Source organism: Magnolia sinica, chromosome 16, assembly GCF_029962835.1.
Source record: "Magnolia sinica isolate HGM2019 chromosome 16, MsV1, whole genome shotgun sequence".
In the NCBI taxonomy this organism is placed as follows: domain Eukaryota; kingdom Viridiplantae; phylum Streptophyta; class Magnoliopsida; order Magnoliales; family Magnoliaceae; genus Magnolia; species Magnolia sinica.
The window spans coordinates 53,356,059-53,428,147 of record NC_080588.1 but is presented as its reverse complement, the minus strand read 5'-3'; the positions used below and the strand labels follow the sequence as shown (position 1 = coordinate 53,428,147).

Here is a 72,089-nt window from a genome sequence, read left to right as displayed (position 1 = left end):
GTCAAATTTGTGGTGTCAAAGACACTGTTATGAAGCGTGCATTTGTGAAGAACAATGCTTTACTCAAGCTCAGCTTTGATTGACAAGCACTGTTCACAAGTCAAGACTCAAGAAGCTTTCAAGTTCAACCTCAAGATCTCAAGAAGCTTTTAAGTTTGAACTTCATCAATACTTCAAGCTTCACTACTTTCAAAGGTTACTTGTCTCCTATGTTCAATGTCCTTACTTCACTATTGAGGTATGACTGACCTTAGGTTGACCTTTAGAGTAGGTCATTCTGGATACATAATTCATATGTTTTATATATGTGAGTTTAGACTGTTCTAAGATTAGTCGTGGACCTTGTTCGACTAGTCCTATCACTGCTTCGACTTGTCTAAGAATTTTCTAGATCAGTCGTAAGTTTGTTACAAAATTCAAATATTTCTGTTAGGCTTCGACTAGTCTTAGGACTGTTCGACTAGTCGTATGAACAGTGTCGACTGTTGCTTCGACCAGTCGTAGACCTACGACTCAAAATACAGCGTTGAAATTCGGCTAGCTTCGACTAGTCGTGTGCAACCTACGACCAGTCGAAGGAGACATTCGATTAGTTGTAGATCACCTACGACCAGTTGTGAAATCGCCAGATCTTATCGCACCCAAATTTTCAAATATCTGTTGGTTCTACGACTAGTCGTAGAGTTCTTTAAACTAGTCGAAGACGTGATTTACTCACCTATAAATAGAGTATGAATCTCAGAATAAAATAATGAATTTCAAGCTAATTTAATTTGACCTTTTGAGAGATAAGTCTGTGCTCCATTTTAAACTAAGTGTGCATATTTAATATTCTCTTTCTTTAGCTTTTCTTATTTGATTTTGTTTCTATATTCCAATCTTATTTGAAAAGCGGAATTGCTGTATTCCGTCTTCTTGGAATCAAAATCAAATAGAGCTACGCCCAATTTGGTTTAATTTAAAATCTATTAGAACCTAGAACCATTATAAAGTGAGTATTGGACATTGAACTTTGACATTCAAATCTCTACTCCGACTTGGTTCTTCTGGGCTGCTACAATGAAGGAGAAATTCAGGTATTTTACGTTTGTGTAATTTACTTTCATTTGGTTTTCTTTTGAGATTTGTCAGAAAAATCTCATTGTATTGGTTATCTAAGGAGAGCCAGAAAAACTTAGAAGATGGGTTTTTTTTTTTAATTGTGTAAGCCCACAGAGAAAAAACACAATTGTGAAGGTTCTGGGTGAACCTGGAAAATTTATCTTTTATAGTGAACGCTGATATCCCCTGTGTGAGGATATTAGGAGTGGAGTAGCGCTGTGTGGCTGTTGTTGAATAGTTGATGTACACACAGGCGAACCACTATAACTCTTTGTCTTGTGATTTGAATGCTTGCTTAAGTTTTATATCTCTTTTCATTCAAATTTGTGGAATGTATGTGTGGATGTGAATGTTATAATATTTACATTTCAAGCACAGTGGGAATATAGTAATAATTTAGTTTTAAATTCCGGCAATTTATTTCAATTCTACTCTATTTATTTATTCTTTTCCGGTTTGAGTTATTGATACAAAGGACGTTCTAGAAATAAGGTTGTCCTGCCATAAACCCTTGGTTTTTATGGTGTAAGGTTGTCCTTAGAACTGAATTCGTATCAACCTCTCAATACTTGTTTAGTGAGGTTGCTTTTATTTTAGTATTGTGATTTGATTTAGTTTATTTGGCTATCTATCTTTCCCTATTCCGCTGTTAAAGTTTTATTTTGGCATCGTCCTATTCACCCCCCCTCTAGGACGTATAGCTAGGCCATTTCAAGTGGTATCAGAGCCTAATAGCTCGCTCTTATTGCTTTTTATTTGGATTTATTTCCTGAGCTAATGATCTAAGCTATTTAAAAAGATGTCAAATTTTGATAACCTATCAGTCACTAGGCCTCCACCCTTTGATGGCTCCAATTATGCCTATTGGAAAGCCAGGATGAGGATCTTCCTCAAATCAATGGATGAGAGTGTGTAGCAAGCCACAGTGACCGAATGGAACCCACCTACCACTGAAGTGACTGGTATCGATGGTTCAAAATCAATGAGAGTAACACCATATTTCTCATGGACCACCCTTCAGAAAAATGAGAGTAGTGCCAATGCAAAAGCACTAAATGCAATCACTTGCGCACTATCACCGAATGAGTTCAAAAGAATCATATCCTGTGATACTGCAAAGCAAGCTTGGGATATATTAGAAATGACACACGAGGGTACTACAATTGTCAAAAAATTTAAAGTCCAACTTCTCACAACCAAATTTGAAGAAATTCATATGGAGGAAAATGAAATGTTTATGGACTTTTACACAAGATTAAATGACATTGTAAACTCAATGTGGGGTCTTGGCAATAAAATCCCAGAAAGTAAAGTGTGTGGAAAGATACTACACTCACTTCCTGAACGGTTCAACTCTAAGGTAACCGTGATCTAGGAACTTCGTGATATAGATAATATGAGGGTAGAAGAACTAGTTGGTTCTTTACAAACTTATGAGTTAAATTTTAAAGCTCTTAAAAATAAATCTATCGCTCTTAAATCTTCTAAAGACAACTCTAACTCTGAAGATGATATGACTCTTTTAGCGAAAAAGTTTTACAAGATTTTCAAGAGTAAAAAGAGGATTGATTTTGAAAAATCAAATGATAAGAAAAGATCAAAACCTAAATCTAAAACTTGGAAGTCTTTAAAAGATAGTCAATGTTACAACTGCCAAGAATATGGGCATTTAGCAAACAAGTGTCCTAAAAAGGACAAACCCAAAAAGAAGGGTATGTTAGCTACTTGGGATGAATCGTCTGATTTTGAAGCTTCTTCTGAATCAGAAGATTTTGAAACCGAGTCGGGCCGTGAAGTTAAAACCCTTATGACTCTAGCCAAATTCACTTTTTCAGATTATGATGATTCAACTAGCGAAGAAAATCTGAATAGTGATTATGAAAATAAAGATGATCTTCAAGATGCTTACAATGCCTTATACAAGGAAAGTTGTAAAATTGTTGTCAAACTTAAACTTCAAAAAAAAAAAAAAAATTTTAAACTCAAAGAATGTTTTGAATCTCTTGTTTTAGAAAAATCTCAAATTTCAGATTGTTTTGAAAAATCAAAATGCAATTTAGAATTCAAAACCTCCCTAATTGAAAATCTGAAATCTAAAAATGAGAAACTTAAAAATGAAGTGTCTTCTCTTCTGAGTTTAAAGGATACAAGGAGGTATGCCCAAGGAGATCCAAAGTTAGAAAAACTTTTATCCGGATCTAGAAAATGTGGTGATAGATTTGGGTTGGGCTATGATAAAAATGTTCCTCCTAAACAAAAGTATACTCCTCCTAAGTTTGTGAAAGGAGAGTCCTCTAGCTCAAAAGGGAAAAATACTAGTCCAAGTTTTTCTAAAAATTCAAAAGCTTTTCAAAAAACTAAAAGTAGCTATGTCAACTTCAAAAATCAGAACAGAAACCCACTAGCTGAGATCTACTCAAGGAGCTCTTAAAATCTAACTCAGTTGGTCATCCTTATAACAATAGACAGAAGAAGACCAACTATATTTCCAAACCCAAAATAGTTTTGAAATGGGTCCCTAAGGTTGCCTGCTTGGTTACCCACACCGCTTTCAAAGCAACAAGCCATTCAAAGTGGTACCTAGATAGTGGATGCTCCAGGCATATGACAGGCAATAAGGCTTTATTCATCGATCTTAAAGATATGACTGATGGGTCAGTTACTTTTGGTGATGGAAGCAATTGCAAGATTATGGGCCAAGGTACGGTTCAACTATATAACATTCCTTTATTTAAAAATATTTTGTATGTTGAAGGACTGAAACATAATCTTCTAAGCATATCACAAATTTGTGATAATAACCATAGTGTTCGGTTTTCTAATCAATGTTGTGAGACTCTAAACAACAAGGGTTCAGTAATACTAACTGGACGTAGAACGTCTGAAAACTGCTATATTATTAGTGAATCCAGCTCATCTAATCAATCATGTTACATGGTCCATACAGACGAGATTGATTTGTGGCACAAACATCTTGGACATGTACACTACCGAAATCTATATAGATTGAGCAAACGAGAACTTATAAGAGGTCTACCCAAACTACAAAAATTAGATAAAATATGTGGTGAATGCCAGATTGGGAAGTAAATGAGGAACTCACACAAAAAGGTGAATTCCAATACCACATCAAGACCACTCGAGCTTCTCCATATAGATATTGTAGGACCTACCAAGACGGAAAGTCGAGGTGGCAAAAGATATATCTTGGTAATAGTAGATGACTTTACAAGATATACATGGGTTGTCTTCTTAAGGGAAAAATCAGAAACCCTTGAAGAAGTGAAAAAGGTTCTCAAAAGGATTCAAACTGAAAAAGGTTCTCAAGTCAGTAAGATTCATAGTGATCATGGATTTGCATTTGAGAATAGCAGTTTTGAGAAGTTCTGTAGCAACCAGGGAATATCACATGAATTCTCAGCGCCCAAAACTCCACAACAAAATGGTATAGTTAAAAGGAAAAATAGAGTACTTCAAGAAATGACTAATGTCATGTTGAATAGTATGCTCTCTAAGAATCTTTGGGCTGAAGCAGTCAATACAGCTTGCTATATCATTGGCCGGGTTTACACTAGTAAACGTAATAATAAAACGGCCTATGAAATGTGGTTTGATAAAAAGCCTACTGTCAAATACTTTCGAGTTTTTGGCAGCAAGTGCTATATTTTACGAGATCGTGAATATCTGGGAAAGTTTGATACGAAGAGTGATGAAAGGATCTTTTTAGGATACTCTTTAAACAGTCGAGCTTGTAGGGTTTTGAATAAAAGGACCGGTGTGATTCAAGAGTCTATCAATTTAGTCATTGATGATCACTTAAACACACCAGTCTCAAGTTTAGATAATTATGAAGTTCTAGTAATTGATAAATCTGATACTTCATCTAATCAAACTGATTCTGAACTGAGGACTATTAAAGATCATCCAACCACACAGATTCTTGAAAACCCTCTCACTGCTGTCCGTACCCGTAGAAAACTTGAGGATATATGTAATTACGTATGTTTTACATCCCAGATAGAAGCATCTAACGTAAAAGAAGCTCTTGCTGATGAAAACTGGATTGTTGCAATGCAAGAAGAACTTAACCAATTTGTGAGAAATGATGTTTGGTATCTTATGCCTAGACCTAAAGATAAACACATCATTGGAACCAAATGGATTTTTAAAAATAAGTCTGATGAGCTTGACAATATAATTCAAAACAAGGCTAGGCTAGTGGTACAAGGTTACACTCAAATTGAAGGCATTGATTTTGATAAAACCTTCGCACCAGTAGCACGTCTTGAATCAATTAGACTTTTTATATCCATTGCGTGTTTTAGAAAGTTTAAGATTTACCAAATGGATGTGAAAAGTTCTTTTTTAAATGGTGACCTGCATGAGGAAGTCTATGTTGAACAACCGATGGGTTTTGAAGACTTCAAAAATGTTGATCATGTGTATCGCCTTAGAAAGACACTTTACGGTTTAAAACAAGCTCCTAGGGCATGGTATGAGAAACTAACAAAGTTTCTATTAAGCCATAATTTTCAAATGGGATATGTTGATAAGACTCTGTTTATTAAAAAACATAATGATCACATTCTAATAGTACAGATTTATGTTGATGATATCATTTATGGATCTACCTGTACTGAAATGACTATTGAGTTTGCAGATTTGATGCAGTTTGAAATGAGCATGGTTGGAGAATTGAATTATTTCCTTAGGTTGTAGGTAAAATAAAAACCTGATGGAATGTTCATTTCTCAATCTAAATATGCTATGAATTTGATTAAGAGATTTGGATTTGAGAATGGTAAGAACTTTGATACTCCTATGAGTACAACTTTGAAACTCTCAAAAGATTCTAAAGGTAAAAATGTGGATCCGAAATTATATCGGAGTATGATTGGTAGTTTACTGTATTTAACTGCTAGTAGACCCGATATCGCTCTAAGTGTTGGTATTTGCGCTAGATATCAGTCTGATCCTAAAGAGTCGCACTTAATTGCTGTTAAGAGGATTATGGGATATGTCGCAAGTACTGTTAATCTTGGTCTCTGGTATTCACATGAGACTAGTGTTCAATTAGCTGGGTACTCGGATGCTAACTGGACTGGTAATCTTGATGATAGAAAATCAACCAGTGGTGGTTGTTTTTAAATTGGAAACTATTTAGTTTCTTGGTTTAGCAAGAAACAAAGTTCTATATCACTTTCAACAGCTGAAGCTGAATATATCGCAGCTGGTAATGTGTGTACACAACTAGTTTGGATGAAACGTATGCTAAGTGATTATGGAATTAAACAGGATTCTATGTTATTATATTGTGATAATTCCAGTGCCATAAATATTTCAAAAAATCTAATTCAGCATTCTCGTACTAAGCACATGGACATTAGATTTCATTATATTCAAGAATTAGTAGAAGAAAAGGTTATATCCTTGGAATATATCCCTACCGAGAATCAACATGCTGACATTTTTACTAAACCACTCGACAAAAGCAGGTTTAACAAAATAAAATTTGATCTTGGCATGTGCATTTTAAAATGAGTATTTATACCTATTTGTATCATATTGTATATATATATGCTTGATTGGATTTCAAATTCTGTATATACTGCTGGAAATTAAGTTTTTCTAGCCGGTACTCGACTAGTCGTGAGTATACATGACCAGTCGTGCTACGACCGGTCGTGTACATCCACGACCAGTCATGAATCGCATGAATCACTTAAAATTTGGGGAAAATGCTTCTTCTTCTTCATTTCTTCTTCACTCTCTAACGGGCCGATGCACGACCAGTCGAACCCTTCAAAATCTTCAAGGTTAGTGTTCCATTTACATTTTTCTTGTAGATTTGAGTCTAGATTTCTTCTAGTTTTCTCTTGAAGTTATCTATTTCAAATTTCGTTGAAATTTGGGATTTTTCTTGGGTAAAATTTGATTTGAGAAAACCCACTTCTCAATCCTTTGCAACTCTCTATTTCCTTGAAATCCTAGTTGCAAATGGCATCTAGAGGGAGAAAGACAACATCCCGTGGTCCATCTTCTTCCTCTAGAATAGCCCCTATCACTAAGCGTCATCTTTGAGCTCTCGAGGATGATCCATCTTATGTTCGGGACATCAGATTGCGTAACGTTATTGTTGAACATCCTATTGATACTAATTATGTTACTCCATTTGAGATCCTTCCTATGCTCCAAGCTGTAGGTTAGGATAACTTATTACATTGGGGTGGGCTAGCATACCAGTCCATTGCCCATTCCATGTTTGCATGCATATGTGATTTTTCATTGAAAAATTTATCTTTTAAGATAGTCACAAGAGAAGGACCATTTGATGTTGATCGTCATTTGATTTCAGCTCTTATGAAAATTCCTGTGAATGATGAGGGCATTCCTATCCATAACTTATCTGAAAAACCCTCAGTGTCTGAAAAACGTATGCTCACAAAAGATTTATGCAATTTGGATATTCAATGGATACAGAAAGGGAATGTGCTTCCCTTAAAGTATCTGTTACCCAAATACGAAGTTCTTCACAAAATCTTTGTGTCTAACTTATATCCTCAATCGAGTAATAAATCTGAATTGACTTCCTTCATGGTCCGTGTTCTTCATGCTGTTGCTAGTGGTGCTCATGTTTGTCTACCATCCTTGATTTGTCACTCTATTATTCAGTTTCGACTCCATCCTGGTCACAGTGACATTCCTTTTAAATATTTGATGATTGTATTGGCTATGCATATGTTAGTCGATATGCCGGTTGGAGAAGCCCCTATCCATCATCTGATATTTAACAATTCTAATATCAATAAGATGAAGCTTGATTTCCTTCCTAGTCAAGGTGTTGGTGGTGGCAATGCTGAAGCTAAACATGAGGAAGAAGTTAGTGATCTTCCTCCTGATGATATCAACATGGATGATATTTTTGAAGAACTTGGATTTGATTCTGGAAATGATCCAGATTTTGAACTTTCTGAGTTTGATGCACATCTGCGTGCATTGGAAGATAAAGTTGAGAATATGAATGTTAAGATGAAAAACATGTCTGTTGCCCATGATTTACAATTCAAGTATATGCGCAAATATCTTAGGCGCTTGAACAAGGGCATGCATCAACTTGATCCTTCCATCCCTGCTCCTTCATCTGGCTCAGATTAGTTTTTTTTTTAAGTTAGCTAGTCTGTTATAACTTTATTACTCTTGTGTTAGCTAAACTAGTTTTAAGACTGTTGCTATCTTTGACTTAGCTCAGTTTTATGGATTATGTGAACTGTTTATCCTGGTTAATCATATCTTGTCTTGTTTCCACTCATATATCTCTTTACTTATTTCTCCTCAGCCATTGTTATATGCTTCCTTTGTCCTAGTGTGACAAAAAGGGGGAGAATGGATATGCTAATGATTTTGTTATGAGGAGGGAGTAGTAGCATTGCATTTTTTGATGTATGTTACTCAGGGGGAGTATGTGTAAAAGTGGACTGTATGTTATGTTGAATATTGATTTACAGGTTTGCAGGATCATGTTAATATATGCCGGTTGATAACAACTAGTGCATGATATAACAACTAGTGTATGATTCTTTAATCAGATATTCTGTGTTATGTAACTTAAGATATTCTGTGTTATGTAACTTGGAAGTGTACTTTGTCACTAATTTGACAAAGGGGGAGATTGTAAGTGCTATAGTTTATAGCCCCTTTTTGTTGTCAAATTTGTGGTGCTAAAGACACTGTTATGAAGCGTGCATTTGTGAAGAACAATGCTTTACTCAAGCTCAGCTTTGATTGATAAGCACTGTTCATAAGTCAAGATCTCAAGAAGCTTTCAAGTTCAACCTCAAGATCTCAAGAAGCTTTCAAGTTTGAACTTCCTCAAGACTTCAAGCTTCACTACTTTCAAAGGTCACTTGTCTCCTATGTTCAATGTCCTTACTTCACTATTGATGTATGACTGACCTTAGGTTGACCTTTAGAGTAGGCCATTCTGGATACATAATTCATATGTTTTATATATGTGAGTTTAGGTTGTTCTAAGACTAGTCCTGGACCTTGTTCGACTAGTCCTAGAACTGCTTCGACCTGTCTAAGAATTTTCTAGATCAGTCATAAGTTAGTTGCAAAATTCGGATATTTTCTGTTAGGCTTCAACTAGTCTTAGGGACTGTTTGACTAGTCGTATGAACAGTGTCAACTGTTGCTTTGACCAGTCATAGACCTACGACTCAAAATACAACATTGAAATTCGGCTAGCTTTGACTAGTCGTGTGCAACCTTTGACCAGTCGAAGGTCTACCTTCGACCAGTCGTAGATCACCTACGACCAGTCGTGAAACCCTAGATCTTATCGCGCTGAATTTTCAAATATCTGTTGGTTCTACAACCAGTCATAGAGTTCTTTAGACCAGCCGAAGACGTGATTTGCTCACCTGTAAATAGAGTACGAATCTCAGAATAAAACAATGAATTTCAAGCTAATTTAATTCGGCCTTCTGAGAGATAAGTCTGTGCTCTATTTTAAGCTAAGTGTGCATATTTAATATTCTCTTTTTTTAGCTTTTCTTATTTGATTTTATTTCTATATTCCAATCTTATTTGAAAAGAGGAATTGTTGTATTTCGTCTTCTTGGAATCAAAATCAAATAGAGTTACGTCCAATTTGTTTTAATTTAAAATCTATTAGAACCTAGAACTATTATAAAGTGAGTATTGGACATTGAACTTTGACATTCAAATCTCTACTTTGACTTGGTTCTTCTGGGCTGTTACAACGAACGAGAAATTCAAGTATTTTACGTTTGTGTAATTTACTTTCAGTTGGTTTTCTTTTGAGATTTGCCAGAAAAATCTCATTGTATTGGTTATCTGAGGAGAGCCAGGAAAACTCAGAAGAGGGGTTTTTTTAATTGTGTAAGCCCACAGAGAAAAAACACAATTGTAAAGGTTTTGGGTGAACTTGAAAAGCCTATCTTTGATAGTGAACGCTGATATCCCCTGTGTGAGGATATTAGGAGTGGAGTAGCACTGTGTGGCTGTTGTTGAACAGTTGGTGTACACACAGGCGAACCACTATAACTCTTTGTCTTGTGATTTGAATGCTTGCTTAAGTTTTATATATCTTTTCATTCAAATTTGTGGAATGCATGTGTGGATGTGAATGTTGTAATATTTACATTTCAAGCATAGTGGGAATGTTGTAATAATTTAGTTTTAAATTCCTGTAATTTATTTCAATTCCACTCTATTTATTTATTCCTCTCCGGTTTGAGTTATTGATACAAAGGACGTTCTAGAAATAATGTTGTCCTGCCATAAACCCTTGGTTTTTATGGTGTAAGGTTGTCCTTAGAACTGAATTCATATCAACCTCTCAATACTTGTTTAGTGAGGTTACTTTTATTTCAGCACTGTGATTTGATTTAGTTTATTTGGCTATCTATCTTTTTGTATTCCGCTGTTAAAGTTTTATTTTGGCATCGTCCTATTCACCCCCCCTCTAGGACGTATAGCTAGGCCATTTCAACCGGCCGATCACCACTCCACATAAAGTCCAGCGTGCTACTTATTCGAGTGCCCAGGGCACTCGACCGGTCGAGGGGATGGCTCAACCGGTCGAGGCCTCGGCTCGACTAGTCGAGGTTACGCAGATTCTTTCGCGGATTTGGTGTGAACTATATAACTTTGAGGTGATTTTGGAAGGGTGCGAAAGGAAAGTTGCCTAAACTATAAATAGGGGTCCGTAGGGCTTTTCTAGAATTATTCTAAGGGATTCCAAGGGTTTCTAAAAGGGTTCTAGGGTTATCAAAGGGTGTAATAAGGGTGAGATTCGAGGTTGTTCAAATAGCGTAGGTCCACTCTCTTTGTAATTTCTATTTTCATAGTGAAGATATGTCGCTTTATGCCATGGTTTTTTCCCGCAAGGGTTTTTCACGTTAAATCTGCGTGTTCTCTTGTGTGTGCTTGGTGCCATTAGATTGTTATCCTAGATCTAGATCTATATGATTCCGTAGGCCAAAATCCCAACATTACCACTCTAATGAGGATTCTAACCTCAATTATGAAGATGCACTTGATCTCTACAACTTTTTAGAGATTAGACACTAAGCCTATATATATATTATTGTCTACATCCTCTAGAAAATCCATCTAGGTGAGTCCCATTTTGAAATCAACTATCCATTAGTTGTAGGATATCCCATGCACATCCTCCCACCACCTTGGTCACCTCATTAGAGTATCGCTTACAAAGTGTTTGTTCATGGACATGGGAGCAATTGGGAAGCTGATTGAAGCTCGAGAAAGCATTGATCAAGTATCTCAAGCAAGGCGTTACAAATGGGCTCAATCTAACAAGTAAGGTTATCAATTTTAGAGTTCATTCACACTCATTTCTTGTGTATGATTGAGTGTAGAGTTTATAACCCAAACTCGAATAGGTTCTTGTATAGGAATAGGCTCGTGCGTATGGTCAAATTCACCGAACACAGGTATGTATGTGTTAGTTTCCATGGGAAGCCTTTGGTGGGAATGTAAGTAGGGCCTTAGATTAGAGTTGTATTCATAGGACATGGGTGTGCACGTGTTAGTCTCCATAGGGAGCCTTCGACGGGATTGTATGTAGGGCCTTAGATTGAGACTACTAAGGGTTATTAGTTAGTCAATAAAAAACCAACTAAAGTCTCTTGCGAGAGCCACCAACATAGGTGAAAGTGTATTCCTCCGACACAGGAGTGTATGTGCATCAAGTCCTTGTGTAGGCCTCCGGTAGGAGTGTCTGCTTGTAAAGGTTGGAGGTGAATCTAATTAAAAACCTCCGATAGTGAAATTTCAATACACTCGGAGAGAGTGTGTCCGCCGGGAGTGAAGTAGGCAAGTCGTTGAACCACTACATATGTTTGTCTTTGTGATTGTCATTTGAGCACAATTCTATTCATACTTATGTGTTTGATTAGTTAAATTATATGAATGCTTGAATTGGATTATAGTCTAGGCACTTAACTTGTAAGCACACACAAGCTAACTATCCTTATAAACTAGTTGCTTATTGTTGTATCTTTTGTAGTCTATTTGATTGGACCCCACTTTGGCTTAGAAGTCTAAGTGTTAATTACCTTACTATTTTAAATTGATTTAATTAGGTACTTAATTTTAACCTTATAAGTGTTAATGACTTAGCTATGATTCTAAGCTCTGCTAAGCTTACGCCTGCCATGGCAGACAATCCATGCAATTTCATACATCTCCACCATTCTTCCATAACATCCCACTGTATTGTAAGGAAGACCGCTCATTTCAAATGAAAGGATGTGTGGTTTTCCTTATATGTGCTAGGTGATTGCATTGGCCATCTATGTGCAAAGTTTGGTCTACACTAGACAATGAATAAATGGGTGAATCACGAGCTTCTTGCTATGTGCTTGTTTCCCACTAAGTTCACGAACAAATTATCACCCCATCAAACATCTAACCTTGAAGCCTAGTTTTTTTCCTAGTTTTTTTAAAAAAATTTTTATTAAGCGAGAAATAGATTGTTGAAGATCTACCCCCTACTAGTTGTCTCGCCGCAAAGCTCAATTTTTTATCGAGTAATAAACAGATAACCATCCCGCAAATCATGATCATCCTGCTATAAATTTCAGTCCATGCTAGGTGATGAAGCTAATTGTGAATATCAATATTGCAAATTTTATTTATAAAATATTTTTGAAACTTTTTCTCTCTATTATTTTATCATTGAACTATGTTTGCGATCATGTGAATATTAAAGTCATTTCAACTAAAATGTAAGAAAATGAATCTATTTGAAGTACGAACTCTCTAATTTACAAATCACCTAATCTTTTACTATTGATGGTTAGATATACGTCCAATCTTCACAGATCCAATCTTAATCAGTCTCTCTCAACATAGGGGATGACAAAGTATTTGATTTGAATCGAGCCACATCTGGCTTCGGTAAGCTCGGCATGCACGCACGATCCAATTTCAGACAAATACACTCATCACTTATCATGTGGACCACACTAATAATTTATTATTTATCAACGACTATACATTATTTTTCTATGGTGCGGTCCACTTAATCAATAGATTGAGCTGATTTTTGTATGAGGTGGATTTTGTACACACATGATAGATAATGTTTTAAATATTGATGATATCGGCCGATATATCCCATGATATATCTTGTATCCTACCTGTGCGATATGAAATGCACAGGTAGTGCCGATATATCTCACATGTTCGATCCGGTGAGTATTTTCAATTTCTGCTCTCTTTTTTTCTATTGAAATTATGTTAAGTTAGTGTCAAATGGTTATAAATCCATTGGTTCTTCATGTTTTGGATGAAAAATCATGGAGTTGGAGCTTTGATTTCAATATCTATTGGTTCTTCACGTTCTCCATGTTTTTTTTTTTAGAAAATTTCCTTCAACCAACTATCAATTGAGACTAATTTCAAAATATTTAGAAGTATTTGACGAAATGATCATCACATGCAATCTAATTTCAAAATTTGAGTATAGGTGGTCTTATTTTGGGAAGATTAGGAAAATTTCAAAATTTTCTCAATTTTTTTCCAAATTACTTGTATTGTTGCACTACAAACATGAAATCAATCATGTGTGAAGGTTGGTCTATTGATTTGTTAAGTCCTTATCAATTTTCAAAAAATAAAAATTATTTTTAAATAAAAAATTATTAAAATATTTTTTTATTTCAAAATTTTCCTTTCAACCAATTGTTAATTGAGATTAATTTTGAAGTATTCAAGAGTGTTTGATGAAATGATCACATACAATCTAACAATTTGAATATAATTGCATTAGTTTAGTTAGACAATGCATAGTGATTCTATACAAATGAAACTTATTATGTGCCCTTCTTTTTTGAAATATTATGATTTAAAAGTATGTATTAAGATCTTTTAAAACCATTTTTGTAATTCCATTTAAAAATTCAACCATTTCTCAAATATTTTTTCATGTATTCCAAAAAGTATAATAAATCACCTGATACAAATGATATATCATGTGCGATAACCAATACGTATCTTTATAACAAGGATAGAATAAATAATAAGATACAGATATTTCAAATACTATGATAGATTTTATCATTGAGAGCTATCGGTGGGTGGTCCAACCAGTTGGTTGGATGTGAGTACATGCGTGCTACATGAGTAATAGATGTGTGAGTGTTTATGGACAATCATAGTCCATGGAGTAACAATATTTCTTCCAGTCGCTGCACTCGTTGGATCTCTCTCCAAAGGATTTTCCATAAAGAATGGTGGGCTTTCAAGCTGACGTTGAATATGAAAATGATTAACGGTCAGAACGCAACAAGATAAACTGGAATATAAGTCAATCTATTGTTGGAATGTATAAAGAGAGTGGCCCACTTATGACCACAACCTTTGTATTAAAAAATAACTTTTCATATGCCACACCTTTTCATATTTTAGGGGTGTCTCTCTACATTCCAAGAATGACTTTTCATATTCTAAGGAGTGACTTTTCCCATTCAATCTCTTCGAATTATGTAATGGCATTGAATATTCTGATTAATTGGAGAAGATAAAAAGTCATGTAATTACTTGGTTCCTTTGATGGGTTAGAACCAAATCATCTATAAATTCAAGGCTCCTGGTCCCTCTCTCCAACTCAACATTTGCAGTTGATCTCCCATCTCCATTCACACATCAAAGAGAGTTGAGGAGAGAGAAGATCAGAGTTAGTTAATCTTAGTCGTTGTGCCAAATTGAGAAGACCTAAACCGTTGAAAGCAATGGCTCATTAACATCAAGCTTCTTCATCGTCTAATTCAATGGTGCAAGGTACACTCTCTAATTTGTACAACTCTTTGGTCTTCATTTTGTCAAATGCATCAAGTCAAGATCTTGTAGATTTTATGTTATTGTTAAACCATATATAGATGTTAACATGTATTAGTCCAAAGTTAACATGTGGTATAAGAGCTAAGGTTCAGACTGATGTATTTGGCAAACAATCTTTATTAGCTATCCATGTGAAGATTTGATTGTCATTTAACATAAGATTGCCTTCTTGCATATCAAGTGCATATTTTCTTGAACCATAATAATAGATAGCTAATTTTCAAGATTAATGCAATTATGTGGTCTATTGGTAGAATCATGCCATCTGGGATTCACTAATCGACAACACAAGATATTCGAATGGCTTAAATATGATGGTTCACCAGTTAAAAAGAATCGATGGGCTCACACTCAATGACTTAATCTTGCACTCTTGATATGCATCTGCATGTATATGATAGTCATCATATTATCACATGGAATCATGTTTTTGGCTTTATTCATATTATGATTGTCATCTTATTAGGCCCATCATGCATGTTTTTGGCTCACGAGCTAACATGTAGTAGTTTGCTCAAATCATTGTTATTTGGCCAAAACAGATACAGTGGGCCTTTTAATAGCACAATAATCAAACAATCACTTAGGTTTCTCTTAGGCCACTTATGTAGAGGCTATTGACTGTAATTAAAAATCCATAACTTGGAATAGTTTGGTAGTCACTAAAGTGATCCAACTAGAAAGATTTATGGATATCCAATTGGAATTATTGATCTTTGAAATCATAATTTCAAAAATAATAGCATCGTAATCGCGGTTTTGCTATTTGGATATCATGGATCGGTAGTCCAAAGGTACGATCAACTTTAAGTAATTACAAAACTGGTATAGGGTAATGAAATAAATCATTTTGATTGGATTTGGGTTGGAATATCCAAAGGCATAAACCCATCTCCATTGTGGATGATTGATTAGTTAGCCCTATGGGTGATGTTGCTCATCCTTGAGTGGACCATTAGCAAGTTGTAGTCTCGACCTAAAGGAGGGATTATAACGATGCAATGAGTCGCTCTTCAGAGTAACTCTACAAATGCTTTTTAGAATTACTCTGAATTACTAAATTATCGTGAATCTCAAAGTATTTTAAGTAATAAGTGGGTATGTTAATCTTTTCAAATAGGTCTCACCTCAACTTCAATTCATTATAATGTTCCTATGCTTACTGGACCTAATTACTCCGATTGGCATGAGCAAATTTTATTTGTTTTAGGCTCTATGGACTTGGACTTGGCCTTGCGCATTGATAAGCCAACTCAACCCACAGCTAAAAGTTCTCCTAAAGCTAAAATTTTATATGAAAAGTGGGAGCGATCGAACCGATTGAGTCTTATGTACATAAAAATGTCAATCGCCAAACAAATCCATGGATCCATACCATCGTCCATGAAGGCATAAGCATATTTTACATATGTGGAAAAATGTTTTGTGTCGACGGACAAATCGTTGGCTAGAACACTCATGGCAAAGCTAACAACTATGAAGTATGATGGGCTGAGTGGTGTGCAAGAGCACATTCTTGAAATGGCACGCATAGTAACGCAACTTGAAGTCTTAGATATGAAAGTTAACGAGACTTTCCTTGTACAATTTATTCTAAGCTCGCTTCCTCAGAAGTTTGGACCATTTAAGATTCATTATAACACCAATAAAGATAAATGGAATCTTAATGAACTGCAAAGCATGTGTGTACAAGAGGAATCGTGACTTAGACAAGAGGGAGTACATATCGTCCACTTTGTATCAGAGGAGAATAAAGTAAAAAGAGAAAAATTAAAGGGAAAGAGGGGTCCACCAAAGAAGAAGAATAACCCCACACCTGATGCAGCCAAGGATAACAACGACCTTGACAAAGTGAGATGTTTCTTCTATAAAAAGAAGGGACACCTCCATTAAGATTGCAAAAGAGAAAGAATTGGTTCGAATCAAGAGGTAATAATTTAACCTCCGTATGTTTTTAGACCAATCTTGTCGATGTTCCTTTAAATAGTTGGTGGATTGACTTAGGTGCATCTGTTCATGTTTCAAATTCAATGCAGGGATTCCTTTTAAGCTGGAATCCAAGTAATGGAGAGAAGAATGTTTATATGAGAGACTGGTAGGAGTCTGAAGTACGAGCAATCAGCTCCTACACACTCATTTTAAAAATTGGCTTTCAATTGGACCTAAAAAATATTTTATTCGTACCATCTATATCAAGAAATCTTGTCTTTTTATCTAGATTGGACAAAGAAGGCTTTAGCTTTCATTTTGTAAACAATCATCTTAATTTATATAAGGATAATATTTTAGTTGGTACTGGATTTTTAACTGGTGGTCTTTATCAATTAAACTTAGATTCTATATTTGAGCAATCTCTCCTTACTTTCCATGTGAATATTAGATCGAAACGTGGCCCGCTTAATGATACTTCCTCGTTGTTGTGGCACCGATGTTTGGGTCACATATCTAAAGACAGAATTATAACGTTAGTGAGGGAAGGGGTGTTGGCCACTCTTGACTTCACGGACTTCGGCATCTGTATAGATTGTATAAAAGGAAAGCAACCTGAAATTAACAAGAAAGGTGCCACACGAAGTAAAGAACTCATTGAATTGATACATACTGATATTTGTGGATAATTTCCACCTTCTATTACTGGAGATAAATATTTTATCACCTTTATTGATGACTATTCACGATACAGTTATGTCTATTTACTAAAAGAAAAGTCAGAGGCCATAAACGCTTTCACAAATTTTTGGGCCGAAGTGACAAATCAACTAGACAGAAACATTAAAGTTGTGAGGTCAGATAGAGGTGGTGAGTATTATGGTAGACATACTGACTTTGGTCAAAGTGAAGGCCCATTTGCCAGTTTTGTCAAATCGAAAGGAATAGTTCCTCAATATACGACATCGAGTACGCCTCAACAAAATGGTGTTGCTGAGAGGCGTAATCGAACACTCATGGATATGGTGCGTAGTATGATTAGTAATTCCTCTTTGCCTGAATCCATGTGGAGTGAAACTCTGAAAATAGCAGTGTATATCTTAAATCGGGTTCCTAGTAAGGTTGTCCCTAAGACTCCTTTCGAGTTATGGACAGGAATCAAACCTAGTTTAAGACACTTACACATTTGGGGTTATCCTGCAGAGGCTAAATTGTACAATTCATAGGAAAAGAAACTTGATCTCAAAATCGTGAGTTGTTTTTTCATCGGATATTATGAGAGATCAAAAGGCTACAGGTTTTGCTGTCCTAACCATAGCACCAGGATTGTTGAAACTCGAACTGCTAGATTCTTGGAAGATGGTGATGATAGTGGGAGTGATAAACCACGCAATGTGGTATTAGAAGAAAAACGGTATCAATTTCATTACTCGTACCTTATAACGATATTGTTATTCCCCAGGACATTGTTCATAACAATGAGGAACAATAGCTCGAGAATGGACCATTCCATGATGAAAATGTTGAAGAATCGGTAAATGAAATGTCCCAACCGGAAGTACGGAGAAGATCTCATAGAGTAAGAAAATCAGTAATTCTGGATGATTATATTGTTTGCCTCCAGGAATCTGAATTTGATATACGAGTCGCAAATGATCCACTAACATTTTCACCACCCATAAATGATAAGGATTCTGATAAGTGGCTAGATGCAATGAAAGATAAGTTGAAATCCATGAACGACAACAAAGTTTGGGATCTCATTCAATTACCTACAGGTTTTAAGGTAATTGGTTGTAAATGGATATATAAAACCAAGCGTGACTCAAAGGGTAAGGTTGAATGATATAAAGCCAGATTAGTTGCCAAGGGATTCACTCAAAGAGAAGGTATCGATTATCACAAAACCTTCTCTCCGGTATTTAAAAAGGATTCACTCAGAATCATTTTGGCACTAGTGGCTCATTGTGATCTCGAGTTACATCAGATGGATGTGAAAATGAAATTTTTAATGGGAACCTAGATGAGGAAGTCAACATGAATTAGCCAGAGGACTTTATTGAACAAGGTAATAAACAACTAATATGCAAATTAAAGAAATCCATATATGGACTTAAACAAGCTTCTAGACAGTGGTATCTCAAGTTTAACCATATAATAGTTGCCTTCGATTTTGAAGAAAACACTATAGATTTGTGCATATATCTGAAGGTCAATGGGAGTAAGTTTATCTTTCTGGTCTTATATGTGGATGATATTTTGCTTGCTAGTAATGATCTAAACATGTTACGTGAAACTAAAAATTTTATCTCCAAGAATTTCGAAATGAAAGATATGGGTGCGACTACTTTCGTAATTGGCATTGAGATATATCGAGATAGATCGCGTCGACTGCTTGGACAATCTAATAGAACCTACATTGATAGGATTCTTGAAAGATACAGTATAAAGAATTGTAGAGCTGGTGATGCACCTATTGTTAAAGGAGACAAATTCAGTCAAGACCAATGCCTAAAGAACAATGTAGAGCGAGCACGGATGAAAGATATACCCTATGCTTCTACTGTAGGGAGCCTTATATATGCGCAAACATACAATCGGCCTGATATCAGCTTTGCTGTTGGAATGTTAGGCAGATATCAAAGTGACCCTAGAATGGATCACTGGAAAGCTGCAAAGAAAGTCATGCACTACTTACAGGAAACCAAGGATTATATGCTCACATATAAAAGATCCGATCAGTTAGAAGTGATTGGATATTTTGACTCTGATTATGCCGGATGCATTGATAGTAGAAAGTCCACATCTAGTTATGTCTTTCTGCTTGCTAACAGGGCTATTTCATGGAAAAGTGTTAAGTAGACTTGTGTTTCTACTTCTACGATGGAAGCAGAGTTTATGGCGTGCTTTGAGGCCCTATCCAAGCAATTTGGTTGTGGAACTTCATCTTAGGGTTTCGGGTTGTCGACACTATTTCGAAGCTATTGAGAATTTATTGCGATAATACTACAGCAGTTTGTTACTCTAAAAATGATTAACATTCTAGTCGAGCAAAGCATATTGGAGTTAAATATAATTTTGTTAAAGAAAATGTTTAAAATCATTTAGTGTTTATTGAACATGTAAGGACAAACCAGATGATTGTGGATCCAATGACCAAAGGATTACCGCCAAATACCTATAAGGGTCATGTAGCTGAAATGGGCCTAGTTAGGATATGATGTGCCTTGGTCATTAACATGATGTAATAGACACTATCTATATGAAATCATATTTTCATGCATTCTTATTTATCCTTACGTATATACATTTATGGTGGATGTAAGTAAGATATAATCGTTGGACCATTACGTTTAACCAGCCTTATGCTTAGCCTGTTAATCTTCTCATTTAGCACCAGATTAGATGTGAATTGTTAGTGGTGTAATATATGGAAGAGAGTATGTAACATCGTAGATTTTCACAGTTTTGGATTTCTAAAAATCCTTGAAATTTTTTTTATTAATTAACTTATAATATCACTTAATGACCATTAGCACTCAATGTTAGTTTATACAGGGGTGGTACCAGTAAAGAACCGCACAAGTCCGATTAATCAGCCTTAGGAAGCTAATGAATCTACCCGATCACTTGAACATCAGGTGTAACCGCATGATTTACTCACATAGGACCCAAATCTAACCAACCCATCGCTAATTAATCAAGAAAATCATAACTAAATTAAAGATCTAACTGAAGCCAAGTCAGACAAGGCCCAGATATTGGCTAATAGACCAAATGAACCCCTTTACTCTTTTAGCCTAAAACCAACAACTTGTAGTAATCATGACCAAATCTCCACTTTCACTACTTATAAATAGGCCACACTATGAACATAGTTAATCCAAACCCTAATCAGTACCCACGAAAAATCTCAATACCTAATTCATTCCAGAAATGCCCCGATTCTCCAAACAAGCTCTAGATCACTCGTTGGTGGGCCACTAGTTTCAAAACTATAAAATAATGTCCATCTTACTGGGCTTGACGCCCATCGGGGAGTCGGACCGGGGTACTATCCAGAACCACTTTACTTGAGATAAAAGATGAGTGCATGAGAAGTGCAAATACCCTAAAGAAAGGAGCTGGAACTTAAGTGAATTGAGTCGTCCACTCTTATGCAAAGTTGAGGATTTCGGACCATCGGTTTGTAACTAAACTTTACCCTTGGAGTAAGGATATTTTCCTGCTCATATCCGTATAGCCGTGGCCCTGATCGATTATCGGTGACTGTTGAACAGATTTTTAATCATATCTGTCAATCGGCGAGTCCAAATGGTTGGCCGATCATATACATACGTAGATCATCATTAGGGTCAATTATCCAACAGTGGGTGTCGACTCTTACGCCCCATAGTGGGCCTTAGAGCTTAGAAAGACCCTCTTATAGGTCTAGTATAGTAAAAACCTAGCACTTGGGGCCATTTGGACAAAATCTGGCATTATAAAAGGGGCTTCTTTGGGGCACCCCTCTCCCCATACGAATTTGCCCTAGAGAAAGGAAAGAGAGAAGAGAGAAAAGAGAGAAAGGGAGAAGAGGAAGAGGAGAAAGGATGAGAAAGGAGGAGAAAGAGAGAGGAAGAAGAAAGGAAAGGAGTGTGTGGTAGGAGGTAAGGCCCAAGGAAGCTTGGGGCCTAAGAGAAATACCTTTTCCTTCCCATATCCACAACTACAAGCCACTTCCATCCGAATGGGGAGGTAAGTACCCATAATTTTTAGTAATCTTTAGGGTTGAGCTAGAAAATGTATGTAATCCTAACATGCAAGTTCATTTGGCTCAAGATCTCTACGAATCGACCTGCGATTTTGGCAACCCTAGATCACTTCTTAACATCTTCAACGATCCATAGGTGCGGATTATTGTTCTTAGGTGGCCTAGCACCAATTTCAATATAAATCTAATGATTTTGTTTGTTGGATGATGTATTTGGGTAATCTAGCAAAATATAGACAAAACCTTACACTTTAGATCCCCTAAATTAATGTGGAATGATGATGGAATGCTTATTGTTTCTCAAACATGATTGGGTATGTTAATGATGATTGCTTGTACACTCCTTGCTCGGTTCATGTATGATGTTTTCCCCATAACATGTTTGATGCACTAACCCTTGTGTATATTTTGGTATTAGGAGATATATGAAATGCTTGCCTTCCACACTAACCTACACAACACTTGCACCTTTATTTCATGATATTGTTAGCATTTACCTTGTAAAAATCTAAATTCTATAATGGAAAGTATGAATTCATGCTAGTTGATAACTCATGTTAGTCAGCATGCTACACATTACCACCAAACCCTTGGGTTGGTCAGGAATATGAGGAAAGTGAAGGTGGTCCCATTGGTAGGACTATCCTGAGGTTAAACCCATGAATTTGGGCATGTGTGCGTGGGTGACAGTAGTTAGATTACATGGGTCGCTTGTACCTGATGTCGTCTGTCAGGTGCTTGCCTGAACTCATGCGGTCTATCCTATTTACTGACCAACCTTGATTGTTATCCCTGTTTGCTCACATATGTATGGAACCTAGAACACCCTACAACCGCCTCGTGAGCCGGGCATGGTGGAATGGGATACTATGTCTGAGCAATCGACCTACGCTGGGGTGACACGCCTCCCCTTAGTGATCGTGAGTGATCCCTTTTTCTTAACACTCCCCATGTGCTTGAAGTCGGGGATGGAGAACCCGGCGGGATCAAGGATCGTGAGGTCTTAGCCTCACACGTTGGGGGGCCTTGGCCTCTCAACCAGTTAAGGGCATTGATGCGTGGGGTGTGTCAGTTTTCACAACTTGCTGAATGAATGGAATTAACTAAGAACTTAGCTAACATTATCATCACATCGTACTAGTTAGGTTGGTGACTCGGCAGTCGAGGTCGCTCTGAGGGAGTGTTGGTCATACGCGATCATTAGATGGAGTCGCTCGAGGGAGTATTGTGGCGAGGGCATGCATCATATCATCTATCATGCATATGCATTAATAAGATTAGTTAGGTATTTATGAATGATTATTTTTCATTAAGTTTATAATGTAATTGATGCCTGACACAACTTGAGATTAATAGCACCCACTGAGTTGATCACTTACTCCCACTCTGGGACGGTGTTTTAAAACACCAACCAGACTCTCTCGTAGACATAGGTGATGCATAGTATAAGGAGCCTGACGGCACGAGCATTGAGGAGGAGGACGAGTTGTCCTACTTTCAGCTAATGGACGGTTCCCCATCGGCTTAGTAGACGGGATTTGGATCGCTGAGTTGTGGACCCAGCCCTATTCTTTTGGATATGATATTCCTTTTGTGATTTCGTTGGGCAACACCTGGTGCGACCCATTTACATTCTTTTAAACTTCTATATATATATATATTTGACTTCTTTCATTTCAGTAGATCAGTTGTGATTATGTTGCGCAATTAAACCAAATTAAACGTAAATTAGTAAAAATCAGCATAAGTGACACTCGGGAACTTGGGAATCGAGTTTATGCACGACCCCCAATTTTCAGGATGTTATAAGATGGTATCAGAGCAATGGTTTAAAATTTATTAGGTCGTGGATCATGAGCTCACTAACGCGTCCGCTGAACCGACAATATTAGACAGAAGGTGAGATTTCCAAGGTGTTAGGGTTAGGTAGCAAGAGATTGTGGCGACGCTAGGAAATAGGTCCGAGAGACTTACAATACCTTAGCCCGATGATAGGAACAAACTAGAACTAAATGATTAGACAGTCGTGACCCCCCGTCCAAGTTCAAATGAGCTAATACCGGGCGAAATTTGATAGTTCCGACCTATTCGGGGATAAAGACTTAAAGGTGAACGAAAATTTACTAAAATTAGTGAAACTATAGAAAAAATAAGATTTTGACTGCTAACTGGGAGAATCTCATGAAAATACTAAGCTCATTGCGTAGATCTACTTCTCCTACCCCAAAATCATATATGACACTTCCTAGGGAGCTTTTTCGACGCCCGGGAATGCCGAAAGGCACTCGGACCTCCAAATCGAGGTTGCCCCTGCCGAATCTGCGTGGCCCCCACCGCCTACCCGCGTGGTCCCCACCACTTGACCACGTGTCTCACGCTGCCAACTGCATGGCCCCCACTACAGCCCCCACCGACAGTCCAGGGGACCACTTGGCCCCCGCCGAATCGGCGTTGCCCACGCCGCAGTTCCTGCAATTTTAGGTCAACTTTAAAAATTCATATCTCCTTCGTTACAATTCCGATTTAGGTGATTCAAAAGCCAGATTGAATCTTGATGAGTCTAATTTTATATAAAAATAAGAATAAAATAAAAATTTTAGTATAGTTAAAATTAAGATGTTCTGTCAATTGTCTGACAATTTTTAATTTCAGGCAGCTATTGCTCTTAGAATTTTAATAAATTATTTACAATTCCAATTGTTATGAAATTTTGTGAGATGACTTGAAAATTAATTTTAAATCATCATAAAAATTTTTAAAAATAATCCAATTTCTAAAAGTATAATAAACATTACAAGATGGGTCCCCTCCTCCATTTCAATGTACACACGAGTGGGGCCCATTTCCCTTGCTATTTAGGACTATTTAGAGTCCATAAAACCTATCTCTACTACTCCCATTACCCTTTACCATCCCTTCTAAATCTTAAAGAAAACTCTCCCTCTCCCAATCTCAAAAACCAATCCCCAAACCCACCATCTTCTTCTTCACTCTAACCCATCTCACTCCTCATTCTCTCAAGCCCTTTCCAAACTTTTCTCAATCTCATTTCTTCAACACATTCCTAACCACTTCTCAACTTCTGTCCCTCAAATCCATTTTCTTAAACTCATCTCTAAATTCATCTCACTCAACATCTCCAAACCGATCTTCTCTTTCTTCACAAACCCATCACCAAATCCATTCTCAACACCATCTCAAACCCATTCACCAAATCCATTCTCAACACTTCCCCTTCAACAAAGCCAATTCAAAACCATCCACTCATTCACTCCCATAAGCTCATTCACAAAACCCAACGATTTGTAAAATAATTAATTTTTATATACTTTGGCATAGATTGATCCTTAGATTGTTACAATTGGAAATTTTTATATAAGGTTTGATAATAATCAAGAGGCAACAATTTACTGTCTATTTTCAACTTCATTTTTGCTCAATTATTAATCTTTTCCATTCCTTTCCTTTCATAGGTTAATTGGTATTGTTGCCCCCAAACGAGCACACCCTTTGAGTTTTGTGGCCATAAATCTTAATTTCTTTCCATTCTCTAAAGCTTTCCAAATAAAGAAAGTTGCTGAGGATGCTATGTATTCCACATAATCAACGGGATTTAAGTTGCCTCTAGCATCCAAAACATTAATTTGGATGGTGTGACCTGATCCTTCAATAGCTTGGGCTAAGTATTCCATCCGATAAGTTGCCTTTGTTGTCCTATTAGAGACATAGCAGAAATTGAGTGTTGATTGACTCCAATAGCTCTCTCCAAATCACCCTCATCACTTCCTGGGCCTTGATTTACTACAGCAAGGGGGGGAAGCACCCCCCACCCTCGTCCGACCCAGAAGAATAGAAGCTTAACACACAGATAATTAGTAGTTTGTTTTGAGTCAGTTATGACTATTTCCATGTATTGAAGGATGATTAGAACTTTTGCTTGACTAGGTTGTATTTCCCTTACATTTGGAATATTTATGCTGAAATCCATACTGTAGGATGTAACTGGACATACTAATGGCACTTTGAATCCAATATGAATGTATGGATTGCCTTGAAATTTTCTTATCGCCTTGTGAATGCTTGTATGTATGATTACCTTACTGCATCCTTATTAACGTTATTAGCACTTCAAACCACCAGAATACCTTAAAACTTTCGACTATTCCTTCATTCTTGAAATTTATGAAACTGAAGTGTAGTTTGCTCATAACCCACTAGCATGAGGTTGAAATGGTAATTCATATAAAATTTCATGCCTTTAAAAACTTTTTAGGATGATCTTTGACCATAGGCATATCAAGAGATTTATTAACCACCAATTGGGATATAAAAATTAAAACGAGGACTCTCATAGACCAAGACCCAAAGGACAACCTTATAAATAGGAGATGTAAACTTTCTAATGATGGCTAAACATTTAAATTGATCGGACTACAGAATTACAGAAGTATACACCGGTGAAGCATTCGCGGCTTGACCCAATTCTCAATCCTAGGCGACTACTAATAAACTCATTGCAGATAATTAAATAAATTATAGTAAACCATTAGGGTGAAAACTTTTAAGGGTGGTAGATCACGATGAGCTAGGTTAGCGTATTTATTATGTACCCTAACACGTATATAAACCTGAAACCAACAAAACTTAAGCAAATAAAATGATAATATCTTTACTTATTACCCTTAGGCGATTTCGGGGACGAAATTGTTTTTAAGGGGGGTAGATTGTAACATCCTAGATTTTCACTATTTTGAATTTCCAAAAATCCTTGAAATTTTTTTTATTAATTAACTTATAATATCACTAAATAACCATTAACACTCAATGTTAGTTTATACAGGGGTAGTACCAGTAAAGAACCGCACAAGTCTGATTAATCAGCCTTAGGAAGCCAATGAATCTGCCCGATCACTTGAACATCAGGTGTAGCCCCATGATTTACTTACATAGGACCCAAATCTAATCAACCCATTGCTAACTAATCAAGAAAATTATAACTAAATTAAAGATCTAATTGAAGCTGAGTCAGATAAGGCCCGGATCTTGGCTAATAGACCAAATGAACTCCTTTACTCTTTTAGCCTAAAACCAACAACTTGGAGTAATCATGACCAAATCTCCACTTTCACTACTTATAAATAGGCCACACTATAAATATAGTTAATCCAAACCCTAATCAGTGACCACGAAAAATCTCAATACCTAATTCATTCCAGAAATGCCCCGATTCTCCAAACAAGCTCTAGACCGCTCGTTGGTGGGCCACTAGTTCCAAAACTACAGAATAATGTCCATCTTACTGGGCTTGTGCCCATCACAGGAGTCAGACCGGGGTACTGTCTAGAACTGCTCAACTTGAGCCAAAGGACGAGTGCATGAGAAGTGCAAATGCCCTAAAGAAAGGAGCTGGAACTTAAGTGAATTGAGTCGTCCACTCTTATGCAAAGTTGAGGATTTTAGATCGTTGCTTTGTGACCAAACTTTACCAATGGAGTAAGGATATTTCCCTACTCATATTTGTATAGCCGCGGCCCTGATCGAATATCGGTGACCGTTGAAGACTTTCATCATATCTGTCGATCGACGCGTCCAAATGGCGGGCTGATAATATACATACGTAGATCATCATTAGGGCCAATTATCCAACGGTGGGTGCCGGCTCCTATGCCCCATAGTGGGCCCTAGAGCTTAGAAAGACCCCCTTATAGGTCTAGTATAGTAAAAACCTAGAACTTGAGGCCATTTGCACCAAATCTGGCATTATAAAAGGGGCTTCTTGGGGGCACCCCTCTCCCCATACGAATTTGCCCTAGAGAAAGGAAAGAGAGAAGAGAGAAAAGAGAGAAAGGGAGAAGAGGAAGAGGAGAAAGGAGGAGAAAGAGAGAGGAAGAAGAAAGGAAAGGAGTGTGTGGTAGGATGTAGGGCCCTAGGAAGCTTAGGGCCTTAGAGAAATACCTTTCCCTTCCCATATCCACAACTACAAGCTACTTCCATCCGAATGGGGAGGTAAGCACTTATCATTTTTGGTAATCTTTGGGGTTGAGCTAGGAAATGCATGTAATCCTAACATGCAAGTTCATTTGGCTCAGGATCTCTACGAATCGACCTACGAATTTGGCAACCCTAGATCACTTTCAAACATCTTCAACGATCCATAGGTGTGGACTATTGTTCTTAGGTTGCCTAGCACTAATTTCAATATGAATCTAATGATTTTGTTTGTTGGATGATGTATTTGGGTAATCTAGTAAAACCTAGACAAAACCTTACACTTTAAATCCCCCAAATTAATGTGGAATGATGATGGAATGCTTGTTGTTTCTCAAACATGATTGGGTATGTTAATGATGATTGCTTGTATATTCCTTGCTCGGTTCATGTATGATGTTTTCCCCATAACATGTTTGATGCACTAACCCTTGTGTATATTTTGGTATTAGGAGATATATGAAATGCTTGCCTTCCACACTAACCCACACAACACTTACACCTTTATTTCATGATATTATTAGCATTTGCCTTGTAAAAATCTAAATTCTATGATGGAAAGTATCAATGCATGTTATTACCAATGCTAGTTGTTAATCCATGTTAGTCGGCATGCTACAGATTACCACCAAACCATTGGGTTGGTCAGGAATACGAGGAGAGTGAAGGTGGTCCCGTTGGTAGGACTATCCTGAGGTTAAACCCATGAATTTGGGCGGGTGCGCGTGGGTGACAGTAGTTAGACTACATGGGTCGCTTGTACCCGATATCGTCTGTCACGTACTTGCCTGAACTCGTGCGGTCTAGCCTATTTACTGACCAACCTTGATTGTTACCCCTGTTTGCTCATATATGTATGGAACCTAGAACACCCTACAACCGTTGTAGCCCATCGATAACCATATTGAAACTAATCCACCGCCTCCTGAGCCGGGCATGGTGGAATGGGACACTATATCTGAGTTGTCGGCTTACGCTGGGGTGACTCACCTCTCCGTAGTGACCGCAAACGATCCCTTTTTCTCAGCACTCCCCATGTACTTGAAGTCGGAGATGGGGAACCCTACAGGATCAAGGATCACAGGGTCTTGGCCTCACACGTTGGGGGGCCTTGGCCTCGCAACCAGTTAAGGGCATTGATACGTGAGGTCTATCAGTTTTCCCAACCTGCTAGATTAATGGAATTAACTAAGAACTTGGCTAATATTATCATCACATCGCACTAGCTACGTTGGTGACTCGGCAGTCGAGGTCGCTCTGAGAGAGTGTTGGTCATATGTGATCGTTAGATGGAGTCGCTCAAGGGAGTGTTGTGGCGAGGGCATGCATCATATCATCTATCATACATATGCATTGATAATATTAGTTAGGTATTTATGAATGATTGCTTTTTATTAAGTTCATAATGTAATTGATGTTTAGCACAACTTGAGATTAATAGCACCCACTGAGTTAATCACTCACTCCCACTCTGGGATGGTGTTTTAAAATACCAACCAGACTCTCTCGTAGACGCAGGTGATGTAGAGTATGAGGAGCTTAGCAACACGAGCCTTGAGGAGGAGAATGAGTTGTCCTACTTCTAGCTGATGGACGGTTCCTTGTCGCCCTAGTAGACGGGATTTGGATCGCTGAGTTGTGGACCCAGCCCTATTCTTTTGGACATGATATTCCTTTTGTGATTTCATTGGGCAACGCCTGGTGTGACCCATTTACATTCTTTTGAACTTGTATATATATATTTGACTTCTTTCATTTCAGTAGATCAGTTGTGATTATGTTTCATATTTCAAGAAATTTCATGTTGCGCATTTAAACCAGATTAAACGTAAATTAGTAAAAATCAGCATAAGTGACACCTGGGAACTTAGGAGTCGAGTTTATGCACGACTGCCAATTTTTAGGGCGTTACAGAGTATGTCACTAAATGATATATGACCACCATGATTCACATTATTAGTTTCATTTAATGAAGGTATTATGTCCTTTCTAGTGTGGTGCCATTAGAAGTATCTTTTCAAATGTCTAAATTCAAGAGAAGTCAATTTTTATAAAATCTATATATATATATATATATATATATATATATATATATATATATATATATATATATATATATATAAATTCAAATCTAGGGAAAAGTCCTTATGATGTGGTCATATAGGCCAAGTGGGAGAATGTTGGAATGTATAAAGAGAGTGGCCCACTTATGACCCCAACCTTTGTATTAAAAAATAACTTTTCATATGCCATAACTTTTCATATTTTAGGGGTGTCTCTCCACATTCCAAGAATGACTTTCACATTCTAAGGAGTGACTTTTCCCATTCCATCTCTTGGAATTATGTAATGACATTGAATATTCTGATTAATTGGATAAGATAAAGAGTCATGTAATTACTTGGTTCCTTTGATGGGTTGAACCAAATCATCTATAAATTCAAGGCTCCTGGTCCCTCTCTCTAACTCAACATTTGTAGTTGATCTCCCATCTCCATTCACGCATCAAAGAGAGTTGAGGAGAGAGAAGATCAGAGTTAGTTGATCTTAGTCGTGTGCCAAGTTGAGAAGACCTAAACCGTTGAAACCGATGGCTCATTAACATCAAGCTTCTTCATCGTCTAATTCAATGGTGCAAAGTACACTCTTTAATTTGTACAACTCTTTGGTGTTCGTTTTGTCAAATGCATCAAGTCAAGATCCTATGGATTTTATGTTATTGTTAAACCATATATAGATGTTAACATGTATTAGTCCAAAGTTAACATCTGTTCATTGTGGAATTCAATTGGGGTCCATCTACCCATAAGACCCACCGGAGAGATGGTCCAGATCTACTGCCCCACTTACCACTTGTCAGTTCATGGGTGACAAATGACCTTTCCTAATCCAGCATGCTGGATTAAAGCCCTAAACCTAGGGAACGTTAATCACATTCACATGCCACTTTACAACATTGTTGGTCCCACCTGGACTTGATCTGCTCTGACTGACGTCAGATAGGTTATGGAAAGTGTGTGACATCTTTTTTTTTTTGGTTGCTTTCAAACAGAAAATCTAACACAGGGATGAAGCGTGAGGTCAATCATCGTCTTCCTCGAGGATAACTACCTGAATCCATAGAGTTTCTCTGAACTCCGCACAAAGACTTCTCAAATCCACAAGCAAAGAAAGCAAGAAGAATAAATTCTAATAAATTCAAATTTTGATTAATGAATGAAATAAGTGAGTTCACAACCCTTTAAATAGGAATACCAAGTAATGGGAGAACAATTAGAAGAAAACTATAACTAAAACTCCTAGAATTCGCAACTTAATATAAATAGTAAACTTGCTATTTATAGATGGTCGGCAAGGTTTTTGGCCAAAAAAATAATGTGTCCTATTCTCTTAATTGTTCTAAGCTCTTTTCACATTAGGCGCAACTCCTAAAGCCCAACGGATGAAGAGTTATGATTAAACTAAAATTTACTATTTATAGTAAAAACAGAATTAAAATAAAGAAACTACCGTCAATCTGGGAGAATTTCACAAATCCAGCTTGCACAACCCGGCATAGTGGGTTGGGTGGCTAAAGTATCTCCTTCTACCCCAAAATCATATATTTTACACCCGATGACTCATTCCGGATTGCGAGATACGCCCGATCTAAGGTCTGACGGTCTTGATCACTTCTGTTGTCGACTAGTCCTTTTCTGATATATCTTAGTCATGAAACTGTCTGCGACCCGCTCTACATCAAAATCTGTATCAATCAGGGGCCCTACGATAGACCGGTTATATGGTCCAAAAAATGACACGCATTTTTATCAATGCAACCACTTTTTTGTACATTTTCTACTTTGAATATTGACTTGTAGGCATTGGTTTTGTACCGTTATTTTGAAGTGTACTTTTAAGATAACAAGCATCATTAGGTCGAAGTGGTTTTTAGACCTTGGGATATAAACGGTTGTGTTAGATGGACGTAGCTTGACTGGGAAAGCCTTTGCAAGAAACTTTATGCGACCAGAGGCTAGGTGGGGCCCAACATTATGTTTGTGAATAATCCACGGCGGTTCATTTGTTTTTCCATATCATGTTAGGACATGTGCCCAAAAATGAGATAGATCCAAGACTCAAGTTGGCTGCATGATAAGAAATAATGAGAATTGAACTAGAACATTAAGCATTATCATATTCATAAAACTAAGTAATAAATGGGGTCTAATATGCAATATTTGGCCCTCGACACAATCCCCAACCAGCGTTTTGCTAGTCCCGATCAAAGTATGTGAAAAATGAACTTTAATGCGCAATGTTCAAACCTTTTTGAGAAAACGATCTTTTGTGTAGTCAAGTATGAATGAGTAGACTCAAGATGAGAAATTGAGATTTTGAAAACCTGGAGTTGAATCACATAACCAATCAATCAAATAAGTCCTTTATCCATTAGGTCAGAGTGTAGTTCGCATATCAAGTTTTTCAAAGTGTTTAGTGAAAATACTATCTTTTCATAATGTTAGCCATGCTCATCACTTCAAGATTGGTTGAAAGCACAAGTACTGATTCCGAACTTATCTCATTTTCCTTCTTTTTCTAGTTTTTGATTTTATATTGACGTTCATTTGTATTTATTCCTCTTCTTTAGACATTACGTCCTTTTCAAAGACACTTTTCATTCCCCTCAAAGATGTTGTTATTCTTCATTCTTTATAACCTCTTTGTCGATCTCATATTTTTTAACTGATTCTTTCTTCTTTTAAGGTGGATAAAATTCTCCAAACTCGGTTCTCAATATCTTTCAATGAACATCATATTAACAATCAGAAATTATAGTACTATTTACTGAAAACAATATAAATAACATAATATTTAAACTTACTCTTAATCAATTGAATGTAAGAACCATAAATGATAGGTTACTTAATTGCTCCAACTCCAACAATTTAAAATTTTGATTTATCTTATTGTCATACTCAAAATAGTCTTAAATACACAACTTATCGCTTTCCAAACAGATAAACATTAAAAAAATTTCAAAATGTTTTTCAAATTTTGCTAAAAACTGAGAAAACACTGATTAGGTAACCTAATCTCCCATTCCCAACCTAAAATCTACATTGTCCTTAATGGAAAAGAAATAAGCATGATTAACGAAAGAGACAATGTAGTTGAAAGAGAAGTGATGGAAAGATAGTACCTGATGAAGAGATTTTGTGACTTTTTCCAAAGGATCCCAGCGTGAAAGTGGTTAGTACAAAAGTTAATCAACCGAGAAGCAAACTATCCTAAATAGCAGAAGCAAACTATCCTAGAACAACAGAAAGCCAACTATCCTAAACAACGAAAAACAGTAAACCTAGATATACCTCCATCAGACTAGGAAATCAATCTTGATAAACAGGATCATTCAAAGGTATGAACATGTCCTCTGAATCAAATTTCTCAACAAATGGCTTCAACCGATGTCCATTTATTTTAAAATCATTGCCATTGTTTGGATTCTGAATCTCGACAGCCCCATGAGAATAAGGGTCAGTCCAACGAGATTGAAGTTTATGCGGAAAGAGATGTAATCGAGAATTGTACAAGAGGACTTTCTGACCTGGTGTGAATGATTTCCAAAGAATTTATTGATCATGAAACACTTTTATCCTGTCCTTGTAAATTCTCGAGTTCTCATACGCATCATTTTAGATTTCTTTGAGTTCATTCAACTGAAGTTTGCATAGTGAGCTAGCGTTGTCCAGATTGAAATTTAAATTTTTGATTGCCTAATAGGCTCTATGTTCCAACTCCACAAGTAAGTGGCAAGCCTTCCCATAGATAAGTCTAAAGGGAAATATTCCAATAACGGTCTTAAATGTGGTAGGGTAAGCCCATAAGGCATCGGTAAATCGGATTGACTAATCCTTACGGTCAGGGTTAAGCGTCTTTTTCAAGATGTGTTTAAGTTCCCTATTGAAAATCTTACCTTTCCCACTTGTTTGTGGGTGGTATGGAGTGCTTACTTTGTGGGAGATGCCATATTTCTACATTAAGTTCATGAATGGCTTATTACAAAAATGTGAGCCCCCATCACTAATGATGGCTCGAGGCGTTCCGAACTGGGAAAGGATGTTTTCTTTTAAGAATTTAATGACTGTTTGATGGTCATTGTTCCGGCACGAAATCGCTTCGACCCATTTAGTGACATAGTCTACAGCGAGCAAAATATATAAATTTCTAAAAGATTGGGGGAATGGTCTCATGAAATCAATGCCCTAGCAATCAAATGCTTCGATTATCAGAATGAGGTTCAAAGGCATTATATTTCGATGGGAGAATGCTCCTAACTTCTAACAATGCTCACAAGCTTTGCAAAACTCATAAGTGTCCCTAAACATAGTGGGTCAGTAAAAGCCACACTGCAGAATCTTGGCCATGGTCTTTTTAGCAGAAAAGTGACCACTACAGGCCTGAGAGTGATAGAAGGAGATGACACTTTGATGTTCATTGTCTGACATACATCTCCTTGGTTTGGGCAATATTTAAACAAATATGGATCATCCCAGAAAAACTTGTGAACCTCGGTGAAGAATTTTTTCTTATCTTGCGCAGTATAACGCCCTGTGTTTTCAAGACCAGAGTATATGACTCGTTTCCCAAAAACCCGAGTGTTAACCATAAAGGGTGGTCAAATTCGAGTTTATTTTTTTTCAACTATGAGAGTAAGCAGATGAGCATAGAATGGACAATTAAACATAAAGAAAAAATTTACGATTACATTTAGAATATACAAGAGGTTGCCCATAATGACTTATACAAACCAATGTCCTTACACTAACAATTACAAATTTCACATACATGAGAAATATAAAAGAAAATATAATAACGAAAGCCACAAGATTCCGCAGCTTCCTTGACAGGTACAACCACGGGTCCTTGACCATCATAACGGCTCCTCATCAGTCTGAACCTGCATATCACTTAAGCCACCTATACTATCTATACGGTTGTATATTTGATGGATGAGTAGCCAACTCGATGTGAATTCTCCTCAAGATTACATACCGCCGCATTAGGTGAGCATAGTTATGAAAATGTACAAGGCATGCAAAATAATAAATGATGCAGTCTTATTAAATGCATGGGTGTATGAGTGCACATTAATTGGGGATGCTCATCCAATTGGCTTTTGGGCAAAACCCATGCAATGTGACCGGTCACCAGCGAAAGTATATAGTACATGTGTAGTGCTAAACTCACTAAAAGTGGGTTGATAGTCAATGGTTTGGGAGCTAGCGAAACGATACCCCAACTAAATCCTATTGGGCACGTGCTACAACATCCAGAATTAGCCACCCGTCATCGCTTGAATGCTATGAATGTATGATTAGCCCAACTGTTATTAATCTATTTACAACCAGTAGGTTTAATAAGCTCAAAAGTCACTCTCAGAGCCCTGCGTAGGCCGACAACTTAGGCATAATGTCCCATTCCACCATCCCTAGCTCATGAGGCTACCTTCTTAGGATGTTTAATGGAACCTAATCAACTAGTGGCCAATCATATTCAGTATATGGGGCTTATCATCGCATGGTTACACAAAATAAAACATCGAACCCATTTAGGGCAAACACTAAGATAAAGCCTTGTAGGGCGAATATCAGAACTAATCCACATAGGGTGATTAATAAAACTAAGCCACATAGGGCCAATATCGAAATCATGCGATAAGAAACCATTCTTAAAACCATTGGACACAACAACCCTGAATGGTAGGCCCATATCATTAATCAATTTAAACTACCATTTAATAACCACTAAGCCGAAGGTCCATTACAATCACAACTAATCGGGTTACATCCCAAGTATGGGTGTACATTTGTATGTGGGGTTTTCCCACTGATGTACCAGTTTAAGTTCCATAAGCAATCCACAAATAATCCACAAGCATGAGACAATATGCAAGATAAATATTAAGCAAGAAATCTAGCAATTTAATTTCAACAATTACACATGTGATTATAAGATGGAGATATCAGTTATCAATTTAAATTAAAATAAAACTATACTTGAGCTAATGGGAAAATGGAAAGCTCAAGGGGAAGAAATCATCACCTTTTTTGTTGACTCACCTTCCAATATTATTAGGAAGAGCGCACGCCCTTAGACTTGGATCCTACCACGAATTGTAAGTTGTATGCTTAGATCCATGTTCTACATACTGTTTATGGTTGAGATTATAACCTAGGGTTTGGATTACTTATTTCCAGGGTTTTGGTGTAAAATTAGGATTTTCATTCTAAGGTTTAGTTAAATGCTTAAATGCTATGATTTAAATCCTAAATTAATTTTATTTTTATTATTATAAGATGGATCAAATAATATTCATAATGGGAGTATTTATCAATCAATATTGATAATGATGATTCTCAAATTCATGTTTAAATATTCCAACATTATCTAATATTTTCTGTAATTACTAATAACCTACTAAGTAATACAAGTAATGATACTAAAATTTTCACTAACAATGATAAGGACCAACACTAACAATTATATTAACAAGAATTATACTAACCCATAAGGAAAATGATAATATTTTCTAATAATAATAGCCATAACTTTCAATAATGAATCTAGCCATGATAATAGGTACTATGACCTACCATGATTATGAATTTATGCAATTAGATTCATATTTTAACTTATCATTTATGTCTTAAGTATAAGCCTATGGTTTAAGTTACTTAGGTCTAGAATTTTATCTTAGAGTCTATGTCTAGGCTAGATTATAGGATTTAATATGCCAATTGATTGTACGATTAACCACAATTCTACTAATACTAGTATTCACAAAAACTGCCATTGATACTAGCAATATATGATTATTATTAACTAACATGATGCTAATAATCATTGTGATGAAAATTCGTAGTATGCTCTTAACATCAATGCTAATCTTTAATAACGATAACATGAAACACTAATATTTGAGAATTGTAATTTATCTGTAATAACCAACATTAGTATAGGTAATCTACTAATGGTTAATAATGCTTAATATTAAAAATCCTATTAACTTTAATAATGATAACATTGATAACTATAATAAAAAAATTTCAATATGGAGGAAGAAGGTGGGCTCACCTTAATTGACTCAATTGAGTCGAGTTGACTCGGCTCAAGTCTCTTCTCCTCTCTCTCTCTCTCTCTCTCTCTCTCTCTCTCTCTCTTCTTCTCCTTCCTTTCTTTTTCTCTTTCTCTTACTGGAATGTCCAGCCACACCTGGACTAGTCCCAAGCCCAGCTTAACTCGGCTAGACTCAATGGGTTCCAGCCGAGTCGACTCGATAGCGACCAAACTCGGCTCAACTCCCTGTCTCCTATCTTCCCTTCTCTCCCCGTTTTTCTTTCTACTCTCTCACCTCCTTCTTCTCTTCACATGCTGGAACATCCAGCAATGGACGTTGAACTCGGACAGACTTGGTCCGGTTCAGTTTGGTGTAATAACCGCACCCCACCATCACCTTCTTTCTCCTTTCTTTCTCTACTCCCTATCTCCTTCTTCTTTGTTTTCTCTCTTCTGTCTCTCTGGATCTCTCTCTTCTATGTTTCTTTTCCCAAAGCTCAGTAGCGTTGGTTGCTCTCTAACTCAGCCCAAGTTGAACCGTCCAGTCGACTCGACGTGGTGCAGTCCCAAACCCAACGCCGGATTTCACTCCTTCTCCCTCATTCTTTCATCTTTCTAACCTCTCTTTTCTTCCTTTCTTCCCATATCAAAACAAACTACTGGCCATCCCGACAGACCCCGAGTTCGAGCCTAACTCGGACAGTCGGATGGTGCGGCACCATAGCCCGACTGACCACACTCCCTTGTTCTCTCTCTCTCTCTCTCACTTTGTTTTTCTCTAGTGTAGCTGCTGTTTTTGAGTTCGACTGTAGAAATAAGAGAACCCCTCATTGCTATACCACCCAGCTACCTTATATCAAGCCCTATATTCCCTTAGAGTCGTCGGATCAGGGCTTGATGACTTGGATCGAATCCTGCCATATGGTTTTCTCAAAATCGAGGGAGGGATAGGCGTTGGTTTTGCATAGAAAATCTAACACGTGTTTAGCACGTGAGTGGCTTGGGTACGTCCGAAACAGAGGCATGTGATTGGTAGAGAGGTCCTCACATGGATCGTGCCAGTTGGCCGGAGAAAGGAAAGAAGCAGTTTTCCATTTTGGAACAGGTTGTGTGAGGGTGTCTTTAGGCTAGATTTTTGCACACACACGTATGCGTGAAATCATGTTGGGTCCACCATCTTGGATGGATTTGAGGGACCCACAACCTGAACAGTTTGGATCGGCCCAAGGTGGTCTGCATTGACCACAGTGGCCCAGTTTTGGAACGGCAGGAGACACAACCTGTTCACCCGCTCGGCCACTTACACCCACAGTTGTACGCATGCATGCGCACATGAGTCGTTGTAAAAACTTAGGTTTTGGTAATTTTCAAGGGGCATACGCGATGGACAATTTGGATCTTGGCAGCGGGGCATGATGGTGGGCCATAGCGTGACCAAAAATGGCTCGGTCCGTTTTAAAATTTCAAGCAGTAGGAAAGAGGAAGAGAGAGAAATCCTCTCCTTGTTAAGGCAATTGCCGGTCAGCCCGCTTTGACCCGACTTGCGAATCTGGTGCACAGCGGGTGTGCACCAGTTGTTCACACTCACTACGGGTCCACCATGATGTTTATGATAAATCCAGTCCATCCATTCACTTTAAAGGTCCCAAGCAGGGCCTCTCACCAAAAATCAGGAAGATCTAAGCTTTAGGTGGGCCATACGGGTTCATCTACGTCCTTTAAGTATTGACTACAATGGTCGGATCAACTTCAATCCGAGCACCAATGGTCAAAAGGTCTTAATGGATTGTTTATATGACTCTTATAATATTTTACTAGCCGTATACTAATACTAACATTATTCTTATTATTTTTACCACTTATTATTATCATTGTTTATTTCTTAACTATTATTATTATTATTATTTCTACATATGTGTGCGTCTTTAGTCACGTTATGGGTCTCGCCCTGTAGGTTCTTAGGACCATCCATTCCATGTTTTTATATCATTAGACATTTAACTATTGTTATTTATGATTATTATTTGTAGGGCCTACTTCTAGGAGAGTTGTCCTCATGGTGGATTGATTGATATGGTCCATGTACCCAATTCTTTAACTAACTTTAAAGGTTATGTGGAAACACTACATGGATGTCTAATTACTAATATTCGACATCTTGACCATTCAACCAATCTAATGGTTGGGTCGCTTTATACCTAGTTACCAATAGCTACGGGGTCCTAAAGAGTGTTTAGGTGAAATCTAGTGGTCTAATGGTGGGTATTGCGGTCATTGGTTAGATTATACACTGTTGTGATGTGAATTGGTTAGATGGTGGATCTTGATGATCTGGTACCCAAGACTGATATCACATGGTTCAACATGTCTGATAGGGCAGGGTTTTGACTTTCATTGCCATTGGGATTTTAGCAACACAATGTTCCTGCCAGTTTCGTGGTGAGATGATTTTTGTCATCGAGACTAAATGACCAGATAACTTGGTTTATGAATCAGGGTTGTATCAGACGGTTGAGATGGGCCACTTTGAGAACCAATTAAATAGGTAGTTTACTATGTGGGTAGGGATTACTTTAAATGGTTGGATTTAAACTGAAATGCATGTGATCACTCGCTTAGCTAGAGTTGCATTTGGTTACACAGTAACACCCGAGTACTGAAAAGTATGGGGTGTTACATGCAGTCCAATGTGTCCGCGTGAAACCTGTGGTAAGATAATTAGCAATATTAGCAAACCAAGGTGAATGGACTTTGAACAATTGTTCGTTAGGGAACATGTCATTTATATGTGTCATCTCAAGGGAATCAGAGAGAAAAAGGCGAGAAAGATGGTTAACCACTACATTTTCTACTCCCTTTTTATCTTTTATTTCCAAATCAAATTCTTAGAGTAGGAGGATCCATCTTATTAGGCGGGGCTTAACATCATTCTTAAAAAGAAGATAATTGAGTGCCGCATGATCTATGTAAATGACGATCTTGGATCTGATCAAGTATGACCTAAATTTGTCCAAAGAGAATACTATGACTAAGAGTTCCTTCTCTGTGGTTGAATAATTCACTTGGGCAGGATTTAGGGTTTTACTTTCATAGTGTATAACATAGGGCTTCTTGTCTTTTCTCTGGCCTAGGACCGCCCCAAGAGCATAGTTAGATGCATCACACATAAGTTTAAAAGGAAGGCTCCAATCAGGTGGCTGCATGGTAGGTGCAGTGGTTAACATATCCTTGAGCTTAGTAAAAGCTTCCCGACATTGCTCAGTCCACTCGAATGGTGCATCCTTTTTAAGTAGATTACATAAAGGATGAGAGAGGTGACTAAAGTCCTTTATGAATCTCCTGTAAAAACCGGCGTGTTCTAGGAAGGATCGCACGTTTCGTATGTTCATGGGTGGAGGTAGGTTAGAGATCAAATCAATTTTAGCCTTATCTACCTCAATTCCCTTGGACGAGATGATATGTCCAATGACAATTCCCTTATGAACCATGAAATAACACTTCACCCAATTGAGTACCAAATTCTTTTCTTCACATTTTTTCAGCACACATTTAAGATTTTCTAAGCAATCGCTGAAAGATGGACAAAAGACAGAGAAGTCATCTATGAAGACCTCTAGATATTACCCCACTATGTCAGAAAAAATACTTATCATACATTGCTGAAAAGTGGCGGGGGCATTCCACAGTCCGAATGACATCCTTCGGTAAGAAAAAGTGCCAAAGGGACATGTGAATGTGGTTTTTTCCTGATCTTCAGGGCTATCTCTATCTGGTTGTAGCCTGAATACCCGTCAAGGAAGCAATAGTACGAGTGACCAGCTAGCATTTTTGAGATTTGATTAATGAAGGGCAAAGGGAAGTGGTCCTTCCTTGTGATGGTATTTAATTTTCTGTAGTCAATACACATTCTTCAACCAGTAGTGATCCTAGTTGGCATGAGTTCATTATTGGCATTGGCTACGATGGTGATTCTGGACTACTTGGGAACCACTTGAGTTGGACTCACCCATTAGCTATCGGATATAGGGTATATGATACCTATATCCAATAGTTTAAGAACCTCGGCCTTAACCACTTCCTTCATATTTGGATTTAGTATACGTTGTGACTGTCGAGAGGTCTTCGCATTATCCTCAAGATAAATGCAGTGAGTACAAATCAAATGGTCAATTTTCTTAAGGTCTGCAATTGACCATCCAAGGGCTCCCTTATGCTCAATGAGAGTAGAGATGAGCATACTCTCCTATTCTTGCTCAAGGTAGGAAGAAATCACCACTAGGTATGTCTCATCTTGACTTAAATAGACATATTTCAAATCAGAGGGTAAAGGTTTTAGGTCAAGTTTCGGTGCCTTGAGGTTAGATGGTAGAGGCACACATTGATTTGCTGTAACTCTTCAAGTTGTATCCTCCACCGGTTAATTTCAAGTACCGACACAGTATCAAGTATGACACCCATCTCCCTAATCATATCATCACCTAAATCATGAGAGTGGGCTAAGCATGTCTCTAGAGGGTAAGAGGATAAGGTCAGACATACTCTATCTTCCATGAGAGAATCAATTAGGTTAATATTATAGGGATCGCCATCATCCTCTGACTATTTTCTTGCGTTGAAAAAAATATTCAACTCCAATGTCTTATTCCCGAAAGACATACTCATGACTCCATTCCTTCAATTAATGATTATGTTTGAAGTGACAAGGAATGGGTGACCAAGAATGACGGGAATTTGAGTGCTCATGTCCATGATTGGTTGAGTATCCAGGATGATAAAATCTACCGGGTAATAGAATCTGTCAACTTAGATTAACACATCCTCAATTATCCCTCACGGTATACGAACTAAGTGGTCGGCAAGTTGTAATGTAGTTCGGGTGGGTTTCAATTCACCCAAACCTAGTTGTTCGTAGACTGAATAAGGAATCAGATTTACACTTGCTCCTAATTCAAGAAGTTCGTGCTCAATCTGGTAGTTCCCAATAGCACAAGCGATGGTTGGGCTACTGGAATCTTTGTATTTCTATGGAACATCTTGCTTTAAGATGGCACTCACCTTCTCAGTTAGAAGATTTTCTTTTAAATATTTTACCATCTTTTGGTCGTACACAAGTCTTTCAGAAATTTGGCATATGAAGGTATTTGTTTAACCGCATCCAGTAAATGAATATTGACATTCACTTGTTTCAACACCTCTAGAATGTCCTGAGACTTAGAGAGAGGTTTTGGTGCAACCAACTATTGGGGGAATGGGGCAATCAGCTTGCCTTGAAGCATCGATTCTAATTCTTGTAGAGCAATAGTAGGTCTATCATCGTTGTCCTCTTTCAGGTCCTAAGGCTTTTCAGCCCCTACCAGAATAGATTTGTTAATTATCTTCCCACTCCTAAGAGTGGTGATAGACTTAGCTTGCTCCATTTGATTTGAAGAGCCTGGATCACTTATGTCGTATTACAGTTTAGGATTGGGGAAAGGTTGGGTTGGAAGAATCCCCTTTTCCCCAATTGAATTTTTTATCTCACGCCCTTGTATGGCCTTTGAAATGTCTTGAAGGGTTTGCAATATATCCTGAGTGATAAGCTCTTAGTTTTGAATATGTTTTAGAACCGGATCCTCTTGAGGTTTCTCTTAATTTAGAATTTGGTTGAAGAAACCTTAAGGGGTAGCAGTTTGTCCATTCCTCCAACTGAAGTTTGGATGATTTCTCCAACTAAGATTGTATGTATTAGAGGTAGGTCCATTAAAAGGTCTTTGGTAATTGTTCATGGCATTGGATTGCTCATTCAACACCTCTTGAAAGGCGGATATTGTTGGATAATTTTCAGTTGTGTGAACGTTGCAAGCACATATACCGCAAACAGTTTCCTTAACCTTATCCTTCTTTAGTTCCATGACCTTGAATTTTCTTATGAGATTAGACACTTTAGCATTGATATCATCATCCTCTTTCGAAAGGTATAATCCACCACCTCCTTTGATTAAGTGCCTAAAAGTGGTGCTTGATTTTGGGTGTCCCATGATTGTGCATTTTCAGCAAGTCTATCCAAGTAGTCCCACACATCATCGACATTTTTATTCATGAATTCCCCATTGCACATTGTCTCAGCCAATTGGCACATGGAAGATGTCAGTCCGTCATAGAAAAAGTGTGAAATGCGCCACGTTTCAAAATCATGCTGTGGGCATGAACTAACAAGATCCTTGAACCACTCCCAACATTGGAAGAATGTTTCATCCTCCTTTTGGGTGAAGTTCATGATTGACTTTCTAAGGGTGTTCGTTTTATGATGTGAAAATTTTTTCTTTACGACCTCCTTAACATGTCATTACATGTGCCAATAGATCTGGGACATAGTGAATGCAACCACGTCTTAGCTTTCTCTTTCAAAGAAAAGGGAAAGAGTTTCAGTCTAACCATGTCTTCAGACATGTTAAGAAAATATAAAGTAGCTATGATCTCATCAAACTCTTTCAAGTGTAAATATGAACTTTAAGATTCAAGTCCATGGAATTTTGGAAGGAGTTGGATCATCCCTGGCTTAATATACATGTGTCCCATATTTTCTGGAAAAACCATGAATGAGGGCGTGCTCACCCCCGCCGGTTGTAAATAATCTTGTAAAGTACGAGGCGAGGGTGCTTGATGCACCTTATTCTCATCCTGGACTTCCTCAACTAGAGGTTGAGGTTATCTTCCCGGTTCATTGACCGGTTGATTTGCAGCCATAACCTCAATTAACTCTAAGGATCTCAAGTGGTGTCTAATCCTGTTATGGATAGATAACCGCTCAACCAATCCTCCTTCACTTAAAAAATGTCGAGTGTTGTCACGGACCCACTTGGGCATAAAACACTCTTAGCCCTCAATTCAGATTCTAACTTAAACCTAAAAGAGAGGAAGGAATTCTAGAAATAGAAAGAGAGAGAGAATTGGAAAGAAGTTACCAAATTAGAAGTTCCTAATTAAAATCCTGCAAAATAAAATAAAACAAGTCAATTTCTAAAAATAAAAATTCTAAAATTAGAAAGTTAAAAATTATTTAGGAAAGTAAACTAGTTTTTAAAAATGAAAAAGGAAAGTTTCTAAAAATAGAAAATAGAAAGTTTCTAAACCTAGAATTAGAAAGTTAAGTTAGTTTCTAAAATAAAACAGAAAAAACCCTATTACTAAAAATAAAAAATAGAAAAACCCTAATCTTAAACTAATTCCAAAACTAGCTATTCTCAAAAAACGCAACTGTTATTCCCCAGCAAAGGCGCCTAAAACTTGTTCATAACCCCAAGTGTAGGGTCGCGATGTAGTAATAATCTTGGTAAGAACGAGGTCGAATCCACATGGACTAATCTCGTGTGTTTTCTAATAGCAACTAGAAGAAGAACTAGAAAAAGATGAAAATCTAAATCTGGAATATTTGAGAGTAATTATGAGAAATTTAATGACAAACTTAAGAAATTCAAAGGTGGGAAACTAGGGTTTCCAAGGATCTACTTGTAGAGATCAGGGAGATATATACTTGATTCAAGTCACACGATTGGAATCGGAGTCCCATCCTTCAAATTGGAAGATATCTCAGTAAAATTAAATTTGAACTTCTTCTGACCTAGTTCTCAATGGATGAGAGGTGTGAGAACTGGAAGTGATTCCATCACAAAACCATGCCCAGGAGACAAGGCAAACAACAGGATTTACCAATCCCATAACCGATTTGGGAGAATTGTGAAAGTTAGGGATGATTCCATCATCCAACCATGCCTAAGGGATGATGGAGAACAATAGGATTTCCTAATTTTACAATCTCAATACATGAAAAGAACATACTCAAAGCTATCGCAGATCTACTGTAATTTGAGTCACAACGAACCATTAAAAACTGAAAGTATTCCTTATAATCAAACTAGAATCAAAGAGAGTTCAATATAAACATGGATCAAAGTAATAGAAATATCCCATAACGCTACAAGCTTCACCTCTTAGCCCTATCTAAGAGGTTTAGCCAACCATAGACATGATTGAACTAGAATCTCTTAAGAAAAACATAAAAATAACTAAGGAAAAGGAAGAAAAAATCTTGGCGACGGCTTCTCCACGCTTGTGCTTCACTCCTCAAACCCTAGATGATTCCTAGGAGTGCCCTAGGGACCCCTATTTATAGTTTTAGGTCTTAAACTTTCGCATCGAGTGAAAATTTCTGGAAACTGTCTCAAATTTACAGACTCCGCTTAATTTTTGTGTAACCCTCAACTGGTCGTGGGTCGTCTTCGACCGGTCGTGGGATGTCCTCGATCGGTTGAGGGTTTCCTTCGACTGGTCGAGCAACATGAGGATTTAGAAGGTTTACACACCGGAGTTCGAGTCGAGACACCTTTGACTGGTCGAGCAGTGCCCAAGACTGGTAGTGCGTAGCCAGGACTGGTCGAGCCGGAGCCAAGACTAGTCGAAGATGACCGAATTTTACTTCAAAACTCCAATTTTCTTCACTCTTGACTTAATTTTCTTAGATCTTCAGTATGTGCATTCTTCATTCTTAGTTTCATCAGATCTATTCTTGGCTTTGGTGATTCTTGAGCATTAAATTCATGCTTTTTGCATCCTTTTCAATCCAAGCTCTTGAATTCACCTTGCAATACAAACATTATCAAAATAGAACATTAAGCATTATCATGTTCATGAAACCAAGTAATAAATGGGGTCTAATATGCAATATTTGACCCTCAACAAGTGTCAACCTGACTGGTATGTGGCCCAGCACAAAATTATTTCTTGTAATAAAAAAAAAAAAGACCAGTGGACGTTTAATGAATCTTGACACATAAAATGAATAAGGTACAACTATGAACTAGTCCAATCTCCATTCTACAACTTTGAAACACCCTAATAAGATATAACTAAAAATACAATCTCAATAGCATTATTCCAAAATGAATGCACTTACCAAGTCCACACCCATGAGGTTTAAGTATATTCTTACACCAAAAATGAGAGAAATAACATGGATAAGGCCAAGCATTCCACCAATAACCAATGTTGTTGCATACCCAAAAGGGGGCTGATTTTTTCCCAGAAAGGAATGAGTTGGCCTCAACCTTATCAGAATCTGCTGCTACAATGACCAAAGAATGTCAATATAACATGTATTCATGGCATATCCATGTTGTATCTAGGGTTGTTAGTAGGGCTAGATTAAGCAAGGTTTTATGCTGCCCAAGTCCATCTCAAAAACTTTTAGGCTTTCAGCATATATGATTTCAATGGAAATGTGGAATTGACAATGGTCAAAAAGAGAGAGTTGTCTCTCCAAAATGGTGGAAATCCCCATTTCTTAGGTTTTAGAAAGGAAAAGGAAATGGACCTTTTTTTAGTAAATTTGAGGAAAAGGAAATCAATTTCCTTAGTCCTCGTCTTTTGCAAATAAGGGAAACCATCACGTCTGAGGAAATTGATTTCATTTTCTCAGTTATTTATTTCCACCAATCCAAACAGCGCCTAATGGAATAGATGTGATAGAAAGTTCAATCGGAATATGTACTTGGAACTCAATGTGCCTGCGATTTTTTATGTACTTCTCCAAATAAACTCCATCACTACCAAATGTAGCTGCAGCTCTACTCTTCACTTGCTGCACAAAAAGAAAGAAAGAAATTTTTTTTTTAAAAAAGACAATACAATGTGAATTTTAAAGACAAACATAAACAGAATGAAATATAAGTCAGAGGTGATCTTTTGAATGTACAACATTTGACACATACCATAGAAATTAAGTTTAGTTGGTCGCATACCTGTAACAACTTCACAAACTCATCAGGTTTGTTAGCTAGATCATGTCAATGCATCTTTGATTTGTATGTCGGATCATGTCAATGCATCTTACATTTGTATCAAGCCCAAAGATGAGTAGCCAAGGCAACTAACAATACAGACCTGAAAACATACAATACTCTTCATTCAACGCAAGAATTCCCCTCCAAACTTATAGACCTGCAACCAACAATTCCTCCAAATAAGCACTCTTCATCCATTCTGCAACCATCCCAACACAGAATGCAAGTCATCTAAACAGACTACACAACTCTTCCAATCTACACCCATCACATCACAGTATCTAATTACTCTACACATGCAGACCTACAACCAACAATTAATCCAAATAGGTACACCATAGAATCCTCTATTCACCAACCATCGCAGCACAATGACACTTGTGTTGCCCACCAATTAGCTGATATGGCCCTCAAGACCAAAGGTAAGCAATCAAATAGTCCAAATTGTAAGGTCGCATTTTAGATGCACCGTGAACCAAAAACTACACTTATTTAATCATTTTATTTTGAGTTAATGCATGCCTCATGTACAAGCTTTGAATGCATGCATATCAAGCATTATACTCTGCAATTGATGGCAAGCTCGAATTAGATTTTTATACCAAAAGATCACTTGATGCCAAGCTAAGATCTCACATCCCAATACATGTGCCCAAGTGGATGTGCATGCATGTGGAATTAGCAAACCAAATAAATTAAGAAATGCTACTAAACATTCTTTAAGGAATTTAATCAAACATATGATGTGCAAGTGTAAGATGTTCTAAAGAGTTACCTGAAATTTGTGGTATGGTGTTGAACCTGAAATTTTCAAGGAGTCAACACAATCCGTTGCCAACCTTATGTAGGTGGGTAGAATTCTAGCCACCAATCTTAAGCCATTGCATCTCCAATAAACAATGGAACAGATGAAGTATGCCATATCTACAATGGGGCCAACCATCTATGTCAAACACCTACATCAATTAGCCAATGCTTAACCTTCAAACCCAAGATTAAAAACTTATTTTCTTTAATCCTAAAATCCAAAATTCCTATAATCATAACATCCCTGATTCCTAAAAACCCCAATTTGTAAAATCAGAAAATTCCCAATTTTAAAAGTCCTCAAATCCAAAATCCTTAAATCCCCAATTTGGGGTCCACATTCAAATCCATAAGCCCTAAAATCTCCAAATTCTAAAATAAGGGTCCACATTCAAATCGAGAATCTACAAACTACTAACTCCCAAATTCCTAAATCGACATTAATATTGAGAGAGATTGAGAGAGAGAGAGAGAGAGAAAGAAATACATTCACCTGTGTGAATCTGATTCAACCCGAGCTTTAAATCCACCTTTTCCATCAGGCGAGTCACCAGATTTTCGCCATGAGTCCTAAAAAATCATTCCAATCTAAAACTTAGGCTACAACACAAGGAATACAAAAATTAAGCCTTTAAAAAATCATGCTTATTTGAATCCAGATCAAAACTAGACCAGATTCTATATGAATCATGCTTGACAGACCCTAAGATCTGGCTCAAATTGGTATGATGTTTACATGACAACCCCATGAAATGTGCCTTGGACCTAATGAATAGTCTAGATCAATGGATAGGACTTCTAAATGTCAATAAAGAAAGAGAAATAAATAAATAAAACACAAAAGGTGAAATCCCCAATTCCAAAAATCCTCAAATCCCCAAAATCCTAAAATCATCACAACCGAATTAGCCAAAGAGAGCTATGAAAGGGAGACAACTGCCTTTGTTTTTTCTTTTCTTTTTTTTTTTTGTCAATATTAAAAATACAGGCAAACTAATCCATTGATGAGTGATTTCCATGGTGAGCATTCAATCCCTGCCGTTTCCTATGGGTGCTATGGCCCACAAGTTTTAGATCTACGACATTTTTTGGGCTGACATCTAAATGTGGCCCATAGAGCTTATGTCAAGGTACTCTTAAGTAGGAAATCGAAGTCCAAAAAAAAATAAAAATCGAATCCACCCTAAAATCAGAAAAACCCTAAATCGGCATTGAGATTGAGAGAGATTGAGAGAGAGAGAGAGAGAGAGAGAGAGAGAGAGATCGATGTTCCTAGAGATTTAAGCCTTCAACCATAGATTCAGAGATAGCGAGAGGGTGTGTGTGGGTAGGGGCGGTCGGCAATAGGATCTTGGGTGGGGAGAGAGAGAGACAGTGGGAAGAGAGATTGAGAAAGGAAGAGGGAGGATGGAGGGAGATTGACAGGAAGAGAGAGAGAGAGAGAGAGAGAGAGGAAGGAGAGATTCGTAGGAAGGGAGAGAGGAGAGAGGAGAGCATATGAGAGGGGTTGAAACAGAGACTGGTTAGGGCCGACGCCCTAACCAGTCCTCAAAATTCAAAACGTTTGAGAGAGGGGGCTGGGTGACGTCAGTAAGTTCTGTGGGTCCTATCATGAGGTATGTGTTATATCCAAACCGTCCATCCATATGGCAAGCTCGTCGTAAGGCTTGAGACAAAAACTAAGACAGATCTAACTATCAAGTGGACCACATTATCAAAATCATGTGGGGGTTTGAACGTCTACCATTGAAACCCTTTTGGGCGTCACAGAAGTTTTGGATCAATATGAAATTTGTTTTTCCTCTTCATCTAGGTCTTTGTGACCTTATGAACAAATTAGATGGAAAATAAACGTTATGGTGGGCCTTACGAATTTTTCAATGGTAGAGGTTCAATCACATTATTTCTTGTGGTGTGGTCCACTTGAGCTTTGGATATGCTTCCTTTTTGTTCTTTAGACCTAAAATTATCTGTTAACATGGAAGAACAAAGTAGATAAAATAAATAAATAATAGGGACCCTACAGAGTTCACTCAGTATGCTAAGGGTATTAAGTAACTTACCTAAATGTAGTGGAGAGGTGCTTCCTTAAAACATTCATAATCATATATTGGGCCCACCTAAATGTGATTAACATATCCAGCCCACTCATTATGCGTGTCCCACTTGGATGAGGGTTCAGACCAAGTTTCAGCCGCATCCAAAACTCATGTGGGCCCCACCAAGTGCTTTTATATTTTTTAGGATGTCTTCACATAGTTTTAGATGGTATGGCCCACCTGAGTTTCGTATACGGATGATTTTTGAGATATCTCATAAGCTAAAGGGGACACATCAAATGCACGATGTTGATGTTCGACACACATCATGATGGGCCCCACAAAACTTACTAACATCAATTCTTAAGTTCTTACGAGGTCAATAAGTTGGGTAACAATTTTGACCAGAATATTTGGCCCATTTTACATGTCTGGTCCATTCACTCTATTTTACTGATCAATACCTTCAATTTGACTAGTTACTCGCCTCAATCAAGCTGCATATGAGAAAGATATTGGGCATATAAGATTGATCAACAATTTGAGTGAAATTTGATTTAAACATCTGAAGTTATTTACTCTTCAATCTGGGCTGATTAGATTGCCCAAAATTGGTTAAAGGTTGTTCATAACATCAAAAAGATATGAATGAAGAGAAAACAAAAACATCAACTTGATCCAAAACTTTTATGGCCTCCAAGAATTTTTCAATGGTAGAGGTTCGATCACACCATTTCCTGTGGTATGGTCCACTTGAGCTTTGGATATGCTTCCTTTTTGTTCTTTAGACCTTAAATTATCTATTAACATGGATGAACGGAGTGGATAAAATAAATAAATGATAGTAGACCCCACAGAGTTTACTCCGTATGCTAAGGGTAATGAGTAACTTACCTAAATGTAGTGGAGAGGGGTTTCCTTAAAACATTCAAAATCATGTATTGGGCTTGCCTAAATGTGATTCACATATCCAACCCACTCATTATGTGTGTCCCACTTGGATGAGGGGTCAGACCAAGTTTCAGCGGCATTTAAAACTCATGTGGGCCCCACCAAGTGCTTTTATATTTTTTAGGATGTCTTCACATAGTTTTAGATGGTATGGCCCACTTGAGTTTCATATACAGATGATTTTTGAGATATCTCATAACTAAAGGGGACACATCAAATATATGATGTTAATGTTTGACACACATCATGATGGGCCCCACAAAACTTACTAACACCAATTCTTAGGTTCTCGTGAGATCAATAAGTTGGGTCACAATTTTGACCAGAATATTTGGCCCTTTTTACATGTTTAGCCCATTCACTCTATTTTACTAATCAATACCCTCAATTTGACTAGTTACTCGCCCCGATCAAGCTACATATGAGAAAGATATTGGGCATACAAGATTGATCAACAATTGGAGTAAAATTTGCTTTAAACATCTGAAGTTTTTTACTTTTCAATATGGACTGATTAGATTGTCCAAAAACGGTTAAAGGTTCAATTAGTGGATGTGCCTAATAATTTAGTAAAACATATTATTTTTTCACCGATAAATCTCAATTTCCATTTAAAAATCACATTTTTTCAAAATGTATTTTTTTTACTCATAATTTTTCTTTGAAAATTTTTAACAAAATTATCATTTTTATTATCAAATATTTCAAAAAAATTAAAATACAAATTCTGAATTTTTATTTTCAAAATCTCAAAAAATTTCTCAAATTTTAAGTTTTTTCCTCAAAAATTTCAAAATGCCGTTTTTTTTTTCCTTCAATAGCATCATTTTGTTTTCAAATTTTCAATTTTCTTTTTTAAAATGATATGTGTGTGTGTGTGTGTGTGTGTGTGTGTGTGTATATTCAAAATCTCGGTGTTTTTATAAATAAAATTTTCTTTTAATTTCAAATTTTGAACATTTTCAATTATTTTTCAATATCACAAATTTTTTCAACTTCTTAATTTTCTATTTTAAAATGTCTGGTTTTTGTTAAAGTATCGATTTTTTTAATATCATTTTATCTTAAAATTTTCAATTCTTTCTAACTGCTCTATTTTTTTGTTTAAAAGCATTTCTTTCGAGCTTGTCAATTTTTATCAAACTTCTCAATTTTATTTTATTTTTCAAAATACAAACTCTCATTTTCTTTTTCAAAATATTTTCATTTTTCAACATTGTCAAAATTTACACATTTTTTTTAATCTTTTTAATTTTCGTTTTCAGGATATTATTTTTTCTCGAAATCAAATTCTTTTTTTCAAAATTATCAACTTTATTCAATATTCTTTTTTTCCCCACAAAATAGATTTTTATTAAATCATGATTTTTTTTTTTTCAAAATCTCAATTTTTTTTCAAACATTGTTAAATTTTGTAAACTTCTCAATATTCTTTTTCATGTGATATTACAAATCATTTAAATATTAGTTTTAAATTTAAAAAATTAATAATAATTTCTACTCATTTGATATAAAAACAAAATAAAAAATTCTTTACATCCAATCAATTGTTAAAAAATAATCTTAGACACAAATATGTACAATTAAACCATTGAAATTCTATTAAAAAGCAATTCTTAGACTACAAAAAAACATAATTTTCCACCATATTCTTTAAAAAAGAAAAAAGAAAAAACAAATGTTTAAGGCAAGTCCTTTTACGACGGTCAATGTACCGTCGCAAAAGCAATTAAAAACCGTCGCGAAGTGCTATTTTAGGTGGTAATTTGTAACTGATCATATTATGTCACAAAATCAAAATCTACGATGGATTTAATTCGTTGGAAAGTTACGATGGACCACAATCCATCGTAAATCAGATTTTAGCGATGGATTTTAGTCTGTCGCAAAATTTGACTTTTGAACGGATTTTCGAGAAAAAGGGATTGGCGTCGGACATTTTTCGTTTGCGACGGATTAAATCCATTGTAAAACCAAGCAATTTTTATGATGGACAATCCGTCGCAAATTCACAACTTTGGCGTAGTGACCATGGATGATAACGTACAGCCCAAATCTACGGATCTATTGTCAAAATTAGCTGGAATGCATACTTACCAGTAAAAAAACCCTACTTTTACCAAAAAAGAGTCATTTTGACAAGTTTTCCAACTAAGTTCACCCAGTTTAGAATAATTTATAATTATTAAAAACTTGACCAAGAAGTATGTGCTTTAGTCATCTATTTTGCCAATTTATTTTAAATTATACAAAAAATAAGGTAGATTTAAATCTCAGGTGTACCCTAATATTGAAAATAGTGGTGATTAAATGCCCAATAAAACATTCATGTGCCACTAAAGTTTTGAATCAAACCGGTAGTTCTGTTTTCCCTTCATCCTTGTTTGTGTGACCTGATCAATAGATTGGATGGCAAAAATATATTATAGTGGGCTAAGGAATTTTTAATGGTGAGCATTTAATCACCATTGTTTTCCTATGGTGTGGTCCACCTGAGAATTGGATCTGGCTGAAAAAATGGGAGGGCATGAATAAAATGGAAGCAGATTGCCTATGACCATGGCACAAATAAATACGTATGCCCCCAGGCTATGTGGGCCCGCGGATATGTCCATGCCAAATCCACTCCGTCCATATATTTTGAAGGATTATAATAGGATGGAATTTTAAAATTGAGGTAGATCCAAAACTCAGATGGACCACACAAATGAAACAATGTGAACAGAAACATCCATCCACCGTTGAAACCTTTCTGGAGCTGACCATGATGTTTGACCATGATGTTTATATGCCATCCAAACCATTCACAGGGTTATTAGCACTCTGATAAACTGTATGAAAAAGTAATATCCTAATAAAAACCTTCTATTACCCTAGGCGTTCAATCCCCTCTGTTTCATGTGGTATGGCCCACATGAATTTTGGATCTGCCATATTTTTAGAATCATCTACTATTGTATTCTTTCAAAATAGATGGATGGAGTGGATTTGTCACGGACATGTCAGAGGGCTCCAAACAGCCGCTGGCACAAGAATATTTGTGCCCGGGTTATAAGAAATCCGCTACCAGATAAAACACGTGACTACCGGATCCGAGTCAATTGAGGAGCAGTGGGCGTAGGCAACTTGCAGGCCTCCTCTATTGCTTATAAAGATAGGATGTGGATTGTTCTCTAATGTCTTAAATCTATCTATAATAAGGTCCGTTGTTGCCATTGATAGACCATTCGATCCCATCGAGCAGACCTGGATGATGCCGTTGTTATCGACAGATCGCTCAATCCTATAGAAAAATTGAGAAAAATCCCAGTCTTTTGTGAGATAGTTTTGGAAGTTGTTACTCGATGGCATCGAAGGATCTCCAATGTCATCGAATGGTATTCGATGTCTGTCGATGTCATCGAAGGTCCCATCAAGTGCCCGCAGAGTTGCGTAAGTGTGCAATGTGTTTCCTATTCCAGTTGGGTAGTATATATACCAAGTGTAATTGAGCTTAGGGAGAGGATTAACGCTTTTTAGGATCTTCTAAAGTGTTCAAGGGCATAGGTAGGGTTTTAAAGCAGATTTGAAGGTTGTTCGAATTAGTAAGATCTACTATCTCTTGTAATTTTGCTTTCATAGTGCATTACTTGTCGCTTTGTGCCTTAGTTTGTTTCTGCAAGGGTTTTGCCACGTAAAATTCAGATTGCCTTCTTGTTGGGTTTTGTGTGATTGAGATTAGTTTGCTTGATTCTTCTCTGTATTTCCATTAGTCCTAACAAGTGGTATCAGAGCTAACGTTGGGAAGCAGATTGAATATGAAAGTAAGGTATCAATGGCGTCTAACATGAAGTTTGACGTAGAGAAGTATTCTGATAAAAATTACTTTGAACTATGGAAACATAAGATGAATGGCATCCTAGTTCAACAAGGATTGAAAGATGCACTCCCTGGAAAGTGATTGGAATCTATTGAAGAAGAATAATGGAATTAGTTAAATAAGAAAGCCAATATCTCAATCTAGTTGTGCCCAATGGATGAGGTCATTTACAATGTTATGAGAGAGAAGACTGCGATTGATACATGGGCAAAGTTAAAGAACATTTATGTGAAGAAGTCTCCTAAAAATCATTTATATCTGAAGCTATAGTTGTTCAATCTGAAGGTGAAAAAATGGTCTGACATTAAGGTCTACGTCAGTAACTTTAATAGTTTTAATAGTAAATTGCTAGATGTGGATGAGACGATTAAAGATGAAGATCGGGCATCTATTTTGTTAAATTCTCTTCCAAAATTGTATGGGTTGTTTAAAGACTCTTTGTGCACTGGTAGGACAACCATTAGCATTGAGACCATTATCTTAACACTTCAGTTGAAGGCGATGAGAAAGAAAAGCAATGACATGAGTGCTTCTACAGATGCGTTGGTTATGAGGGGGAAGAATTCTGAGCGAGATAGTAAATCTTCGCGATCAAGATCCAAATCTAAAGGCAAGGGCAAAGGCATGCAAAGGCAAGCTAAAGTGCTGAAACTATAGCATGATAGGGCACATGAAGAAGGATTGTAAGAATGATAAGTTAAAAAAGGAGAAATCAGAAAGTTCTTCTAGAGAGGCCAATATTGTAGAATCCAGTGAGGAGGCGGGTGGCAGTGATGTGTTGAACACATCAAAATCTGGATATTTCAGCGATGAATATATTTTGAATATGGGGGTTTTGTATCACATGACCTCTTATAAGAGTTGGTTCACTAACTACAATGAGTGCGATGGTTGTCAGGTGTTTATGGGCAATGACAATGCCTGTAACGTGGTTGGTGTTGGATCGGTGCGCATTAAGATATTTGATGGCATGAAGCGTATCTTGACAGATGTGAGACACGGTCTTGAGTTGAGGAAGAGTCTAATATCTTTGGAAGCACTCGAGGCACTTGGGTGCAAATTTACCAAGTTTGATTGTGTCATTAAAGTTTCAAAGGGAGCATTTATAGTCATGAAAGCAAAGAAGAATGGTAACCTTCACAGGTTGATCGAGAGCACTTCATCTAGAGGAGTTGTAACAGTTATAACAGATTTCACGTCTGCACATACATAGCATGTGCACCTAGACCACATGAGTGAGCGAGGGCATGAAGGTACTTTCTGACCCTTGTTTAATTCTGGTTTTTAAAAAGTATTGATTTTATTATATGCGAGCATTGTATATATGGTAAACAGTCGAGGTTATCTTTTAACTTTGGGAAATCTGTATGTAAGGGGGTTCTAAATTATGTACATTTTAATGTATGGGGGCCATCGCCCATAGCTTATGGTGGAGGATCATCATGGTTTGTTACGTTTATTGATGACTACTTTATAAAGGTGTGGGTCTATTTTATGAAAAGTAAATCCGAGATTTTTGCCAACTTCAAGTAGTTGAAAGAGATAGTGGAAAAACAGACAGGGCAACATGTGAAAGTGTTGAGGACAAATAACAGTGGAGAAATTCACTTCTGGAGAATTCAATCAGTTTTGTAAGGATGAAGGATCATGAGGCACAACACAGTGTGCCACACTCTAAAGCAGAATGGTGTAGCTGAGTTAATGAATCAGGCTTTCTTGGAAATGGCCCAATGTATGATAAGTAATGTTTAGTTGGGCAATGAAACATGAAATGAGTCCCTTAACATGGCTTGCTACTTAGTGAATCAGTCCCCTTCTACGGCTATAAATTGTAAAATTCTCGAGGAAGTGTGGAGTGGTCAGCAGGTAGACTACTCGGGGCTACGAGTATTTGGTTGTGATGCTTACTCTCATGTATTGTCAGTTGAGAGAGATAAGCTAGACCAAAAGGGCTAAAAAGTACGTCTCTATCAACTATGGAAATGGTGTGAAGGGGTATAGGTATATGATTGGGTAACACAGAAAATCATCCTTAGTCGTGACGTTAGATTCGACGAAGGATCTTTGTTTCATAAGGATGAACACAGGGAGGGCAAAAAGTCAGTTGTGGATGCTCATATAAACAGAGATGAGACATAGGCTGATATGAGATGCAGACAGAGGTACAGGAGCAAGTGGAGCAACCACTTATGAGAAGGTATCTGCAAAGGGATCGTATGTTATCGATGACACACAGAGATGTCTTGAATGTTACATTTGTCCTCATTACAAATGAGGGGGATCTGTCTACTTTTTAGGGGGCTCTTGATGATGTAGATGCTTAAAAGTGGAAAGTGGCGATCCAAAACGAGATGAATTTCCTATACAAGAATGAGACATGTGAGCTTTTCGAGGTTCCTATCAGCCATAAAGCGATCGGGTGTAAATGGATCTTCAAGAAGAAATAGGGTAGGTACAAGACAAGGCTAGTAGCAAAGGGATACACTCAAAGAGAATGTGTTGATTTCACTGAGATATTCACACCCGTGGTGAAGAAAATATATATCGTATTCATATTGGCGTTGATTGCCCAATACAATCTCGAGCTAGAATAGATGAATGTGAAGACTATTTTCCTGCATGGGGAATTGGAAGAGTAGATTTACATGAAGTAACCAAAATGTTTTGAAATATAAAGGGCGTAGAACAAGGTTTGTGGGTTGAAGAGATCATTGTACATTCTGAAATAGTCGCCTAAGAAGTGGTATAAGAAATTTAATTCTTTCATGATGAGTCAAAAGTTTATCACGAGTGAGTGTGATCATTATGTCTATTACAAAATACTAAGTGATGAGAAGTTCATTATCTTGGTATTGTATATTGATGACATGCTTATCACCAGTCATAGCATGTCTAAAATTGATATACTAAAGACTTAGATATCAAGAACATTTGAGATGATATTTTAGGGGTTGCGAAGAGGGTTCTCAGTGTTAACATACATCGAGACAGTAAAAGGAGCAAGCAATGGTTATTTCAGGCAGAGTACCCTGAGAAGGGTATTAGTGAAGTATAGGGTGGGTAAAGCCAGTCAGCATTCCCCGCACGGCTCATTTTAAGCTTTCTTCTTAATAATGTCCTGAAATAAATGAAGAAAAGTAGGTTATGTCTCATGTTCCTTATTCGAGCGTGGTTGGCAATTTGATGTATGCCATGGTCTATACAAGACCAGATATTTCACATGCGGTCGGTATTGTTAACAGATACATTTTTAACCCCGGTAGGCAACACTAGTAGGTAATGAAATGGCTACTTTGGTATATTTGAGGTATGCAGGACTACGTCTTGGCATTTAAAAAATCAGTAGACAAGTTAGTAAGCTATGTAGATTCAACTTATATGGGCAGTGTAGATAATAGAATGTGAACTTCTAATTACTCGTTTGTATTAGCGGGTGTAGACACTTTTCACAACTGAAGCTAAATATATCATAGTAACGGAAGCATTCAAGGAAGTTGTTTGGTTGAGGGAAATAATAAATCAGTTAGGGCATCAGTGGGAAGCCGCTAGTTAATTATGACAGTGAAAGCACAATTAATTTGCAAAGAACTTTATTTATCACTCACGTACTAAACATAGTGATGCGCATCATCATTTTATCTGCCAGGTGATTGAAGGAGGTGTGACTCTTGAGAAGATACACACAAGTGTGAATTTGGATGACATGCTTACGAAGGTAGTTCCTATATAGAAGTTCAAGTTCTATGAAACTTATGTCAACTTGGCGAAGTTGTAATAAGGACGAGTGTGCATGAGAAATGACGATGAAGCATGATGGAAGGCAATTAGAGATGTGGTGGCAAAGGAGTAATGAAGACTAAAGATTCAAGACATGGTGCAAATAATTGTTTAATGTCTTAAGTATGGGTCTGTCGATGCCATCGACAGACCACACAATCCCATCGAGCAGATGTGGATGATGTTGATGCCATTGACAGACCGCTCAATTCCATCGAGAAAATCCAGAAAAATATTAATTTGCTAGACATTTTTGGAAGTTGCTACTTGATGGCATTGAAGGATCTTTGATGTCATTGACTGGTCTTCGATGTCTGTCGATGCCTTTGAAGGTATCATTGAGCTCGCGCACAGAGTTATGTAAGTGTGTAATTTTTTTCGTATTCTAGTTGGGTAGTATATATACCAGGTGTAATAGGGAAGAGGGAGAGGATTAGAGTTTTTGAAGGTATTCTAAATGGTTTAAGCGCAAAGCTAGGATTTTAAAGCAGATTTGAGGGTTGTTCGTATCAGTAAGATCTACTATCTCTTGTAATCTTGCTTTTAGAGTGCATTACTGGTCACTTTGTGCTGTAGTTTTTTACCACAAAGTTTTTTTTAAAAGGTAAAATTTGGATTGCATTCTTGTTGGGTTTGTTTGTACGATTGCAATTACTATAGTTTATTTGTGTGATTGCGATTACTTTGATTGATTATGTTTTGTGTGTTTGGGCGAGTCCCAACACGGATTGCGTCCTACTCCCTTAGGTCTCTAGCTACAAATGGGAAAATTTGTGGGGTGGTCCACCATGATTTATCTGTTTATCAGCTCTGTTCATCCCCTTTTTCAGATCACTTTAAGGTATAAGCCCAAAAATGAGGCAAATCCAATGCTCATGTGGACCACACCACACATGACTATTGCATTTAAGGCTTTGGGCATTTTATGCATGTAACAACTCAAAAATTTTCGATTCCTTAAATTTTTAAATTTTTTAAAATTTGCTTTTTAAAGGGGATCAAATCAGTTGCAACCACCCTCATCATTATCTTATCTATCTTATCCGAGCAATTATCCTTTCTTTATAGGGGCGGACCTTCCATCCGATTGTAAAGAAACAAAAATAATAATAATAATAAATCAAGAGAGAAAAGATAGGGGAGAGAGATAGATAAAGGGGAAGAAAAGCTTGCAAGGCTAGTATTTAATTTAATTTAATTATTTATTTATGTTATTATGCATTGAGTTTGCATGATCGAAGGTGTGGATTTACCATGGGTGCAATGCATGTACACATATATCAATATATGCGCATATGCACGGTGCACCTTGGAGCACCTTACGCATGTAAACAAGAAATTAAAGGAAACATGTAAGTTCTTTTTTGTTATTTTACTTGAATTACGTATTTGACTTATTTTGCATGTGGGGCCCGATCAAGTCTGTCCGTTAGGTTCTAAGGACCAAAATATGGCAAACCTCCAAAAACTAGGCCAAATTAATATTTTGGTGGGCCATAATATGCAAAATAGAATTCATGATGCATTCACCATTGGAATATCTATCGGGGCTACGGGGACTTCCGATGAAAATATTAATTATTTTGACTATTAAAAAATAATTAGGGGAACTAATGAATGACTTTGATGTCAGATAGACAGTTAGGAGGGCCCGAGATAAGGAAGGTATAGGTTTTAATGGTAGAAGAATGATCGGCATTGTTCATGATGGTACAACCCACCAGAATCACAAAATTAGTTCATTTTTTTACCAGTGTCCTAAAACGATGTTGGTAAATTAGTGAAGGGAATAGATTTAATGTACACATTACGTGTGGACCATCATAAAAATATATAATAATATAAAATAGGTATAAAAACACTCTAGCGTGCAAAAGCTTCAATTCTCCTTCTTCAATTACTACCTTTCCATCACTCATTTCTTTTCATTGTCTCTTATACATTGGATGCTTATATCTTTTACATTAAGGACAATGTAGATTTTAGGTTGGGGTGTGGATTAGGTAAACTAATTGGTATTTTTCTGAGTTTCCGAGTAAAAACTTTAAAATTTTCAATTTTTTAAATTCAAAACCTATGTATAATTAAGAATGCCTTGAGTAAGATGATAACATGAAGATTGAAATTTGAATTGTTGGAGTTTGATCAACCGAGTAAACTATCACTTAAGTTCTTGCACTTAATTGATTAGGAGAAGTTTGAATTTCGTGTTGATCTAAAAACATAAAACACATTCAATTTATTTTCTATGAATTATGTTAGAATTTCTAATTGTTAGTATGTGAATCATTAATAGATATTGAGAATTGAGACTGGAGAATTTTATCTACCTTAAAAGATGAAAAGAACTAGTTAAAAAATAGTGAGATTGACAAAAGGTCATATATGATGAAAAGACTAAAAAGAATGAATAAATACAACTGACCGTCGATATAAAATCAAAAACTAGAAAAAGAAGAAGGGAATAAGTTCAGAATTTGCACTTGAGTCTTCAACTAATCATGATGTGATGAGTATTACTGATATAATGAAACAATAGTGTTCTTTTGAGAAGTAAGTTGATTTTCACTGAGCACATTGAGAAACGTGATATATGAACTTATGCTTGGATGAAATTGATAAAGAACCTATTTGATTGATTGCTTATATGATTCGGCTCTAGGTTTTCAAAATCCTACTTTCTCGTCTTAATTCGACTCATTCATACTTGATTGGACAAAAGATTGTTTTCTAAAAAAGGTTTTGAGCCTTGAGAATTGAAGATCATGTCACATATATTTTGCTCGAGACTAGCAAAATGCTGGTTGGGAGGTGTGTTGAGTGTCAAATATTACATATTTTTCTCCATTGATATCTTGGTTTTACGAACATGATAATGCTTAATGGTATATTTTATAAATGTTTGTGTTGTAAGGTGAATCTGAGAGCTTGGATTGAAAAGAATGCTGAAAGCATGGATTTGATGCTCAAGAATCACCAAGGTAAAGGATGGAGCTTAAGAGACCAAAATGAAGAGTTTACATGCCAAAGATTCAAGGAAACTAAGTACAAAGGATGAAGAAAGGACCCGAAAGACTTTAAAATCCATAGTAAAAAACAGACAGGTACTTCGACCGAAATCGCACAAAACAGTCCAGCAGCCAATAGAGCTAATTCGGTCCGACTGAAGGGATGATTCGGTGCGACCGAAAGTGCACAAAAAGTGAAGAACGATGAATTTTGGAGATAATTTGGTTCGACCGAGGGTTATTTCGGTCCGACTGAAACTTAAGTTCGATCCGACCGAAATCGAGCAACTGCTGAAACTAAATCTTGTCTTAACTTGAACTCAACTTCGGTCCAACCGAATGTGACTTTGGTCCGACCGAAGCATAACGCGGGGCTTACGTGGAGTGCGTAAATTCAAGGCGGTTTACAAAAATTCCAAGGCAATGCATAAGATGGAACTTGATAACTATAAATAGGAGTCCATATGACGTTCCTAAGTATCTTCGAGGGTTTAAGGAGTGGAGAGAAAGGGTGGAGAGCCACCACTAAGAGTTTTTCTTCTTCTTCCTTAGTTTGTTTTCATGTTTTCTTTAAGAGTTTTTGGTTTAATCATGCTGTGGTTAACTAAACCTCTTAGCTAAGGCTAAGAGGTGAAGCTTGTAGCATAATTGAGATGTTTATCTTGCTTTGATTCTTGTTTATATTGAACTTAATTGATTTCTAGTTGATATTAAGGAATATTTTCAGTTTTCTATGGTTTGTTATAACTCAAATTATAATAGACAATGTGATAGCTTTGAATATCTTCTTTTCCTATTGAGATTGTGGGATTAGTAAATCCTGTTGTTCACCATGTCTCTTAAGCATGGTTGGGTGATGGAATCCCTTCCAATCTTCCCAATTCTCCTCCATTGAGGTTGGTTCAATGAAAAGGTCAGAGATTTGATCATCTCTTCTTCCAATTGGATAAGATAGGACTCTGGTTCTAATTGCATTTTTTGAATAAAGTGAGGTAGCATCTTAATAGCTATAAGTGGATCCTTAGCACCCTAGTTCCCACCTTTAAATTCACAAGTTTCAATCAACAAAATTCACAATTACTCTCTCACTTCAAATTTAGATTTATATCTTTTTCTAGTTCTAGTTCTAGTTCTTTTCAGAATACGTACAAGTTTAGTCCCTATGGATTTAACCTCGGTCTCACTGAGATTATTACTACATTGCAATCCTACAATTGGGGTTGTGAACATATTGCAGCCTTTAAAGATACTAGAATGGAAGTGGGATTGCATTTATATGGACATCATAGTTGGACTTCCTATAACACAGAGGAAGCACGATTCGATATGGGTAATTGTTGACCAATTAACAAAGTCACGCATTTCATTCCCATTTGTATTACTTATTTAGTGGACCTTCTTGCCAAACTGTATATCAAAGAAGTAATGTGATTACACAGAATACCTAGTTCCATTGTGTTAGATCGTGACCCTCGTTTCACTTCACAATTCTAGACTAGTTTACAGGAAGCCATGAGCACGACTTTAGACTATAGCACAACTTATCATCAACAGTCTAAAGGACAGACTGAGTGTACGAACAAATACTTGAAGATTTTTTACATGCATGCGCTCTCAATTTCAAAGGTAATTGGGACGGTAACTTATATTTTGTTGAATTTGATTATAATAACAGTTATCAAGCAAGTATCGGTATGACTTCATATGAAGCATTGTATGGAAGCCCTTGCCATGCTCCTAACTGTTGGATTGAAGTAGGAGAGAAAAGTTTGATTGGACCAGATATTGTCCAAGAGGTTTCTAAGAATGTAGAACTCATTAAGAAATGACTTCAATCATATCAAAGTTGATAAAAGAGTTACACGGATAACCGAAGAAGTGATTTGGAATTTTTAGTGGGGGATCATGTATTCCTAAAAGTCTCACCAATAAAGGGTTTGATGTGATTCGGTACAAAAGGAAAGCTTGCCTCTCCGCTTGTTGGACCCTTTGAGGTGTTAGATCGAGTGGGAGCTGTAACATATAGACTCACACTACCACCAAAGCTATTAAGTGTCCACAACGTCTTTCATGTGTCAATGCTAAGAAAGTACGAAAGAGACGCCTCACATATCATGGATTAGCATAATCTTGAGCTTCAGGAAGATATCTCTTACATGGAAAGGCCTATTCATATTTTAGACCGTAGGGAACATGTTTAAGAACCAAGACAATATCATTAGTTAAGGTGTTATGGAATCATCACGGAGTCGATGAAGCATCGTGGGAATAGGAAGTTGAAATGCATGGGAAGTATCCTCACCTGTTTGAAGAATAGTTCAGGTAAATTTCGAGGATGAAAATTTTCTTTTAAGGGTGTAGAATGTAACAACTCAAAATTTTTCGGTTCCTTAAATTTTTAAATTTTTTTAAATTTATTTTTTTAAAGGGGATCAAATCGATTGCAACCACCCTCATCATTATGTTATCCATCTTATTTGAGTAACTATCCTTTCTTTATAAGGGTGGACCTTCCATCCAATCAGAAAGAAAGAAAAAAAAATCAAGTCAAGAGAGAAAAGATAGGGGGAGAGATAGATAAAGGGGAAGAAAAGCTTGCATGGTTAGTATTTAATTTAATTTAATTATTTATTTATGTTATTATGCTTTGGGTTTGCATGATGGACATTCTGGATTTACCATGGGTGCAATGCATGTGCACATATATCAATATGTGTGCATACGCATTGTGCACCTTAGAGCACCTTACGCATGTAAACAATAAATAAAAGGAACCACATAATTTCTTTTTTGTTATTTTACTTGAATTACGTATTTGACTTATTTTGCATGTGCAGCCTGATCAATTCGGTCCATTAGGTTCTAAGGACCAAAATATGGCAAACCTCCAAAAACTAGGCCAAATTAATATTTTAGTGGGCCATAATATGCAAAATAGAATTCATGATGCATTCACCGTTGGAATATCTATCGGGGCCACAGGGACTTTCGATGAAAATATTAATTATTTTGACCATTCAAAAATAATTGGGGGAACCAATGAATGACTCAGATGTCAGATAGACAGTTAGGAGGGCCCGAGATAAGGAAGGTATAAGTTTTAATGGTGAAACAATGGTCGGTATTGTTCATGATAGTACGACCCACCAGAATCACGAATCTAGTTCATTTTTTTACCAGTGTCCTAAAACGATATTGGTAAATTGATGAAGGGAATAGATTTAATGTACACATATTACGTGTGGATCATCATAAAAAAATATAATAATATAAAATAGGTCTAAAAATACTCCGGCATGCAAAAGTGAAGCATGTTTATTTACGGAACCAAAATTACTCTAGATGGGTGGGCCTTCTATGTGGTGCTGTCCTAATGAAATAGCAAATCCATACTGTCTATTAATCTTGTCGCTTAATAAGAGACTTGGGGTTGAAAAATCCACTCGAAAGAAAACTCATGTGGACCACAGTGCCTAAAATAGTGAAAAATAAATAGTTTCCATTAAGCATTCGTGTGGGCCACAAAAGTGTTGTTTCGAAGAGATTTTTGGGCTCATCCTGTATGTGGAGATTACCCATCTCACCTATGGCTTATTTTATCATGGGATCTATTAAAAAATAATAATAAAAATAAAAAGTTTGGTTTCCAGCGTCGACACAAGTGCTAGTTCTAACATTAGAGGCCATCTTAGGCTATGAGATTGTGGATCCACAGTAATATATGTATTGTATCCACTCCGTCCACCTGATTTAGAAGGCTACTTTGGGTTAGGAATGTAGATTTAGGACATATCCAAAATTTGTGCGGCCCATACAGAAAGAAAATAATGGTGGTTGTACAATAATCTTTTAGGTTATTACGAGTCCTACAGATTTCGGAATGGATTGAAATTTCTTCCCAATGTTCAATATATATATATATATATATATATATATATATATATATATATATATATATATATATATATATATATATATATATATATATATTCTTATAAGATATCTAGCCTGCCATTTTTTTCTGGGATAGATAAGATAAATCCTATCCATTAGGTACATTACCTTGTAAAACGTAAGCATCACTCTCATTTATGACTATAGTAATTAAAACAAATCAAGGGCTTTATGAACTTGATATTTTTATCCATTCATTTTAATATTACGGTGTACTGCATATGGATTATTTATAGGTATTCTCTGATCTGCTCCATCAGATTTCTCCCAAAATCATCAGGTGAGTAATCCTAACATGTTTCTTCTTCATATGATTAAAAAAAACTATTGTGTTGATGTGATTAATTGTATTATGATTTTTGATGTATTAAATATTCATGCCTAACATCGTTAACACTCTTGTGTTATTACCTAGGGGACAACCTCTTGTACCCACTAGAAGCCTACACTATGTGAAAGCTTGCCCAATAGGGGGATGAGGGCCTTGCCTATGCCTACCAATAGTAGAAGTCTGCCGAGTGCAAATGCGGGTTGTCAATATCCAATTCAAGCAAGTGGACGGTTTCTATTTATACCCACTTGATGCATCATCAACACTATTCACAACATTCATATTAATTACATTATTTGTATGGTATTTCTGATTTTTATACTTTACATGTGTGTATTATTTTAATTGTATCGTGCACAAACCATGATGGGTTTACTCACTAGGCTTGGCTAGCTGACGATTTATTGATAAAAAACTTGTACCGATGGAATTGAAGCAGATACAACGACTGAAGAGCAAGAACATGAAGCCAAACCAGTGGATGATCCATAATAACAGTGGCCGTATTTAACCGAAGATGAGCTTACTTCATTAGATCAGTAGATTAAATGGGACATTTGTTTCCTATTAGTAGTTTATTTTTGTTTTAAAATGACTTCTAATTTAGATTTTATAATATTTGAATAACTTGATGATTCTAATGACTTAATAAAAGCCTCAATTTGGTGAACAAAAATATTTTAGCTTGTATTCTTTATTATCATGGATATATGGTGGTGAATGTTTGTGAATGGATTAATGGTGGATATTAGTGTATTGATGGATGTTAATGGAAACATATAATTTAGATTATATTATGCCTCTATTAAATAATGTGACTCACTGATTTAAGTACACTAAGCGTATGAGTCATGGACCGTGACTCAAGTTTGAGGGTGTACACCTGAATTTTGGGACGTGACAATGCAACCCACTTTGTGATCTAGTTGAATGTTTGATCTCTCATAGTTTTGGGCTCTTACATTAAAATGATATGAAAGAAAAAAAGATGGACAGCATGGACAAACAGATACATCATGGTGGAACCCCCTCGTGGTTAGATACAGGCGGGGATAGGAGGACGCGGATTGTGTACTGACGGTGCCAGTAGTGAGGTGGCTATTGACAGTGATATGTGGGCCCCATAGTGATATATTTGAGGCATATCCAAATCTTATATGGATCACACCTCAGGAAAGAGTGGTGATTGAACACTCACCATTGAAAACTTCTTCACGGACATAAAAGTTTTGGATTAAGCTGATATTTATTTTTTCTCTTCATTCATGTGTTCATGACATAATCAACAGGTTGGATGGTAAATAAACATTACGGACCTGTTTAGGCAGGTGTATTAGGTCGTATCAAGGTAGATGGAATTGAAAAAGATGCAATGAATACATGTGTAAGGTATTGTCTATGTATTGGGATTATCCCACATTTTCTAATGTCATGTTTGGAATTGAAAGTAGTATCTTTAATTCAATGGTATTGAACTCAAACTATGTTTGGATAAACAGTCGGAATTGTAAAGGTATAAACCATTTATCCCCATTCATATTATATATATATATATATATTATCGCCATCGAGGTGAGCCCCATTTGGACAATTCGACCTGTTCACCACGTAGGTCAACTCGAGTGGGGCCCCATGGCCTTGACTTGGGATGGTTTAGATGATCAGGGACCCCATAGCGGGCCTTGGAAGGTTTCAACAGAAGGAGTTCATTTCCCTCCGTGCGGCCCATGCGAAACTCGGATCTGCCTCATTTTTCAACCCATGGCCTGAAATGATATGGAGAAACCGGTGTAAGATGTGGATTTATCATATACATCAGGGTGAGGTCATGAGTGGGACACCCCACCCCACCTCAGCCAGTAGTGACGTAAGGGGTGCTCCCAACACACCATCACATGTAATGTGGTCTACCTGATGGTTGGATCAACTTGATTTTTGGGCTCAACGGTCAAAATAACCTGGTTAAAGAGGTGGATGGTGTAGATCTAATTGCTACCTCATGATGGGTCCCACGAGTGGAAACACACTCTAAAATTATATACATGCAAGGCAAAGCATCATTGACAATAGAGTTTTTTTAGTCCCCTTACACCTAATGGTGTGGCCCACCTAAGATGAGGATTGGCTTCATTTTTTAATTTAAAGTCTAGAATGGAATGGAGAATCGGATGGACAATTGGATGAAATATACACGTGAAGTTGGGACCACGAGTCGAGGCCCCACCCTTCCCTTGCAACTCTTGGTGTGAGATTTGGAGAATCAAAGAGGGATGGCAAAATCTCTACTAATGTGCGTTGTTTTTGTTTAGGCGCGAAACCCAAAATAACTTCGGTCCTCATTAGAGTTGTACATGAGCAAAGTTAGCTCGATAACTCACTCGACTCGACTCGGAAATACTCAACTTAACTCGACTCGAAGTGACTTCGAGCCGAGCATGAGCTGATTTTTGGTGCTCGAATTGAGTTCGAGTCGAGCACGAGCTTGACCCTGCTCGACTCGGTTCAACTCGAATAGTACTCAAAATTGACTCAACTCAGCTCGACTCGGTACTCGACCAGGGGTATATATAGCCCACTTGTTTTCCCACTTGTTTTGAAATATGCCATAGCTCACGCGCATTCGATAGAAACCGAAGGATCAAAGAACGGAAGGAATCCGCGGACTACCATTTCAAAACAAGTGGGAAAACATCGGACGATTTCAAAAGGAGTAAAAAAGAAAGCGGTGGAGTAACTCATCAATCATACACATAGAAAGTTGTACAAAAATAAGAACTGTACCCATTCCTATAACCATTTGATTTTCCCGTTCTAACTTGGACGACTTATCTTACTATAACTGTCCATTTTGATAGGCAATGATTGGATGGTTGTCATTACTCGATCGGTGTGATTTTAAGGGACCCACAATTTGGATGGTCATGATGGCTGTATATATATCAGTTTCACGTGCAAAAATGAATCCCCACCGCGTTTTAAACGGTGAAAACTAACATATAAAGAACTCACGACGGTTTCACAGCCAGCGGAGTACTGAGCTTATCTGCTCTGTCACGCCCCAAACTCGAAAACCGGGTTCACAAAATTTCTGATCACCGAATCCGGTGCTGACAGCCTCCGTAGTACCCCATTCTCAGCTCCCAATATACGTATGCCAGATTCTAATCCTGGGATCCTACAAGGAGGATTTTCCAACGTACGTTTATCTCATAACAAGCATAACCACAAGATTACCCGAATCACAAAGGCAACATCATCATCACATATCCACTAATATAATCATTTGAGTACAATGCTGAAAGGGAAATGCATAAATCAAAAATCAAGCTCCAGAAGACCGCTACACGCTCCAAGCTCAACGTTACTGTTACCTAACGCCACCTACACACATCTATCGTGCATAAGCTTATAGAAAGCTTAGTGGGTGGTGAAAGTCTGTGCACAAGGTAAGTGTCAAGTAAGCAATATCAGAGTAATCAGAATAAGCGAAAATACTAACGAGCCCATAAATCATACAATATCAGAGTAATGCGAAGACATGCTGATAGGCCCATAAATACCATTAGCCTTATTTAGGCTATGTGATGCAAAAACATAATAAACCAATATCATATACTGATGAAGCAATGTAGATCAGTTATGCAATGCGGAGACAGCCAAATACTATGTGTTGAAGATGCGATGCAATGCAATATGTGATGCGAATGAAATGACTAAGCTGAAATGTGAAGTCAGGATGATAGTATATAGTATCGCAAGCTACGGGGTCTATCACAAAGGACTTCTATCCAAACCAGTCCCATACCTGAATTTAGATAGTCAGACCCAATGTAGTAGACTCCTGATCTCAGGTTAGTCGCGTGCCCAACTAAAATTCTGGCTATGCGAAGGTACACAACAATTAGTTGCATACCACCAGCCTGAGTGGATAGTGAATGAAATGAATGTATGAGTATGCAACTCCTACTCAATAAGTCCACATATCAGTAGGTTCCTATCTGAGAAATCACCGGGTCTATTACACTCCAAACCAGATTGTCGCCCCATCGCGTGCAATAAGGTGAGTGGAAGAGACCTCACTATCCACCTACTAATATCGAGCCCAGCTCGTCGATAGCGGACCCATTCCTCGAGCTGGTCAGGCTCAGCCTAGCATTGCCCCCTCCTCTCGGGCTGGTAAGGCCGCACCTCCTTCCAACCGACCACGACACAGTGGGAGACGCGACCTAACGGTATATGGCCCTCATGCACTCATGCATCCACTCGGTCTAGACGTTGGAGCAACCTCTGGAACCAAGAGGGTTTAGGGACTTTCACCCAGGGATATTTATAACCTACATGTAGAACAGATTTTCGGTGTCCCATCTAGCCATCCACGATATGCCTGTGGAGGCTACGGCCCTGATGTCGCTAAGGCGTAAAGTAATCACAGCACACAATGCAAGATGCATGAGTCATACAGTCCAGTCATGCATCAATCCTGCGCATATCGTGCACTCATGTGAGACAATCTCCGCCTATTAGGGAGTCTCATAACAACCGGTACTATGACATATGCAATGGTCAATCATATCTCATAACAAACATGCAAATGGTGCGTAAGGGCATGTATCATGATGCTATGTTGTCACATACTCATAATCGGTATCAATTACCGGCATAAACAATCTACCTCGACAATGTGGACATTTAACCAACATTGCCCCCAAGGAATGTCCCACATAGAGCCTAACATATAGTGGACCCATTGTCACGCCCCAAACTCAGAAACCAGGCTCACAAAATTCCCGATCGCCGAATCCGATACCGACAGCCTCCGTAGTACCCCATTCTCGGCTCCCAGCGCCCATTCGCCAGGTTCTGATCCTCGGATGCTACGAGGAGAATTTTCAACGTCAGTTTGATTCATAATAAGCAGAACCAAAGGCATAATCCACAAACAACAACCAAAAACTCCATAACATTTCCACTATGATCAAAAACTTTACATGCACAATGAGCATAAAGGGAAATATAATGATAATGGACAAAAAGCTCCAAGATGATCTGCTATACGCTCCTGCCTCAGCGCTGCTACGGTCCAACGTCACCTGCACGCAAGGGTCATGCATAAGCTCAACTCTATAATATCACCGGGGTCATGCGAGATGCGATGCGAGATGCAACTTAAACATACAAATCCTTATCTAAGTCCACATATCAATACAGCTCAACTCTATAATATCACCGGGGTCTAATACACTCCGAACCAGATTGTCGCCCCATCGCACGCAATAAGGTGAGTGGAAGAGACCTCACTATCCGCCTGCCAATATCGGGCTCGACTCGTCGATAGCGGACCCATTCTTCGAGCTGGTCAAACTCAGCCTAGCTTTGACCCCTCCTCTCGGGTGGGTAAGGCCGTACCCCCTTCCAACCGATCACGACACAGTGGAAAGTGCAACCTTCTAATAATCGGCACTCAACGCTCATACACCCACTCGGTCTAGACGTTGGAGCAACCTCCTGGTACCATAAGGGTTTAGGAACTTCCACTCAGGGATATTTATAGCACCCTATGTAGAACAAAATTTTCGGTATTCAATTCTGCCAACCACGATATGCTTGTGGCGGTTATGACCCTGATGTCGCTAGGGCGTACAGTATACATGTCACACAATGCGAGATGCATGAATTACGCAACCTAGTCATACAGCAATCATGCATGTACCGCACGCTCATATGGGCATCTCCCTTTTCCAGGGAGTCTCATAACAATATGCTCAATGGCATGTGCTATGATCAATCACTCATCTCATCATAAGCATGCAGATGATGCGTATGGGCATGTATTATAATGTTATGTTGTCACATACTCATAATCAGTATTGATAATCAACATCGATAATCGACACCGATAATCAGGGTCGATAATCGGCGTCGGGCTCGACAATCGGCATCGATAATCAGCATTGGTAAACGGCACCGACAGTCAAGGTCAATAGTCGGTGTCTGTCTCGACAATCGGCACCGATAATCAGCAGATAAACAAAGCGGGATCCACAGATGATCAGCTAATCAACCATAGTATAGGGATCGACACTCGACCATGGTTATATCAAATCCGATAGCACGGAATCATCCGTCTACGGTGAATGGGGCCCACTTATTTGGGTTAACCCATGAAGAGAAAGGGAATAACAAGGCCTAAGGGAAGGTCACAATGAGGACATCTAACCATCATTACCCATCAATGTGGACGTCAAACCAACATTGCTCCCAAGGGGTGACCTACATACGGCTAAACATATAGTGGGCCCATGGCCTCACGTACAATCATGATGGGCCTCATTTACGTCACATAGGCCTTGTCATACGGGCCAACATACATCACATCGGGCCTCGAATACACACAACAGGTGGGCCTCGCACTAAGGCCTCGAATATTTCTCAATGGACCTCTTATGTCAAGCAGGCCACATCACATGGGTCACACTATATGGACCACACCAACGGGCTTCATGTACATCAAATGGGTCACACCGATGGGCCTCATGTATATCAAATCGGGGCCACCCTTATGTATATTTGAGGTCCGACCTATTCCCAAGTTAACATAGAGATAAATGAAGTGGAAACAATATTGGGAACTATAGTGGCCCATAGAAGTTTTGAACGGTGGATGTCACGGTCTATTGTTTAAATGGTGGGGTCCACTGAACTTTAGATCTGACCCGTTCTTTTGCTCATGCCATAAAATGATGTCTTCTAATGGTTGGACGGTTTGTATACTACACGTGCCT

At 37.4% G+C, this 72,089-nt stretch overlaps 1 non-coding gene across 1 annotated transcript; it reads left to right on the top strand.

Annotated features, from left to right (window-relative positions):
* The first annotated feature begins 42,930 nt into the window (after positions 1–42,930).
* LOC131230081 (small nucleolar RNA R71) lies at positions 42,931–43,037 on the top strand. The gene has a single exon (XR_009163807.1). It is a non-coding gene; the product is annotated as a small nucleolar RNA R71 (small nucleolar RNA).
* Positions 43,038–72,089: the final 29,052 nt, after the last annotated feature.